Source organism: Cygnus olor, chromosome 7 (assembly GCF_009769625.2).
Source record: "Cygnus olor isolate bCygOlo1 chromosome 7, bCygOlo1.pri.v2, whole genome shotgun sequence".
Lineage (NCBI taxonomy): Eukaryota > Metazoa > Chordata > Aves > Anseriformes > Anatidae > Cygnus > Cygnus olor.
In genome coordinates, this window is record NC_049175.1 from 34,090,614 (window position 1) to 34,162,702 (window position 72,089).

At 40.8% G+C, this 72,089-nt stretch overlaps 1 protein-coding gene across 6 annotated transcripts; it reads right to left on the bottom strand.

The window, feature by feature from the left end:
* Positions 1 to 2,202: 2,202 nt before the first annotated feature.
* Positions 2,203 to 50,307, bottom strand: CHST15 (carbohydrate sulfotransferase 15). 6 transcript variants are annotated; one of them, XM_040563931.1, is made up of 9 exons: positions 49,659 to 49,792; positions 44,436 to 44,501; positions 21,128 to 22,203; positions 20,009 to 20,348; positions 16,121 to 16,267; positions 12,049 to 12,205; positions 7,834 to 7,990; positions 5,023 to 5,170; positions 2,203 to 3,765 (listed from the first exon to the last, which is right to left on the bottom strand). In XM_040563931.1, the coding sequence occupies exons 3-9, from the start codon at positions 21,668 to 21,670 to the stop codon at positions 3,575 to 3,577; spliced, it is 1,683 nt and encodes a 560-aa protein (XP_040419865.1). In that variant the 5' UTR covers positions 21,671 to 22,203; positions 44,436 to 44,501; positions 49,659 to 49,792; the 3' UTR covers positions 2,203 to 3,574. The 6 variants fall into 6 exon arrangements, with proteins under 6 accessions (XP_040419865.1, XP_040419864.1, XP_040419863.1 ...); XM_040563930.1 differs by lacking the exons at positions 44,436 to 44,501; positions 49,659 to 49,792 and adding an exon at positions 49,951 to 50,307; XM_040563929.1 differs by lacking the exon at positions 44,436 to 44,501 and having other exon boundaries at positions 49,659 to 49,825.
* Positions 50,308 to 72,089: the final 21,782 nt, after the last annotated feature.

Consider the following 72,089-nt stretch of genomic DNA (forward strand, 5'->3'; position numbering starts at 1 on the left):
TGAAATGCGATATGTTGATTACTGTTTGTGCCTCTTTAAAACATTATTTTCTGTTAATTGGGGCTTAGTGTGTACACAGCAGGACTCTAATTTTCAATGGCAGATTTCAGCCTGGAACTCCATTAAGCCCCTGCCACTCTGGCAATCATTTTAAGGGCCTTTCAGTTGATGGAGGCAGCACAGAGAGCAGGCAGAGTTTCTACGGGAGCTGTGACTTAAAAGCAGGGGTCCCCAGCATGATGCTGCCGAAGTCTCTCAAGCCTCTGCTGCTGCTGACATCGTTCCCTTTATGGAGGCCGTGCCAGAGAGCTGGTCCAGAGAGAAGTGTGGATCAAAGTCTGTAGCAGTATCTCTGTAAGCCAGGATTCCCAGGACAGCAGTCTGGCAACTGTATTAATGGCAATGATATGCATTTATTAATACCTAGAAGCACTGCTACAATAACTGCAACCAGCAAATCTGGGCATTTGATGCCCTGTAGACATATGAAAAGAACTGGATTTATTTTTTTTTAACCTGCCTTTTCTTTTTTCAATGTAAAAAAAAAAAAGGAAAAAAAAACACACGCGTTTCAAATGCACAACATATTGCACACGTTGGCCACAAGATGGTACTGCAACACAAGCCTTTCTGTTAGAAAACTACAGCTGCTCAGACGAGCATGATTGGGTTTGCCTATGGCAGGGCTGTCTATTGGGAGATATCTATTACCTTTTTGCTCCACATTTGTGCCTCGTCTATAATAAAAGAGCGTTGGTTGGAAGATGGATTAATTTCTTAGCAGAAAGTTGTATTCAGAAGGGTGACAACCCCATTGCTTCGCTTCAGTTTGTTTAGCTGAAGCATACAAGCCCGTGCACTGGGCTCAGGAGATAACAGCGTATCATTTTCTTTGTAAATCAGTGCCTGTTTTTCTTAGCAGGAGAGCCTTTGTTTTCACTGCGCGTCTTCCAGCCAGCCAACGTGCTTGGCCCGAGCATGCAAGGTCTTACAGAAAGCACATTTCGCATTCTTCTGCAGTAGCAGCAAGAACATTTGGAAACGACCCTTTCCTCAGTGCCTTTGGGCTCAGGAAAGCTGCATCCTCGCCTGATTACTTTAGTTCAGCAGAGATAAGAGTAAATAGGGAACGAAGCACACATTTTCTGAGCTCTGTGCAAAGAGCCACTACTACACTTTGGCAAACATGAAAACGTATTGTCTTGATAATAAGTCCAATTTCTCGGCAAATTACTGCTCTTGGGATGTAGGACAAGTCAGGGCTACAGTGCATAACAATAATATCATATTCTTTCACGTCTAGAACTGTCAACAAGAAGGTAAAGACACTGGAAAAATTTTGGATGAGCCTTGTCATATGTAGAGATTTGCTGTGAGGCCAGAGTGAAGCCACGGAATGGCAGTGGTACTTTGCTCTTGCTGCAGAGGAGGGGTCTGACACCCACCGTTACTCAAGAAAATCAAATGTTATTTTATTCTGAGTCACCAGTTCAATATTTTTTTTACAGTCTGTACTAGAGAGCAAATTACCACCACCACCCCTATCCCCACCCCCTAAACTTCCCAAGAGATGCCCTCTTTAATTTTCTACTTTTTAAATATTTAGTCTTTCAATAACACAGTGTCATAAGGTTGTGGTTCCTTAAATCACAAGATCATGTGCTGAAGCTTATGAAAGAGATGAAGACATAAAAGCAACCTCACTGGAAACTTCACTTTTGGAAGAACCATAGGCTCCTTACAGATTATCAATAACTATAGCTGCTTCCCCCGTGTTACTGTTCTATACACACTGTGGTGACACTCAGAGCACCAGTGGCTCTATGTTGAACTTACCCACACTTGAGAGGCCATCACTGTCCTCCTTTGCACAGGGAGCCCTCAACCTTTCCCCTTCCTGTGAGTCATAACTAGGCAAGATTGTGATCTAGCAGTATGCTGAGGCTGATTCAACCTGGGGCAGAAATTTTGGCCTTGAAGCATGTTCTAATTTAGATTGTACAAGTAGGCAATGAACATTGAGAGTCTCTCTGGCCATTGGTGAAATTAAAGTTCAGCACCATGCCCAAACTAGTGCATATGATTTGTTCAGGGAATTGATGTTCACACTAAATGAAAATGACGCTCATTAGCATTTAGGGTTGGTAAGATAGTATCAGATCATGGCTGTAGCTGGCAACTAAACAGAAATACAGAAATGTGTCCATGGCAGTTATGTTTAATAAAATTTCCATATAGTTTTCCTGGCCATACAATGTTGATTCTAATTCAGAGAACAGCTAGCAGAAATGTGTAGTGTAAATAAAATACTGAGTGAAAATTTTAGCGCTGAATTCGTTCTGACTTTCTGATCCATGCTGCCATACTACATTTTTTAGACAGGTAAAAAAAATCCACTCTCACTCCTCTAAGAATTTTTGATCTATAAACATTTCTGAACCAGAGCTAAACAGTTCTGGTTGTCCAGAACAGCTTACCTAAATTTCTTATTTTAGACATTCCAGACTACAAACTGAATCCAAAGTTTCTCCACCAACCTTAAAATAGCTTTTCCTCAAGTCTTTATTTTCAAGCCTTTTTTAAACTAGATGTACATAGTGTATAACTCGTTCATTAGTTAACATATCCTTTCTATAACGATGCATGATATGGTGTATCCTGTCCATTAATGCATTTAATGACCAGATTTCATAATGATTTTAAAAATGCATACTTCTTTGCAATGGAGTAGAGCACTTGTGTAGGACCTAAGAGAAAACTCCATAAAAGCTCTCCATGGCCAGCATTGACTTTACATCAAGCCCAATAGTGGTTTCCTAGGAAAACGTGAATGATATGAATAGATGATACATGTTTGTGTTTACATGAACAAAATATGGAAGGCAAATGGATTTGTTACACTAAGCATTGAATGTGGACTGTTGTTTAAATTTCAGTCATCCATTCTTATGTGAATGTAAAATTTCTTTTAATTTTGGGGCTAGGAAAGCCTATTTATACTGAAGATATAAATTAGACTTGGAAATTTATGTAAATGCAATTATCTATTAAAGTTACTTTCAGAATTAAGGAGACATAGAAACCTTAGTGTGAGAGAAGACTATTTGTGAACATGCTGACAAAAAGAAACAAAATTTTTGGTTGAATTCACTTAAAAAATTTAATGACTACATGACATTGATAGTTTGAAAAAATGAATGAATAATATATATTGAAAATGAGATTATAAGTGTAATTGTAAGAAATTGATGCTAATTCCGTGTTGCAGCATCTTAGAGAAGGTTAAACTTCTGCATCCCAGCCGAGAGTGTAAGACATTGCCTAACGCTTTTCCATCCTACACTTCTGCTGGGGTAAAAGAAGTTGCAAGAAACTCATAAGCAAGATGCTTTACATTCTCACAAGGAAAATGTGATATAACTGTCATGAAGTGTGCTGACTGAAGGTGAGAGTCTCATCTCATCAATCGGCTTCTCTTTGGAATGGGAAAAATGTAAATATCCACGCACAAAAATAGAATTTAAAAAAATAAAAACTCCTTTAAGCACTGTATTTGTGGCACTAAATTTACATATTATGTCCTTTTCCATAAAAAAGCATCATCAAAAAGAACTTGTGCCAGTTTTGTATTAAAAGGCCTGTAGAAATCTCTTAAAATTGCCTTTGTTGTTGGTAGCATAGGTCCCAGGCTTCTGTCTTCAGGTCGTCTAGTGTTTGATGCAGGACTCTTTGTAATCAGAGCTTCTTGTTTCTCACTCAGAGGTCCTGTGGTAAAATAGAATATTATCTTAGTATTCTTCCCCAAAAATGCCCTTGCTAAAGAAGAAAAATGACTAAGTCGGAAGGTTTGCCAAGTGAAGACAAATGGAATTTGTGTTAGCAGAGACAGTGTTTCAGAATATTGAATACAGGTTTAGATTAGTAAAATGAATCATTTTTAGTAAATATGGAAATATGTTTTTCTCTCATATTAATTAATCATCTGTAAAACAAGCAGCGTAATTCACTTCTAGAGGGAAAGATTTGTTTTCAGAAAATAACACTGACACTGAATATACTCCCTGTCCTTTTTGGAATCAAAATTCATATTTATTTTTTTTTAAACTGTTATTTCATTTTATGATGTGAGCTGTCTAATCCGTAGTAGAAACTCCATTAGACTCACTCATGGATTGTAAAAGCCCCCCCCCCCCTTTTATTTTTTATTCCTGTTTCTAAGGTTGTCAGTGGGATCAAAGTGATGCACAGGTATAGTAATATATATACACATAATACAGATATCGCAGGACTAAATCTTAGCCCTTGACAATGTACTTCAGAAAGATAATAACCCACAGACTTCTCCAGCATAAACCATCTTGAAGAAGAAGATGCCAAGCTCTTCATCTGTTCAATCTGCCACATTCAAACTTTCTCATCATCTAGACCAGTGTTTGGACCAGTCAGACTATTTTGCAGCCATGTTTTCATCCTCTTGCTACTGTCAAATCAACATTGGGCAACAGCTTGTCTGCCAGCATTTCTCCAAGGATTAGCAACAGATGTCTCAGTCAACACAGCAAAAACACAATTTTCCCCTTCTCTCCAGCTAAAAACACAACCTTTCAACATACCCGCATTTAGATGCTGGATCAGTTTTAGCTGGCAACAGCATTCACAACCTTGTAACACTTGAAGCTGTTTAAATTGCGTGGGATAGCTCTTGCACCTATGTAAGCCCATGACAAACAAGCCCTGACTGCCTTCAGAAGCAGGACCGGCTTCTGTCTGATAAGATATATCCCTACAATGTGAAAGGGTTTAATATTTTTTTTTAATATAGTTTTATTAAGTTCTTCTAACACCAACCCTTCTATGGGAATTAGGGAATTTTAATTTTGCTTGACTCAAGGCAACAAGATTAATGAATCCTTCAAGACTGATTCACATGCTATTGTTTTGTCTGCTAATAAAGCAAAAATGACCTAAGAAGGATAATAATGATTTTTTGTACTTATCTCAGAACAGCCAGAGGACACCTACCCAGATCCAGAAACTGGAACACCATGTGCATGGTGTATTTCACATTTGATGCATGATCCTCTAAGCGAAGAACAAGTATCTGATCTTTGTCAAAAACAGTCAGCCAGTCCAAAAGATAGACAACATAAAGCCCAACCTGCAACCTTACCTATAAGCATAAAAAAAATATATGAAAAACTAATTAATTTACATCACTTTGAGCAAAAACAAACCAACATTCATTTATGTCTTCTGGGCACAAATCCCAGATATGTTCTCTGGAAGGACCATGAAAAGACAATGTATGAAAAAAAATTAATCTTAGTCTTGCTTTCAGTGAAGCTTATGGAAATCTTTTTGAATGGCCTATCTATGAGAGGAAACATTTTATGAAGGACCTGACCTCGCACTCCTGCCTGCAGCACTTGCTGCATCAGCCGCAGCTCTGCGTAGCAACGTTGCCTCCTAGGAGCTTGGTGGCCTCTGATTATGATCTCCAGATCTAGATCTAGGCTGCAACAGTGGCTGCTAGTCAGCATTTGTGGTGTGTCGGCTGAGCACACGCTGAAAGCATCAGGTTGTGCAAAACAGAGAGGAGGAGGATGGGTGGGAAAAGCTTGTCCTGACCTAATCTGTTTCCCTCCAACCCTCCCAATTTTAGATAAGTTGCAGTACAAAAATTAAAAGTCCAGCCTCTGACTGTGCTTATAATTATTTTTCTAAAACTGTTCAGGCTCAAAAGACAGAAACACGAATCCCAGGTCATAAGCGTCTTTCATAAAAGAGACTTAACAACTTTAGTCTCATTACCACAGAGCTGATGAAGACACATAACGAGTCTTTCGTTTCTTACTCAGACTCATGTACCTAAACTACCTAAATTCCCCCCAAATAAGCCAAATTTTGGATTATTGCTAAGCGATTGTTATCACAATGTGCGATTCTGATGTGTCCTTGGCTACTTTTTACAATAAGCCTCCATATTTAGCAGACTTCTTTATATATATGCTGCACAAGAATTTGAACTCTTATTTGATTAAAACATTTGATTAACCTTATCAATCTTAGCTAGTATCCTGTTTCACTGAACTCTGGCGAAACACGTAGCTCAGCACTGGGTTTCACTTTTTTCTTCTGACAGATAAAGGCGAGTGAAAGTCCAGTCTCGGCTGCACAGTACATGTTGGCAGTGCAGTGCTTTCCTCACACAGGCCTAGAATCTTTTTTTAAAGCTTTTCACCAGAAACAGGAATTTTAACTAATCTGTCCCATTAATTTTCAGTTTTCTTTATATCAAGAGCAACCTTGATTTCCTACCCTACATAGCATGTTGTACTTCCAAAACACATCATCATCTTCCATAAGATTCAGTGCTTCGTCCTGCACATCAAAGGGCACCAGTGGGGTTTCCCAAGATATTCTCCCTTCCATAACGTCCACATCTGCAGGCTTGGTTTGATTCCCTTGGCTCAGCATGCCTACATCTAGATAATATGTTTTTCACTGATTCTCAACGAGGATAAACTGACAAACGCTTCATTCCTTACAGGTTGGCATCCAGCAGCAGTGACAACACCTATGCCATTCACCTCTCTTCTTTCAGGAACATGCTAACTAATAGCAAAACATAATTGGCAATCTAATAAGCTCACAGGGGAAAATGATCCCAACTTTTTCAATCTATAGCAAACCATGTACATAACAGAGATTATCAACTTGTCTGAAGAAGGGGCTGAAGAAATCCAGAGGAACACAGTTAGCATCTGTGTTTTCTTATGAACATCTGCTTGGGTTTGCATCTTCTGAGGGCTGCCTAAGACAACAAATGAAGAGTGTTTCTGCACCCTGAGGAAGAATAGAGAGGAAAAAAATCTTTCCTTCTGGTTCTCTCCCTGCCTTTCTCTCCCCACACTGGAAGAAATCCGTTTATGCAAGCAGATGCCTGGGAAGTATTGTAGCACCACCTGGCAGCAACTCGTGTCCTTGGAGGTCCTGGAGGCTACCATCCAAGCCTTATGACTCCATTCTACTGCCAAGGTAAGGAAGAGGAATATCCCATTTTCCCTGCTGCTATGGGGCTCAGGCCTGTGTGATGCACTCATTTATGGGCATTTTATTGACTGAAGGAGACAATAACTTCACCCTGGGTACAAAGGAGGGAAGTACTCTCTCTGAGGCCGTTAAAGCCTTAGCAAATAAAATAGGATTGGATGGCAAATTGGCCAGACTTGATACTTCAAGTCAGTCTCCTCGATATTATTCTGCATAGGCTTTCATCTCCCTCTCAAGGAAAATTCAAAGCCAGTTCTACACTAAAAATGTGAATTTTGGAATACTGAGCCTGTAACATCAATCCTCTGCCAGCAGTTTCTGTATTTCTCTTTATCTTTTTTAGATGTGCACAGTTTTAAAAAAGGAGGATTTATCTAGTTATTGGTAGACTTCTCTTGTGAAAGAATACATAATTTATTCTGATTTTGAGGCAATTTCCTACCACAAAGGTCCTTGCCAGAGCTACTTTTTGGAGAGATCTGCAAAAAGCTTACACATTAAACTGTAATCTTCCCTAAATGTGCTCTCCATACGCCTGCACAATAGAAAGACTGTATTATTGCTGTTGGCATTCATCAGGGAACAGACTGAGGAGACAGCTGAGCCAGTACATCAGCTTTTACATGCTTACATATATATTTATGTCATCCGCTTTACAAATGAAAAGGAAGAAAGTTTTATTTCTTGATGTTTATAGGCACAGCATTTTGGCATTTTAACAACCTTGACACAGTGTGTCATTACCCAAGCGAGGAATCCAACGTTATTGGAAATACGTACGGGCATGGCATTGTTAAGGGTGTTGTTGTAGACGCAGGCTCTCAGTGAGTAATCCAGCATGCAATTCTCAAACAGCTGCAGTGATTCTGCCACTTTCTCATGAAAATCTTCTGCAGATTTATTAGCACTTGCAAAGTACAGATAATCAGAGTACAATCTGTGGATGAAATACGTGCAAGTAAATGACAGAGGAAATGAAAGAGGATCTATTTACATGACAACGGCAATCACTTACATGAATTGAGAGCAGTGGCACGCGTGTGTAACATTGCCCTACCAGCCCTGTTCAGCCATGACACATTTTCTATTCAATTTGATGGGCTTTGGCTCAGAATGACAGCTACTCCACGGAGCTGCTCAAAATCTTCTCCGCTTGCTAGGTCAGCATCTTGTGAGATCTAGACCCTAGTAATCGCATGAGCCAGTAATTTCTCATAAAGGCAAACTTTTTGAACATATATACTTTAAAATTGTGTTATCTGTAAATGGTAGAACTGGTCTGGGCAGATATCGGTACCCCCCTGTACTAGGTGCTCCACGCTGCCATAGATAGAAAAGATAGAAACAGTCCTTATTTCAACAACTTACAGTTGAAACCAAAACCAACAGAGAAATGGGATGAGTTAGAAACAACATTTTTTCTCTGATTACCAAGCTGGCCATCATCAGAAATAATAAAAAAAATAAAATCCAGATTTCCTAGTTTTTCCAGGAAGCTCCACCTCCAAATCCAAAATTGTTTCTATGTCAACTGCCCATTGAAAACTCCCCAATTTACATCATTCCACTTTTTTTCCCTGTGTTTGCAGGAGAGCAGAGCCTTGCACTAACCACCAGCAGCAGGAATTCCTCTAAGCTGCTGCACAGGAGGCTTCCCCTCATTGCACATTTTTAGCACAAGTTTTACAGTTGCTTAACATCTCTCAAGAAAGATTATCTAAAATCAAGTCCCTTTGGGGGGTGGTGGTGGGAAAACAGCCCCAAACCTAGAAGCAAGTAACAAATCTACCTTTGCATTAATCCTTAAGACCTTGATTAAACTCTGCAACAATGCATGGTCCAAAGAGACAAGGGAGATGCTGTAGCATGACAAATATTAATTTGTGAATCATCTGCTGAACATGGTATTTTAATTTTCTTTCTTATTTAGCCAGTTTTGTAACACTTGAGAGGGATTTGCTTTCCCAGTGTTCTCGTATTACCCATATTACGACTCCATGGCACCACCTCCCAACACAAGGTATCTTTCAGCCTCTTTCAAAAAAAAAAAAAAAAAAAAAGGGCTCATTTTATTGCTGCGGTAGTCTTTTGTATTGCACCCGTTTTATATTTTTACTTCCCTAGGTTGCCACAGGTACTTTAAAATTCATCATTTAATTTGGAAAGTTTAGGCCCTAATCCAGCAAAGCACTTAAGCCCAGGAATAGCCCCTCTGCACTCATTATTTATGTTAGTGTTTTGCAAGAACAAGATTTTTATTCCCATATGACAGACAAAAATTCCCTGTTCATTTCAAAAGGAAGAGAAGGGATGCGTATGTTGCAGATTGTTTTTAATTCAGTTTTTACACCCTTTAAAATAGAAATCACAGCAAAGCATAGAAAATGAGGCAGCAGCAACCAATGCATCATCCATTAAGAAAGATTGAAAATCATTACTTTTGCCCAGTTCTTTCCAGTCTGGCAAATGCTGACGTGCTGCTGCCTGGCATCACTTCCCATGTCCACAGGAGACCCAGCTGCACAGGCAGCACACAGCCCCAGCTGCTGTGTCCTTCCCTTGCTCTTTGTAGTGAAAGCAGAGAATTTGCCAAGGTTGCTCAATTTACTAATTTAACAATATTCTGCCATACTATGCACTGCCCACTGTAAATGTATTTGATCTAGGTGCTTTGAAAACTGCTTAAAAAATACAAATCTCAGCAGAGGGTGTCTGTATTAGTTATGTCCCATAGTTATTAATTTAGTGCTGATAGACTTTACAAAAAATAAAATTAAATATATTACTGGTGACTTGTTTTTCATTTTGGAAAAATTACCATGAAAGTTAAGAAGAATTCATCTCAGTCCTGTTTTATGAACAATTTGGAAGCAATATATATATAAATATATATATATTTAAACGAAAAAGCTCCATCTCAGAGCACAGGAAAGGAGGAAGGGTACCAGGCATGGACCAGACTAACCAGTACTTGAGGACAGCAATGCCCAATTGTGCTTGAGGACTATGACCACAGCACCATGCCCGTCCTTTTCCTCTGGGAGTCCTTCTGCTGGACCCACCAAAGAGGACAAGGATGAGATGAAGCAAAGCTATGGGGCAGAGCCAGCCAACTTCAGCTACATTAGACACACAACAGCCTCTCCTGTGTGCAGAAAAGTGCGTGCCTGTGAAGAGTGCCGCTTAACAGCGAGCAAACAACAACATGAACAAGATTCATCCCGGGTAGGGCACAGCCAGCTGCTCCTAGAGGTGGAAAGGTTCCTGCCTGAGGAAATCAGCCAGCAAGCATCAAGTACAGCATGGGCTGGCTGCTGCTGTTTGTTTAAAAGGCTTAATATGAGCGCTTAGTATTTCTAATCATGCATTAAAATAAACCCATAGTTTTAAAGACTTGCTGACATCTTATGGAAAACTATGGTCTTGAAGACAAGCTCTCTCTCTCTGCAGGGCAGCTGAGATTTTCTATATTTCTTCCCATCTGTTTTTAATTCTGGGGACATCTGTGTGGAAATAAAACCTTTGCTGATTAGGATTTCAGCTGTTCGAGCTACTTGAAGTCATTACCCTCAAACCCCATCCATTACAATGAAATAAGGACACCATCAATATCCGCCGTCACCAACCTTGATGTCCTTCAAACACACCCCATTTTGGGGGGGCCTCTCACTGGGGGGCACTGGGCAGTTGCTCTCAGACCCCGTGCAGCACCTGCACACTGCCCCCTCACCTTCCTTGCTACTGTAAGGCAACTGTCCCCTGGTGCCCCTTCCTCCATTCAGAGGAGCTGTAAAGCTGCAAGGGCATCACAAACAAGAAACCGATTTACCATACATACAGTAAGGGAGGAGAAACTCACTTTTCATCTCACCCTCATTACAGCTGGCAAAGAGCTACACCCACATTACAGGGGGTGGTTAAAGCAATCAGGGAATTTGTTGGTAGTTTACCTGAGGAATTCACATCGGCCAGCTCTTTCTCATAAAATTACCATCTGTTAAATCCTGAGGTCAGGAGAAGCCGTTAAAGGTTGAGAGCTGTATTTGCTGACATGGGAGATGGGAGGCTCACACAGCTCTGCACTTCATGAGTAGGTCCCCATCAACATCTGCATCCTTCTCTCCTCTTTCCTGGGTGCTCCTGGGTGCCCCTGAGCTCTGACCCAGCCCCACGTAACCTGAATAGGTACCTGAAAAGGTCTCTGCCTTTGTCTCCTTCACCCCCACACCCCCATTACCCTCCTCCTTCAGAGGACACTGGAAAGAAATCCCCTAAAACTCTCAAACAAAACTGGAGAGAGAGAGATTGAAATGCAGATGGAAAGAAGGACATTTGTGGCTAAAACAGTGGAAAACCTATCAAAAGCAGCTCATACTTTTGCACAAGTAGAGCCCTTCCTTTGCAGACAAAGTCAGGAAGACAAAGGGTGAACTCCTAAGTAGCTGTTAGCTCTGCAAGCTAAAATTGCATTAGGAAGTTTTATGGGTGTTGCACCAAGCATTTTTCATATTAAAAAAAAAAGTAATGTTTATTGACTCTGGAGCTCTTTACAATCTTTTGATTATTTGGAACCGTATGCCCTTGAAGACATAAAGCTTATTATTTAATATGGATGGAAGCCCTTCTCAGGGCCACTTATGCTGAGACATGTGAATGCCATGCCATGCTCAGTCTAGTGAGCCCTGCTGAGAACCAGGGCATGTCAGCTCAGGTAATAGACTTCCATTGTACTGGGCAACGTACAAATTACTTTGTTCTGAGTAGCTCTGGTGTCTGTGCATGGCACTCACTGTGGCATTACACTCACACACCTCTCTTTAAAACACTATCACAACTACATATTCCAAAAATTACAGACCAAGAACATGATATGATAAACTAAGTAACTGACCAAATACCACACAAGCATTTATTTGTGCCCCAGAGCAAGACTGAATCAAGTTGTTATAGTAAGAAAATGTTCTTGCATGCTTTTGCAATGCAATCTTTGCTCACCTTTCAACAGGATCTCTCAGCATGATGATAAGTTTGGCATTCGGTTGGAAGGCATGGATAAAGTCCTGGATTAAGAAAGGAGGTTCTCCTTCAGTACTGTTGTCATAAAAGAAAATCCATGCGTTGTTGTCCCACATCGTCGAGGCACTGGCCTCCCCTGGAAATGAAAAACATCGCTGCTAGTAACTCATTTCATTCTTTGTATCAGTGTGGAAATACAATAGCTGGTGTAGACCATTTAAAAGCTGACTTCAACACACCTTGTGGGTTCTTCCAGATGGATCTGGCTGATGCACGCCAGAGCTAGAGCAGTCACGCTGGCTCAACCTTTATGAAGCTGGTGATGGCTATGGCAGGTTTTATGCAATTAGACATGAACTATTAATGTCCCCACTGCCTTTTTTTTTTTTTTTTTAATATATAACTGCAATTATTATAGAACAAGTGAAATGTAAGTATTTACTAAAGATTAACATTTCATTAAATGTCAAATTCTTACATACCTAGATTCTGAAGAGGCATACTCTTAAGGCAATGCTACAGGGAGAAACACAATAGGTAACACCTCCACCAGAACAAGGTATATGATGCTTCAGCTGCTAAATATATGATCTGATATGATGTTTCGAATTGCTCAGTCTTCCCTGTCTTTTTAACTAATAGTGGCATTTATGTGGCACACTGCTGCTTAATAAAGCATATGTGATATAGAAGTCTTTTGGAAACTTCTACTCTTTGACAGCCTAATGAGAGCTAACTCTCGTTAATGAGTTTTTTTGAATCAAAAGGAATGAGATGAAAAAAATAACACTTGCAGGCTTGTAGACCTGCACATGATTTTCTGTTTTTGTTTTCTCTCTTGGGAAAGACCAATAAAGATTTTAAAAGACTGCCAAAACACAACATGAAATAGTTATTTGCTCCAAACTCTAGCTTAATATAATGTGATTCATTAATAAAGTCTGGGAGTTATTAGAAAACATATTAATCTTCTGTCATGTTCATTTTGCCTCATTTCAAAAGGAGGGGATCAGGTCCATTGGTTAAAGCTGGGTGTCCACAACAGCTCTGTTTTTTCATTCTAAATTAATCAACCAAGGCACTGCCTAATCATTGGTGGGCTTTGACTTGTCAATTAAAACTCACTTAGCCTGGCTCCCGTGATGGTTGAAGCAGAAGCACAAAAGACTAAATATGGGACAAGTGGTGAGATAGCTGGGCCACAGAAGCATCACGCAGCTATTCCAGCGCTAGGAGAAGAGGGCACATTTTCCTATATTTCTTACTGCAGTGTAAGCTCTTCAACTCCATACTCTTTTATACACAGCCTCTTCCTCTCTCAATACAGTTCTTCTGATCTTCTTTCATACACCTGTGCTCCACAGACTTCTGATTTTATTTCATGCTCTCTATTGGACGGAGCATTTCCCTAATTAGCTCACATAGGGTGACTAAACCTGAACATAAGAACATCTGCATACACACGTGCTATTTGAACTAAACAAAGTCAATGCATTTAGACATAAATGGGCAGATTTTCTTAGTACCACAGATCAAAATACTCCATAGAAATCACTTCAGCTGGATCAGCTGCCACCACCAAAATCTTCAGGCAGTGCAGGAGCAAGGGAAGACCAATGTCACACCATCTAATGCAGATAAATGCTCTAATAGTCCAGGTTAGGTTGGGTTCCAGAAGGCAAGTCTCAAAACAAGATGGCCATCAAGAATTAAAAAGGAAAAAGAAAAAAAAATCCTTCTGGTCCCTGCTAATTATAATTTTAATTTCCTGAAGCAGCCCAAAAAACTTCTGACAATTTGATAGTGCTCTTTTCTGAGTTATAATACAGATTTAATATCTGCAAAGAGAGTCAGCCATACCAAACATGAGAGAAATTAATCGCTGCTATAGTAATTCTATGAAATCACTGCAGTGCAACCAAAAATGTATTATTTTTTTCTCAAGGACTTAAAGAACATATGAATTTCTAAGCTGCTCAAAGAATAAATGTATAACTTCTATATTCAGTCATTAATGGATTATAATCATATTGTGCTTTCAAAAGACATTCTTGTGAATTAATGATATTAATGATCATAGATAAACAAGTCCTGCTCAAGCTGCCTCAAGCTAGTTCAGCATTGTCCACTTTAATTCTCTCTAAGCAGACATAATTTTATTTGGAAAAATGCGATTATTACCCACTAAGTATAATACCCAATGAAGTTTACGTTTTCAAAATAACATAGCATGATGAACTACTGAAATGTTTACAGGTTTAATTAGATTTTTCTTTCTAATAACCTGAAAGAGGAAAACGCAGGATTCTAAGCAAACCTGACATTCATACAGATTCATTTTATCGTAGCTAGCTTTGTTTTGTTTCACCAAGGTAATAAAAAAAAGTTAATGAGCATAATCATTCAGGACTTTTCCTGTAAACTTAATAAGAAAAGTGAACAGAACCTTAATGAAACAAGAAATGAGACTACAGGAAAAAGAAACACAAACTGAACTCTAGAAAAAGCTGTAACAGGAGGTAAGTAATCAAAGATGTACACAGCCAATTAGATTAGTGTATTTAATTAGTATAAACAATTCACCCATGAAAGGACAGGAGACACTATTGTAAGTAGGAGGAAAATCTGCAGATGTCCTTTATGGCAACATTTCTAAAGACCCAGTCTTGCAACTTTTGCTCAGCACTGAATATTTAATAAACCATATGGTAGAATTAAAGGCTAAGGAAGTATTGAACAAATGTGACTATAGCCAAGTCGCTGGCTTAAGAAATGTAACACAATGTCACCATTCCATCAAGCCAACAATAGGTTAATTTATTTTTGGTTAAAATTAAATGAAAAAGAGGATTCTGAGGGTATTCTCTTCATGAGCAGGCAGCAAAACCCTTGTCTGTAATTTCTGTAGGATAACAACTTTGGCTTATTTCAAAAGCCTCTTTTCAACAAGGAACTACCTCTTGCCCAACTAATATTTTCATGGTGGTGTCAGGTTTCCCTGGAAGATTTGGAGGTGACAGAGTAAGATCAGCAAAAGTTTCTTCCCCTTGGCTTTCTGCTTCTAGCAGAAAGCAAAAACAGAATCTAAGAATTTCTGCTGATGTTGTTCACAGGCACTGCAATCCGTTTGCACCATGGTGGATGAGCATGGTCTACTGAATACCATGTGTCATGGAAAGCAACCCACGCATCCTTCCGTGGAGCCTGGACCTGATCATAGGCTTCCATAATGTGCAACACAACAGCTTTTCTAAACTGGATATTTCTATTTTTAATGCTAATTGAGTAACTTAATATCAACCGGAACCATAAAATTGTCTTCAAATTCGATCCTGTACTATGCCTCTCAGTTCCACACCTGAAAAATAATGCAGTGCAAGATAGCTTCAGCTTGACTCTGTATACTCCTGCTCTTGAACTTGTGTTATCTTTGCTGTTAATGAAGCAGCTCAGGGTTTCATCGTGTTTATGTCAGTCCACCACAGGCTACTATTGTTGCAGCCCAGCTGAAGCCAGAATGGCTACATAAGGATGATGACACAAAACATGGTGGTCTTTCTTCCTATGTGTGTCTTATGATGGAGCTTGAGAAGAGCCTCTTGTGTCACTATAATGGAAACTGTCTCTAGTCAGCTACAGGATTTCTACAGTGTTATTTTGTAAGTAGTAATACCACAATTTGTTTGCTATGCCTGGGAAGAAACTCACAACATTGCAGCATTTGAACCTGAACCTACAATCCTGTGGATACAGACAAACCCTTTGTAATGAAAACAAAATTAAAACATTTGAAGGAGTAACCAAGTTCCCTCGCTTTCTTTTTATTTTATTATTTAATTAAATGCTGATGTTCATCAGGCATTTATTGCTTTCTCAGGCATCTTCTCAAGATAAGAACTTCTGCACTATCCATGCACAGCAGGGGAAACAAGCATCAGTGGCCCCATGCAGTGAACCAGTCACCCCTGAGAAAATGCCCTTTTCATGCCTACAGTACGGATGCTACAAACACAGAGATGAAAACACATTTCAGAAGCTGTATTTGCCCTACCAATTATGATGTTATTCGTCTTGCTGTGCTCTTTTGCTGCTTCACTCTGCAGTACGCCCTGAATTTGATGTGCTGCTAAGTCAAACAGATCAAGGTAATCTTCCACTGGGTAGCGATCGTGAAATCCATCCCTCAGACGAATGATTCCTAAAAACAGTGAAAAGAGAGAAGTTTAAAAAAATAATAATAATAGCAAAGCAAGATTAACTGTTGGTGTACATCAAGACAGCTTCCTTGACATTGCTGGATCTGAGTCAGCTAACATTGGCACAGAATTAGAGCCATGAAATGTAGCACTCAGATAAAAGAGTCAATAATGGAGTAACTGAGATTCAAGATATTACACGATTAAGCCATAAATTCATAGTGATATGAATATCTTAAGTATTCTGTTTTATTGTTTCTGCACGAATAGCTTGCATTTATTTTCTTCAGAATTTAGCATTTAGAATGAATGAATATAAAAGACAAAATTCTGCTTTCATTTTCACTGGTATAAACTGGAGTAATATGGACTCCAACTAGATTTACTGTATTGAGACTAAGAACAGACTCTGATGCCAAATATGTAAATTGATGTGCACTTATCAAAGTCAGAAAACAGGGAAATTATTCATGTCTTTATCTTTCAGAAGTAAGAAAGCAAGGCTCCACGACAGTAACTTTTTTTCCTATCCCTCCATGTGCTGTAGGGTGCATTCAATATCATCAGCCTTTTCCCTGCATTTCTCAACATTGTGAGCCACATTTCTCAGCCAGACAGAGGTCAAGGAAAACAACCAAGTGGGAACAAAACTAAGGGCATAGAGCAGGACTCCTTGGCTCTCATTTTCTGTTCCTGCAAGGCAGGTAATTATCATTTATGTGAGAGAAAAGCTCAACAAGACGGTCCTTTTGCTTATTTCCTCTGATTTTCCCCTTTAGGAAAGTTAGATTTAACAAAGTTAGAGAAAAGCTTAGCAGTGTATTTTGTTTTGTTTTTAAAAGAGGAAAAAAAAAAAAGGCTCAAAAATGCATGGTGCTACAGTGCTACAGACTGCCTTGATTTGTTGCCACCCCGCTCATGCGAGCAGCAGCTGTGGCTAAGAGTCAGGAAAGAGAGACAGTCAAGCTGGGACAAAGTCCTGTAGAGCATCAACCATCCCAGCAGAACGGGAAAGTGGTGATTTGTGAAAAGGGACCTTCCCAGGAGAGTTGTTTAGCTTCAGCTGAAACTAGTCTGTCTTATAAAAATCCCTGAATCAGGGAATGCCATAGAACAAAGACTTTCTTCTCCAGATAAGTGTTACAAACTAAACAAGATAATAACCAGCAGCATAGAAGTCATATCCACAAGCTGGCTTTTAAAGAGGGCTGTCTCAATTTCATTCGTTAGCCTACTTTTTTTTTTTTTTCTCCTTTTTATTTTTCATTTTGCTGAATAGCAACCATTATCTAAAGTACTTTGGGGGCAGAAAGAATTAAAATTTATTTTTTCTGTATGGCAGACTGCCTGAGATGGCCGGAAGGTCATCTCCATAGATCTTACTTCCATAAGATGCCAAGCTCTGCAAACTTTCCTTATTCTTCAGCTTTAAAAACAAACAAACAAACAAACAAAGTGATTATGGAAAGAAAATTCTCTTTGTGGATCTGCTGCAGGCCCCCCAGTGACTGTCCACAAGGTCATGCATGTGGAAGGTTTGTGAGTGCCAGCACTGAGTCTGGAATTCATCCTTGTTCTCAAATTACACTCATTCCAAACTGACTTCTTATGGTTGCCTGTTCAGTTGGTCCACTTCTGAGCAACTGTCTTAGCTTTAGTGAGACTGAGTGCACAGCCTCCTCCACCATGAATTGCAAACATTGCTGTTAAGACTACAGTAAGTGTAGATACACATTTAGCATCAAGGATTTTAGCTTAGTGTATCACTTGAGAGTTTGCTTCTGCCTTTCCTGCCAGCACTCTTCTGGAAGACAATCTTCCACAGATGGTTTTGCTGATGGTCCCTGCATCCAGACACCCAGAAACAAGCAGCATGGCATTCGCACTGGAAGGTGTCCAAGTCTCAAATCCACTTTCCTCATTGATCTGACTTTCCACCTGCAGGTCATGAGGCAATTCTTATCATTCATTTTCAGTCAGCCACTGACTGTGATGAATGAACTCCTTCTCAGGGGACTTCAGGAGGCACCACAATGCTTCTTTTCTTTGACTTTGCAACTAGCCCAGCTCCTTCATTCACACTAGTACCTCCTGTATCTCCAGTACTGGAGACAATTATCTTGAAAGCAAAACTGTATTTCATCATATTGCTTTAACTCTTAATTTATAAGAAACATTTTCTAAATGTCTACAATACATTGAAGAGGGTTAATTGTATTAGAGACAAAAGAAGCCAAGCTCGCTGTTTCTGCACTAGCTTTGTGGTGCACTACATATGAAACACCACTGTGGGTTTGGTACGAGCCACTTTCTCACGGCACTTTCAAAGGAAGAAAACAAACCCCAAGAACACAGCTAAGCCATTTCTGTATAAGAAATTAAGAATCCCAGATCTGTGACTGAGCCAAACAGCAACGATCAAACCCCCCCATCTGCAGGAGCTCAAGGGTTTTTCAGGGCTTCAAGACAAAAAGAAGGGAGATGGAAATGGTAACACCATGTGTATGGGAATGAATTGAAGGTACAACCCCAAAATAAAGCACAGAGGCAGCACTGCAGGTGTCTCAGTCCCTCAGAAATCAGCCTAATGTTAGCCATGGCAGTTCATTAGGAGAGAGAGTTTCTGATTTCAAGGAAGCTCAGGAAAAGCACCACAGGGAAGTAGTGATGTAAAGGCTTCATCAAATGATCTACCCCACAATGCTAGGTTTTTCCTTGCTCCAAAGGCAATGGCTGCATTAAAGCACAGCAAATCACATACAGAAGGAAAGATAACGTCGTAAAATAACCAGCATCTTCTGGGAAACAATAATACCACTGAAAAGCCTGTGAACTTTGATATCAACATCCTAGAACTTAGCAGCTAGACCCAACCACCATTACTGTGAGAAAACACAAAGCCTGGGTGAAATAAAGCAAGTACTATATATGCCTGCATTTAGAGGAAAGCAGTAAGCACACAGTAAAGTCGAGAACTGAACTTGGACCTTCTGAGTCTCATCCAGTCTTTAGCCACAAGATTGACCTGCCTTGGTACCCACAGAAGAGAGAACAAGAAAGATATAAACACTTCAGTTGGATAAAACAATGCATTCAGGCCCATGGTTTTCAGACACGCTTTGAAGAAGCAGCCACAACCTCAGCTGTTCCATTCTGCCTTCAGAGATGAAGAACCATTTCCTAAAATACTGATGTCACTCAGGAAAAGAGCATTAGGAATACATCCACATTCCTCCGTGGGAGCGAGATGTCTCACACAGAGCATTTGACTAGAGCTGTAACACTAGTGAAGCTGCGACTATAATACACAGTTGTATTTACTGAATCACAAGGACAGAAGACACTCATGTATCAAATAATGACCCATCGTTTATTCATGCTTCACAGAAAAATTTTGCATGGTAAAATTATTACCGCTATTCTTTAAACCTCTTATCACAACCTAACTGTTCCTTTTCTTGCTTTTACAAAACATAGTTGGTTTTATCCAGTGTTTTTATATTTTTCTAGACTTTTCCAATCCACTGCAATGAAACCAAATTTAATGTGCATCATCTTGAAAGGTTTAACCCAAAACAATATTAAGCAGAAGCAGGCTAGAACCTATTGAATATCCATCACCTTCAGTTGTTTCAAGGTAAACCAATATGGACCAAATCCATATAATTCACCCCAGATACATATAAGTAACATCAAAGCTTCATAGACCACCCTCCTGAATACCAGAGAGCATGTTTACTCACCAAACCGCTTTCTTGTCCACCAGTGTGGCTCTTTGATTGCTGAGAACCGAACGTCGGGGTGCAGTCTGAGCCTATCGTACAAGTCTGTTGTCCCACATTTGGGCTGGCCGATGATGTAGAAGTGGGGGAGGCAGCGCAGCCGGTAGTGCTTGTCCTTGTAATGGTACAAGTGGTTCCAAAATACCTTCCTGAGGTAATCAAATATGGTTCGAAAACGCTTTGAATACAGTGCATAGGAGTTCGTTGTATAAGGATCTGTGGTTGTGTTTCCTCTGTACTCTTCATACCAACAAGGGTTCTTGCTATTTGGAAGGAATTTATTAGGAATTACTGAAAACATCTGCAACATAAAGAACAATAATTTCAGTCAAGGCAGAAAAAAAGTGGCAGTTATATTTTTCTAACTTAGCACAATGATACAACACAATAGAAACATTATCATTAACATCCCCTGCCCCCCCACCTTGTTTTACATATATTTAAAAAAAAAAGTATTTAAACTAAGAAATTGACTTAACTTACTTCTGATGGCACTGGAAAAAACTCCAGTGCAAACTGTTGGACTGGGAGAGAAGCACGTTTAAAAATCCTTTGAATTTAAGGCCAGAAGGCAGATTAACAAAACCCCACATCCCCCACCACCCCAGGAATTAATTTTTAAAGTCAAAGTTGTAATATACAAATTAACTTCCAGTTGTTAATTCTGAAACACAAGGTTTGCAATAACCAGTTTTTCAGGAATGCACACAGGTAGTTAGAAAGTCTCCCTTCTTATTTATCACTTTAGGTGACTGGCAAATCTGACTAACTCAGAATGATTTTGGGTGAGACAAGGTTCTCAATTCAATGAGAGTGTACAGCTGCCGGAAGACTGCCTGATTTTTTGTTTCAGGTGTCAAGACCATTTATATAGCCCATCCATTTTGCCTCTGACTCTGAAGGACTTGATCTATAACATCAGCTCTTCAACTGGTATAAATAAGGAGGCTCCAGGTGGTATAAATCACAATACGAACATCAGAGCATCTGCACTGTTTTTATCTTAGCAAAAGATTGACCCCAAATTCTTGAAATAAACCAGCACGCATTAATTTCGGACACACTTTAACTCATACTTACATGTGGCTCTTGTTTCCTCAGCTCTTCTAAATCAGGGCGCTGTCTTGTTATAAACTCTATCTTTGAAGAAATAGTGTCAATAATTAATTTAATGCTTGGATAATCCTTTACATATGAAATATTAATTTTAGAAGACTGGTAATGGTCTTTCATGTCACTAAGGCTTTCATTGTCCATTAAGCTTGGATTGCTAGTAAAAGCTCCGTAATGGAAGGGAGACGGTATTAACAACAGGCCATGTTTGGCTCCAGTCAGTACATAGGATGCCATCACTAGAGTCATTATAATCAACCCAAATATTAAGCTGCATAGCTTCCCCTTCTTCAAGCAGGGAAATCCATGCCAGCTTTCACTGTGATCAGTCCTTACTTCCAAAACTGCAAGCAACTTCATCTGCTTGCTATCAGCGTACAAATGGTTTTTATTTTCTCCTTTGCAAACGGGACACTTCTGGTTATTATGGCTAGGTCCACGGCATCTGAAACACTGTCTGTGCAAGTCATTTGGTAATAAATGTATGCAACAATTAATGCAATGCTTCATATTAGTACTGTTAAACTCCTGTATTAATGAGCCAAGCACAGCCACAAAAATGTTTCTGAAGCATATGAGTCATCTTCTGCAAGTCTGAAATTATTTAATTCCTTGAGTGATTCTATGAATTCTCAGTGACACAAAAGGGCAGGTTCAAACCAGAACAGTTAAAAGGACTCCAGAAGCGAAATATGACATATACAGGAGGAAAAAAAAATAAATCCAACTACAAAAATAGATGTATTGTAGACGTGTTTTCCAAGAATTTGGCTCAGGAGGAGGAATGTGGCAAAATAAAAATCAGCTACACAACTGGCTCAAGTTTTTCCCATTGAACAGAATGGGAAAGAAGAAAATTTGTTACTTGGCATGAAAATATGCAAAAAATAAAAAGAATTCATTGTCCTCTGATTTACGTTGGAATAAGCAAATATGCATAGAAATTCCCAGATATTCTTAAAACAAGCAGGTTCCAAATCAGACTTCTGCTCCTGGAAGCATCATTGTCCCAGAGATGTTCTCAAAGATGTGCATTGTGCAACCTAAAGAAAAAAAAACGTGTGTTGACACACACAGAAGAGCAAACTGAGTAATATCTATATTCACCTTCATTCAAGGTCATAGCAAAACTGCAATCCATCACAAGTAATTTCACACTACCGTTTGAAAGATGCCTTCTGTTTGTTAAGTATATTAATTGCAGCACTCATGATATTAAACCCAGGAAACGCTTGGCTTCAAGCCCACAGTGAGTTGCCATTTCTTTTCAGTCACCCACCTGCTCACATCAGCAAACAGTTGTTGACACAGGTAACACTACTCTACCTACATCACCTGCTCACTAACCTCTATAACAGCTTTTAATCTGCTCTTTAAGTCTGAAAGCATTTTTGGACAGTAGCCAATAACACAGGTTTAAATGTTCACCCTGTATCTGTGCACAGGGACCTTAAATTAACTTTCCTGAAGTGGGGCAGGAACCCAGGTAAGAGGACAAGGTAGAGATAAGACAACAGTATGCTTTCAAGCACGTTGGGAAGACAGCCAAACAACAAATAAAAAAAGCCACAAATAAAACATTCAGTAAATTTAAGAGATTAAATAATAGACATAAGCAAAAACTCCTATCAGGATCTTTGTTTTCTGGAACAAGTGGTTCTGAGACAAGAGCAACCACCAGTGATGCACTGCAAAGGCACTAAGATGCTTTCAGCATTACCTTTCAAATACATTTTGACAAGATATCACTCAATAAAAATGGCAAGATGTGTTAGTTAAATGAAATGTACAATCAGTACTGCAATTTCAAGACAAGGCCCTGATCCAGAAAATCCTCTTAAATGATTGCACTTCAGTACAGGAGAGGTTGTGCAGAAACGATCACATGAGTGGATGCCCTCTTGCTCCAAGGACTTGAGCACTCATGGGTCTCACGGAGGCCTCCACATCCACACAGGTTAAAGGACCCTGCTGCACAGGACATGTGCCATCCTCCTCTAACCACTTCATTAGCACAGTTACTTGCTCATAGCCAAAAAGTGAGTAGAGTTGGTTAGAAGTATTTGTGTCTACTTTTGACAGCATTCATGCCTGGCTTTCCAGACAGAATTCAGAGCAGAGATGTACAAATTCACAAACAAGTCATCAGCTTTCAAAAGGATGGTCTGAATTACAGCATATTTATGCATAGTTCCTCTAGACTTTCTGTTTTTGTAGCTTATTAAATAACTTCCTAGACCTACCCACATTTTAAAGTCAAAAACAAATCCAGTTTCTCAAAACAGAGATTATCAAATACAAAATTCACAGATAATACATGTGCTTCCATATACTAGATAATACTTATATTACCTATTTTTAAAAATTCCAAGAATTACTTTGGTTTGGGAACTAATGACAGCCCAGAAGCCCAACTCATCCTAAGGCTGCATCAAAAGAGTCGTGATCACTAGGTCGAGGGAGCTGATTGTCCCCCTCTACTCTGCCCTTGTGAGGCCCCACCTAGAATAGTGCATCCAGGTTTGTGGCCCCCATCACAAGAAAGATGTGAATCTGTTACAGTGAGTCTAGAGAAGGGCCACAAAGATGATCAGAGGGCTGGAGCACCTCTCCTATGAAGAAAGGCTTAGAGAGTTGGGGATGTTCAGCCTTGAGAAGAGAAGGCTCTGGGGAGACTTCTTTGTAGCCTTTCAGTACTTGAAGGGGTCTTATAAAAAGGATGGAGAGGGACTGTTTACTCAGATAGATAATGATGAAGTGGGAAACAGCATTAAATTAAAAGAACATAGATATAGATTAGACATTACAAGAAATTCTTCACTGTAAGGGTAGTGAGGCACTGGAACAGGCTGCCCAGAGAAGCTGTGGATGGCCCATCCCTGGAGGTGTTCAAGGCCAGGCTGGAGGGGCCTTGGCCAACCTGCTCTAGTGGGTGGCACCCCTGCCTATGGGGGCAGGGGGGTTGGAGTTGGATGATCTTTAAGGTCCCTTCCAAACCGAGCCATTCTATGACAGGAAATATTTTAAAACAATTTTGAAAAGTCAGAAACAAAGCAGTAAACTTGGACAGAATAAGAAGGTAAAGAAAAAAATGCTGAAAAATAAAGAAGCAGTTATGCCTCTGAAGGTCAACTTTTATTTTGGCTTCTGTCACCCAGTAAAGACACAACTTCCCTTTAGTCCCTGGGAATGAAGGTGCTGTAAGGCTCTGTCTCTGTGATACTCCTTGTCCATCCTCACGTGGACTCCGTGAGAGCAGTGATCCATTCCCCCCAACACCTCCACTTCCTCGACAGCACCATAATGGGGAGAGAAGGATCCAAGATTTAAAGTAAGAAGAGCTCAGCAGTTCTCCAAATGACATGGACAGTAAAAATTGCCAGAGAAAGGGAGGATGAGAAAGGGAGGTTCTGACAAGTGAAAAAGTTTCCACTTTGCAAGTCAAAATGCAAGGTAATAAGGCACCTGAGCAAAGATTTTCACTGGGAAAGAAATGGAGTCAGGAGGAGACTCAGGAAGGGCAGAGTTGGGTATTATCCATTGGGGCTAGAACAGAGTTTCCGAGAGAGTTCCTTCCCCCAGAAAAGACTGCAAAAAGACGGGATGGAAACAAGGGCCCTGAAAAGAAAAGGGAGCTGAAAGATGCACCTTTTTAGAAAGATGCACAAAGAACAGGCAGCAGGTTACAGCGGTAACTATAAAAAAATCTGGGTAACCAAAAGGAACTCTACAGCATCAGTACAATTAAGCATTTTAGGTGCTACTTTTATATCTTTGTGCAGTCCTTCCACCCCAAAGTCAACGATACCCAACGAGTATCTCAGTCTCCTCCCAGCCCCATGCTATGTATTTTTAGAGGGACCAGTTACTGTGCACTATTAACAGAAAATCCATTTTATTTTCCAGTCCTCTTCTAACAAACACCTGAAACTTTCAGAGTGTTATGGATTGAACAAATTTATCCCATACACTCTTGCAGAATCAATTCAAAACTTGTGTATTTGACATTATTTCTCAAATTTTTAAAAAGAGCTATCAGAGATACATTGATGGATTCAGATCACAGGATCTTAGAAACATTGCATAAGCTTCTCAGTCCTATTCTGTCCATTTGCATGTTAATAAAATGGACCAAAATTTATTGAACTCTTAATAGGTGCAGACACTTCTCATGAAACTGCAGTATACATATTACAAACTCAAGGAAAAATCTTACTAACTGCACTTTTGAAAGCTGAGGAAAATGCTTTATTGGGAAGGTGATACAAGGGAAGGAAAAAAAAAATATGCTTAGGCCCCAGAAAAACTGAGATCTTAATCACACCAGTCAGGAGAAAAAATTTAAAGTTCCACAAGTAACCATAATTCTGCCAGCTTATGCATATGCACTACAACAGGTTGTTTTATTAGATGATCTCTTTGAAGATCTATCACTGGGCAATATGATATATTACTCAGCTAATAGAATAGAGAGAGGGCTTTTGTTTTGTTGATTTTTTTTTTTAAAAAAAAAAACTGTTAGTTGCAGACGTACCATTCTATATGACTTCCCACTGTCATGGTCATGCAATATAAAAATTAAAAAAACCACTGTAATAAACACACAAAAGCCAGGATATAATTCCCTACAGTCACTCCCTTCTCTTTACCAAGAAGTTTAATTAAATACATTCCCCAGTCTTTCACTGTGCAATGAAGAATGCACACCCAGAAGGCCAGGATCTTCCTCAGTGCAAGAAGCCCATGTTTTCCTCATTCATCCCACAAAATCAAGCAATCTAAAGTATCTCTTTGTTGTTTCTTCCACTCAGCATTTCCAGCAGTCATAATCACAGATATACTTTACCTTTTTTGTATTTCAATACTGACAGTAGAAGAAAGTGAATTGCAGACAGAAGAAAAGCTGTGAGACTTGAGTTGGTAATAAAACCATTTATGTCTTTTTATTTTAGTTGCAAAACTGCTGTCAGCTCACTGGCAGAATATTACTCTCTTTACACAACAAGCAGTATCTTTGTACATTCTTGAATAATGTAGCATGTAATTTCCTCTTGTTGAGATGAATGGTGAATTATTTATGATCATGTCTATGCGGTATTTTTCTGCTGTACATAAATATATACCAGCTTACAAAGCAGGAATCAACATAAACCTTTTCAAGCACCTTGGCCAAAAGTAATCCTCCTCATAAAAATGAGGGTTTTGGGGAATCTCCTAAGTAGGAAACGGGGACATAAGAATGAACATAAGAGATGACACATCAGAATGAGGAGGGGGGAAAAAAAACAAACAAAAACTCTTCAAATAGCTACCTCAGATTTCAGCAAACTCCCACTGAAGCCAACAGGACCTACACTACAGATTTCAACTGAGGAAGACTTAACCTAACAAATATATTTACAGACAACAGAGGATTTAATAGGCAAATAAGTTTTTTTGCCTGTTAAAAACTGACTTTTTCCTTTCTAGTTTCCCTGTGCAACTCCCACTTTACATAAAACTGCCCAGTATTGCCCAGGCTGAATGGTCAGAGGACTCCTGCTTGCCCCGTGCAGGCTGCAGAAGACCAGAGTACTGACAGGTACACCTACAGGTACATCGAAATCAGCACAAGGCAGAGCTGCCCACTACAGCCTAGCAATAAACCTACTGAAAATGGAGTACCCACTATGCCTTATTTATTGTCCTAAGGACAGCTAAAAAGATAAATCCCATGAAGAATAAAACATGCAATATTTTTTATTGCTCACATATTTTCATACATACCTACATAGTTCAAAATTTGTTATATTTCTTTTAAATAAAGATTTAATATAATCCCTCTACATTCTCTTAAAGAACTGTAAGGGAATACTGTAATCAAAATGACTATGAAAATAAATTACTTTCATATGCTCAGTCGTATAACTAAAATTCTCCTCCTCAATGAATAAGATAAACCAGATGGAATAGGTTTTACAGGTGCGCACACATCTTCTGGACGTCTCAGCATATGACTTCTATTTTTCAGGTCACAAGCTTCAATTTTTAATGTGCTTTCCTTTTTCCATAATTCTTTAAAATGAAGACAAAGTGAACTTTTGGTAGTACGCTTAAGTCTAAATTTTATACTAGCCTTGTTACTTTTAGACATGCTCAGCTTTTCCTGCTACCACATGAAAGAGTAGCATGCTGTGAACCTATTATAAACACACTTCAAGTAGACCAGTAACACGCTTCCCAGCTTGATGTATAACAGTGTTTCTCTGTTTGATGTCAGTGGAGCTACATCACTTTGTTTCCTCTCTTCACACAATATAATTAAAATGTGGAACTCATCAGGGCCAAAAGTTTGAATGCATTTAAAAGACATTAGACAATTAATGGAGAATAAATCTATCAGCGGTTGCTTTTTCCAATTCCCACAAGATAGAAATATGGGGCTGGGAGAAATCTATAAATACCTGCTTTACACTCTTTCACTGGGCATTTATTACTGGTCATGACCAGAGACAGGAGACAGGGACAGAGATGTATGTGCCATTTGAAGATCTGACCCAGGAAGATTGTCCTGTTGGGAAGGTCACAGCCTGAAAATGTGAATGTCTAGGACAAGTTGCAAAATAATCCACAGAGTCTCAGGGTGGAAGTGGTGAAGCCCAGCCAAAGCACATCTCTCAGATATAGTTCCCACAGACAGGCTCTCCAGTCTCACAAAATGACACTTTCTTTTTTTCTCTGTCCATTTTCCTGTTGCCACCCATGTCTGGCATCACATTAAGGTTTTGTCTGCTGATGCGTTTATTACACCTGAGAAAGAAGGGCATTTTTTTCACAAGAAATCTTCATAGTTCTCAATAAAAGCCAAAACCTAGAACTATTAATATACAGAAACACAAGAGAAGTTCATGTTCTTGCTCTGTTGCTTCCCTGTTCTATCCTTACTGGACAGGATAAGGACTGAGCAAGATTGCAGGCTGCACAAATGTTTTGCTCTCGAACATGGTGTTTTCAGAGCAAGCCAAGGTATTTGTTCAAGCAACGTGAGGAAGTTCATCCTGCTGGTGAGTAGGCAGTACTGGTTCAACAAACAAAACAGTGGAAGCCATAAAAACTGGACATAAAAAAACTGCTCATGAAAAGAAAGGAATAATTGTATATTTGCTCTATCCTGCTTATTGTACTTATTTGGCCGCTCAAGTTAGCGCTTTAGGAAATAAACTTTGCCTGAATTCACATCTACTTACCTCAAAGAAATCAAAGAGCTGCCAAAAAAAAATGAGAATCGTGATTCATTGCTCTCTGCAACCTCCTTGCAAGATAAATAAATAAGTGAAAATAAATAAAATAAAAATGCTATTGCAATGGTTTAGAAAAGCCACAGGACTCATTACAAAGCTCAGCAACCTCTCAGACTGAAGTATAGCTCTTCTACTTGCTTGAAAATGCTAATTAAAAAAAAAAAAGAAAAGTGCAACTCCCAAGAAGTGATATTAAGCCACCACAAACATATGTAAGGCAATCACTTGAGAAACAGTTTCATTTTAAAATCCAGAATATGTGGTCATAACCCATGGTCATACATTCAACCTGTTGAACAACAGCTGAAGACTTTTCAAGCGTACAATATTCTTTAAAGAACCCAGTTCTGAAGCCTTTTAAAGCCAAAGCAAACCTCCTGAATCACCACTGAATCACCAGTCTTGCCCAAATACTAACTGTGGCTCATTCCCTAACACAGCTGGTTTCTTTCTCAAGAGCTAATCCAAACACACTCTACTCCTTACTCATCAATATACTATACTTCCAGAGAAAATGCAAAAATGGGACAAATGATAGCCTCTATTTGCAAAAATCAGCAAACTCCCCTAAAATCAGATTAACAGCAGTATTTTCAATCAAATAAGGACCTACTCTTCTTATTTGTCCTGAAGAGCTCAGGAAATAGTTACTGAGCTTGAATCACCACTTAATTATGGCATGAACACTGCCTGAATAAACAGATTATCAGAAGCAAGGAAAAAGGAGGGGAGGTGGGAAAGGGAGCAACAGACTGTCCTAGACCAGCTGCAGCAGAGCAATGCCTTCCCCAGGAGCCTGTTATGTCTGAAGTCCATGTGTGTTTCTAGAATAATCTAGGCATAGCTTCTTGCTTCTATGTCAGCATGTTCTGATGTGTTATTTTTTGTTTTACCTTGAAAATGTGAAAATGCTAATTAAGCCCGATATTGTCCATTTTTAGATTGTTATTTTTCAATGCAAAAAATAAATAAATAAATAAATGAATTTAATCACTTCTGAGTTATTTTTATCTTTGCATTTCACCTGACTTAAATTGATCTAGAATCAGATCCATCATTTCTCCATGTTAAATGCAGAATAAAATGTCCAGACAGGAAAATAAAACAGAACCAAAGAGAGCCAGCCTCCGTCTTACTGATAAATACCAAAGCATAACATGGTGACCCTGTTAGATCTAAACTAGCATAAAGGTTTAGAAGGCAATGGGCTGGTAGTTCTGCATTTAACATAGGGGATGAGGTCTAACCAGTAATTCCTCCATGGTGATACCTGCCTCAGATCCACACAGAGTCATTTTCCAAAGCAATTCCACTGCAAGATTTATGTCAAAGATGAGAGCAGAAGTGAAGCTTAGGGACCTGGAGCATCATTACTGCAATGACTTCTCCAGAAAAGCAGTTCCAAAAGCCCTGAAAGAAAAACCACCGCTGCCAGCCACCTGACCTGTGACACCAGGCATCCCAGGCATGGTGAATCCTTCACCTTGCATCAGGATGGAGCTCACACTGATATTTTTAAGGCATTCCTCCTCTCCAACCATGGAACAAAACATTGTTCTCACATATTGATAAGGGTAACTCAGAGCAGAATTTTGCTAGTACTCAACTAGCTTCTCAACTCTTGATCAAAGCTTGTTGATTACAGTGTGCAACATCTCCAGTAATTCATCTTTTTGCTTCACTTAGTTTCTATTCATCTCACATAGCGGCTTGCTAGAGAAGTACTGACAGATTTATACCGAACATTAAAAAAAAAGCACACTGTAGAAAAACTTCACCTTTACCTAAATTATACTAGTGCCTGTCTTCTCACAGAAAAGCCATTTTAAGCCAGATTCAAAAAGCATTATGCAGGGTCAAAGTTCAGTATCTTTATTTTATTATTATAATTATTATTACTCACATAGTTACCATGAGCAATCTCCCAACGTATCCTACACAGTCACTGAGGTCATCCCACAAAAACAGAGATAAATTGATGTGTCCACTCTGTGTGGCTCACAGATTCCTTTCCCACAAATCTGGAACCAGATTTGAAAGTTGTGGTATTCAGAATGCAAGCAGAAATCACATCTATTTAATGGCTATCAAAACAGTCAGGCCCTCACTGAAAACAACTGAATCACTAAGAGCCAGAACAGATATAAAATATTGATATTAATGGCAGTTAACTTTTATCCCCTGCTAAAAAAAAAAAAAAAAAAGAAAAAACTCTCTTAAATCTCCAGAAAGACACCCAGCGTCAACAATGTGATCAAAACAGACATAGGAGGTTAAATCACTCGTTCGGTGATTTAATGTCACTGAAAATTGTTCAGGTTGAATTACCTATATGTATTTTCTTTTTGTTATGAAACAAATGAAAGAAAGAGCTCCTGGTAAAGATTAAGGGACCACCTGAAATACAGCATCAGGTACAGTGGAAGCAATTAGTCTGGCCTTGCACAAATTATTTTATTAGGTATTTAATAGGTTCAAACATATGTTGAAGTTTCATTTTCAACACAGGATATCACAATACTTTACAACAATGAAAATTCTTGCTTATAGGCACTTTCAAGCAATAAACCACACTATCACTCTGCAAATTGGTAACATTCCCATTAAAAGAACTAATGCAACAGGGAAACACGTAATGTGAAGGGTGAATCTGTGATGGAGCTCTTCCACTCCAGGTAGTTTTTTTAATCAACATAATGCAGGGGGTTGAGGGATTGGCAGGTGGGAAAACAGCTCCCACATGCCCCACAGGCAGGCTGTAATCAAAAAACAAATAAGTACTTATCTTTAGAAAACTCCAGAGTTTTACTCCAGTATTGACAGAGTTCACTTATCAAAGACAGGCTATTTTTCATTATGCACTTCTTTCTGACAGCTGCCCATCCCACTTTAGTTTCAGCCTTCCAAGCCCGCTTCCTTGGTTGAGTCTCTGGGCTGACACTGCCGTAATTTACTCAAATAGCTCTTCTGAAGCAACTTGCTCAGTGGAGATACAGCTTTTCCCTTCATGTAAAACTGGGTTTGGTGAGGACAGCATGCTTGTTTCCATCACCTTATCTGAACACAGAGAAATCCTCTGTGTGCTCAAGCTGCCCAGCTCTGCAGCAAAGCAGCCTGCCCAGCCATGGAGATCAAACGGATTTAGAAACCATGGGTCCTCTCCAAGCTCACATCAGGACACCAAATAGTCCTGATGCAGCAAGTACAGTACTAGCAGATACTGCAGTAGTGCGTGCTACCAAGCCATTAACAGTGGGGGGGGGGGGGGGGGGGGGAGGGAAGTTCAGCAAGCTGAGCTTGGCTCGAGCACTTTCTTGCATTAAGAGAAGCAGACTGCAAGGTTGTCCAGCTCTCGAGGCAGTCAGACAGCATGCAGCAAGAGCCTGAGCAGACAGCACAGCTCTCCTGTTTGTGTTCACACACTTATACCTTGGCCAAGTACTGATCCTAAAACAGCAATACACAGAAACGGCTACAAAAATAACCTGGAAAGAGAAGACATTATTTACCAAACACTGCCATTCCTGAGACAAGAAAATGTGATTTCCCCTTTGATTTCTATTATTTTATTAGGAGCTGATTGGTAAGCCTATTCTTGTCCTCAGATCACAGTGTAATTGTGTACCTATGTCAACTAAACACTGCTAATTCTTTCCAGGGTTTAACAAGTTAAATATAAGAGCAGAGATATAAAAATATAAATAAAGATTACAGTACAAGTCTCATGCCATTTACCAGACTTTGCTTATAAACAAGAGTACAATTAATGTAGTGAAGCAAGTAAAAAGTATGTTCTCAAAGCTCTTGTAAAAATAAGATCTTTGAAGTGCAGGTTCTTGGAGAATTCACCTTCCTAGGTGTATTTAATCAATCTAAATTTAATCTAGCAGTTTTATAAATTTATATTGGGTGGAAGATTATTATTGAGTATCCATTTGGCAATTCCCCAGTTCTGTTTTCCTCAAAAAAACAATGCTGCCCTTCGGCTGAAACTCATGCATAACGATCCGCTTCAGAAAAGCGCAAGTCAGAAGAGATGAAATTCATCAGAAGAAAAGTAGATGCCAGAGATCTACACACAATATGATCACATTGGACACTGGAGAGAAATCATCCAGAGGAAGCAGTCTAAATATGATCCATGTCCTTGGAGATCCTATATGTTTACTTGGCTGCAACGTGAGCTTTGAGTGACTTGCTTCAGACTTAGACATCTGCACACCTCTAAGGTGAGATGAACACCAAAGCTTCACTGTGTTGAAGACAAATATATCTTCCTATTCAGAGCGCCAGCTAGCTCTTATTAAAGAAAGAGATGCAGGGTGAATGTAGCACAGCTGACTCTGCAAGAAGAGATCTTCAGTGATGTAGAGTTATTTTCAGCATGGGTCTTTGTCTCTTGTATTGATTACTGGGCCAGGACCAACACATGAGAGAAAAATGTTCTGAGAGTATTTCCAACAGTCTTGCCAAGCATTTTCAGCCTCGACATGCTGCAAAATAGTGGGCATTCACAGCTATGTTACTCTGATTACCGTCTTGTTCTTTTTACACGTTTGATTTTACTTAATTTTAGCAGCTGCTACCTCAAGTTGATTTAAAGTGAGAAACATATTCTTCCCACCATCTGAAATCTAATACTTTCTGCCACTTTGCAAATGGTATACAGTATGAATTGCTAAATCTCGTGGGTTGTAAGAGATCAGCTGCTAATTTAAGGATGCTTTTGAGGGATGAATATTATATGGAATAAATAGAATATGCATAATATAACGCCTCCAGTGCCTGTTTATCTTATGGTTTGGTAAAATATTTTTGTTTGCAATGACACAACAAAATGGCATCCACTAGAATTCATTTGTTCACACCTCACACTTCAATAAATAAGCAGTCTTTCTGAAGGGAATTTGTTGATGTGAAACTTAATATTGCTTTAAACAGTGTTGTTTTGACAATTTTAGAGTATATGCTAGCAGCCTTTCCTCTGATTTTTAATGACTGGAAAGGGATTTTCCTCCACCTCCAAACTAAATTTTCTCTGTAAGCTTTGTTATCTTAACCCTGTCATCTGAAATTTACCATTATGACTCATATATGGTACCTTCTCCATGAGACATACATTAAAATGGATGGAAAAACATATCTCATCTGTACATAACTACTGTGTAAGTACTTTTTCATGAATAGGGCATTTCATCTTTCATCTAGAACTGAGTGGGTGAAAGGAAACATACACAGCTGCATCCTGAAGAGACAAACTAAGTATTGAAGTTTGTCATTAAAGTGTCTTGTAAATTCAAACAAAAATTAGTTAACAAATATTATTCATTGAAACCAAATCACAACTGCGACTTTGTTTCAGTACAAAAAAAAAAGCATAGCAATAACTTTTATAAATGTTCAACAACTTGCATTCTTTAAGTGACAACACAGCAGATAAATCTCAGCCTATTAAAGTACCAAGAAGGTACACACTTTTTCCAAAGTGAAGTCAATTCAGAGCTCACAGTCCAAGAGCAGAACCCCACTAAGCCTAAATATTCTCAAGTAATTGCTAATTAAATAAACTCTAAGCATAACATGGTATCACTAGATGACATTCGTACAGGTAACTTCTGGCTACAGCTAATTAAGCAATAACTTACTGCATCTTACGTAAGAATAAACACCTTATTATTTATTTACTTTTACTTATTATTTACTCAAGCTATACTCACTTCCAAAGTCTTCTAATGCTATTCATAAGCATTTCAAGGGCTTAGCCTGTACTGCTCACCCATATCACATGCTCTTTAACTACACAAAAGTGAAACAAATTTTTACTAATCAGCTTACAAGATACTGTCTTTCTGAAGACATTACTGCACCACTACACTCTGTTTTCTGCTGATAGTAACACTTATCTTTGTAGGCATAGCACATGCTTGATGTGAAACCTAATGCCATTTGATCATGGCTTAAACACGTGTTATCATCCTCTCATATCTTTATGTTATTACTTAAACCATAAACTTAAGAAGAAATTCAAATATCTTCATTTGCTGATTTCCACTTAAAAGAAGGAAAACGTTTCATTCTTTCACCATCCTCCCAAAAAATCCCAGCTCTTGATACAGTTTTCATAACCCAGTAAACTCTAGCCTAGTAACTGCACAAAAACCCTAGTTTGTAACAGAAACAGTGAAGATAAAGTCATGCTGTGTATGGGACTGACCAATTCCCAGTAAGTAAATACTGTAGTATCCAGATATACATAATCCAGGCTAATAGAAGTCTGTTCTTCATCCCCTAGGTCACCGGCTCCCTGGACATGGCCATGTATTCCTACAAATTTTGCCTGTGTTTGGTTTCAGGGTACTTGCTTTCCACTTGGAAATAACACAACCACAGGTGTCTTTGCATTCTTTATGTTGCACTTAGCCAGACTGTAGATTGTAAACAAACAAGATACAAGTCTGAGAACTTTCTTTACTGATTTTCAACAGAAAGAAACTGAGGGGAGGAACTCTGCATAAAGATGAATGTACCAAGAAGAACCTGGTATATACTCTCCCCCCCCCTCCCCCGCCTTTTCTGCAACATTACCTCAACACAGAAGACGACAGAGTCTCTTTAGGAAATCCCAGCTGAAATCAGACCCACAGAAGTTCTGGAATGCTGGTTCCACTTCTTGAAATGAATCATTTACTGAAGCAATTCAAAGATAAATCTAAAGCAACACAAATTCAAACAACTACAGTTGGCATTCAGCTTTTCAAAAAGATTCATGACTGTTAATGAGAACCCAAAAAACTTACTTTCTAATGACAGAAAAAAAAAGATAGGGTATTGACATTATAAAACTCCATAAAGAACGAGAAGCACCTCCAGAATACACACCACTAAAAGCTTTGTGAGGAACTATAAACCCCAACTTTAGCCAAATTAACATATCTAATTAAAACCATCTCCAGCAAAAAATACCTCCCAAGTATTGAAATGCATTTCCATCTGTTAGGTTTCTCTTTTTACACTAGTGTTTACTCTACCTAGAGTCAAGGATATGGTTCTTTAATTTCATGAGCTTAATGCAATAACTTGATTCAGGCTGTTAATGCATTCAAGGCCTTCAGACACCCAGGAGACTCAAATGGCATCAAGAGCATACAGATGCGTTTGGAGCAGATATTGTAATGTGAAGTAAACAATGAATTCCTTAATATATGTCTGCTGCAGAGACTACACCAAAATAAGAGCTTATTAGGGTGTCTTAGTACTAGAAGAGATGGCTTCCAAGCCCATTTATGGTTTCTAAGCACTACTACATTATATAAATAATATCACCATGAAAAAAATAAAACACTGTCAGTAAGTGACAACACAAGAATTCTATGAAAGCAGAGTTCATTTCTCAAAAGTGACACCCAATTACTACAAAACAAGGATAAATAGAATACATAAGTGTTGTGCAGATAAAGGTGTAGAAATACACTTCAGTTATAGTGCACTTGTCAGTGGGAGCATGAGGTGCAGCTGATGGATCAAACTTCAGCTCCAGAGATGGCACTTGTTTCAATGCCTCAAGTCCAGAGAAATGGGAGAAATGGGCTCCATACTGACCTGCTGTATAAATAATGCTATTGAGTTATGCCTACTTTTTTTTTTTTTAAGGGTATCAAAAGAGTTTTATGGTTTCAAAAATACAGCATTGTACAATTCAGTCTGTGCTCAGTTTCCTTTATGCTTTCCACCCTCAAGAACGCTGTTAACAAAACACAGCGTGTGCTGCAGAAGGCCATATCAATCATTGTCTTCTGCAAAGATCACTCCACGCCCACATCCAAAGCCAGCAACATGTAATCAAGTGCCACGAAATGCCACATCTTTCATCACAGCCTCAGGATCGTGACTCAGCAGCTGGCAGGAACAGTCTCAGACACCGCAGCCCCATGGCACTGCCTCTGTAGCAGAGGGGACAGAAGAGCAAAGCCACTCCTGCTGCCCTCTGTGCCTGGCTCCAGCAGACGCCTCCAACACCGGGACAGCCAGCAGCCTTGTAATCCACACATGGGGGTCTCTGTGAATCCAGGCTGTGAGGTTGTCAGCCGAATTGACTGATTGATTATTATTTTTAATCATTAATTGCTTTGGTGCTCTCCCCATGAACCCTCCACCTTTTGGTACTGTCATTGGTGGTAGCTCTAACGGACAAAGTCTTTCTAGAGGGCAAAAATGAAGCCTACTGTGTAAACCGCTCTAAGTCACTCACCTGCTGCTTTTACACTTTCTTCACCAGTGTATGTAGAAATTAGGCAAGCTAGAAAACCAGCCATCCTAGGATTATAGGAGAAATGACAGCCTCACTACTCTGTTCAATACAATTTATAACTTTCTCACTTGTTTAAATCCTGAAAAATGCCTTCAGTATCCAAAATGTTTATAATCAAAGTAAGTGCCCTCACAGGTTCTAAATAATCTATAAACCCAGACAATTTCACAGTTCTTCTCACTAAGTGAAAAAATGAATTATACAGTGATAATATATTTTAACTTCCTTATTGCATGGCTCATTATTGAAATTAGACTTCAGTAATAAAAGCAAATCAGAATAAAGCCATACAATTGTGGTTTTTTCTTCCTTTACATGTGGAAACTGGGCTTTGAAGTTATCCTTACCTTTTTCTCATAAAGAATGCTTGCTCAGGGCTAAGCTAGGCCAGCAAGACTGACGTAGAACAGACAATAAGTTATTGTCCAAACATGAACATTTAAATAAGACACATGAATTATTTTATTAATCTTTTACATAGAAGTTTCTGTCCAACCTGAAAAAAATAAAAATATTAAATGAGCAAAGGCATTAGTCTCTGTTGCAAATACCATGTACATGCAGCAGACTTGGGATGATGCTGCAGTGCGTTCAAAGGTACTCAGAGCTTTGTAAAGGTCCATGGGGATCAGCCCCTCAGGGCATGGACACCATTCCCTTTCTTGGAGTAACTCCCAGTGGCAGATGTCAGCATGCTTTGCAGTCTGTGACTGACAAAGCAATGTGCATCCTGATGTGTGTTACCTGTGATACCATGGCATAAAATGCTAGAAGACCAAGAACAACTCAGGTCTAACTCACCACCTCGAATTCCATGAGTTGGGGATTGATGGACTTTGGCCAAAATTCAGATATGTGTTGCACAGGATGCAATGCCACTGGCAATCCAATCTCTAGAGAAACAACCGAAGACAGGCAGCACTGAATCTCAATTCTCCCCAGTAACTGCATTAAACCAGACAAATGTCAGCCTCTCCACGAGCTCGTAGGGTGGAGCAGCTCATTTCTGGAAGATGACGGACAGGTTGTGCAATGGGGTCCTCAGCAGGGCTGAGCCAGCCCCTGCCACAGCAGCAGCCCCAGGTGGCATTTTCGGAAGCGCTGCTGCGAGACCTGGAGTGAGGAAGTGAAACTCTCAGGCTCATAAACAATGCTCAGTTAAGACCCTCATTCATATGATTGGTTTCGTATTAACTGTTAAAACACCAATTTGCTCCGTTTATTAGTCAGCACCATTTCTAGCAGTTAAACAACGCTTTGCCTCTGGTTTTGCTCAAGCACAGAAAAGGGAAGTAAAAACAGTGTCTTATACTCTGCCTCCATTTACTGAATGCCATGCTACAGCACATTTTTCACCACAGATGAAAAATGAAGGTAAGTAGTCTTTCAAAACTGCTGCTCCTGAGGATCCAAACTAAAAAGACTTGCGAGAACAACCACCACATCATTCACTCCAAGATATGGATTTATGCCCTCCAATCTGCATAAGACCCACAGAGATACTATGACACCAACACAACTCAGTCTTTCTATCTCAAGTACAGAAAATTCAGTTGCTATTTTTTAACAGGATTGCTTTTACATACAGACCAAAAAGTGTGCATCAGTCAGCTGAGCATCTCTGGTGATGGAGAGAAGAAACACTGCTAAACACCACAACCCTGATCATGAGCTCTCTGCTTGCTCTCACTGCTGAGCAATTAGCCATTATGTTTTGCTCATCAAGACAGCTTGTGCTCATTGGATTCTGGAGAAAGAGTTTTACACTGGGCACCAAGTGTTCCTTTTCCAGTTCAGAGAGATATCCCCATGTATCTATCCATATTTACACTTTGCTTTGAAGACTTTAAAACCCGATGATTAATTGTGGAGTTTTGTGCGTGGATGCCGTTTTCTACTTTTAGAAGCGGTCCTTCTCCTGTCTGAACATCCTTCCACCATGATTTCAGTCCTGCATGAGTTTTTGACTCATCTCACTGCTTTTAGCTTGGCTGGAGATGAATGTATATGTAAATCACAGGTTAAAGTATCTTTAATGATCGTACAGTTCATAATAAAAAGACTGTCCTTTGTACAGAAATGTACATTCATCCTTCTGAAAATTAAGTAAGACTATTAATTATATTTTTAAAGACTGAATCTCAGAATGTCACTGCTGACATTTAAGGCTCATATAAAATGCAAGTCTATCTCGTCTGTGAGAAACAAGTCTATACAATCTATTTTAAGATGAAAATATTTATAAAGGAAGGAACTTGCCAATTAGGAATACAAACAGAAACAAACCCATTCAGAGCAAGTTGCTTTTTTTAAAAAAAAAATCTTTTATACACAAGGGCATATTTCTCCCAGCACAGTGCACAAAATAAGTGACATCTGGTGGCTACATGCTGTAATATAAGTAGGCAAGTCATTTCAATGCTGTTAACCATTTCAATTAAGTTTATTGCTTCTTAGTAAAGCTGTAAAGCTTTTTAGATGTTTTATTTATTTATTTTGACACAGACACTTCTGAGACTCTCAGGCACTGTGATCCCTGGCAACTGCTGTTAGCTAATTAAAGTGGGGTTGTCATATTCACATCAGGAAAAAACATTACTCCAAAAAGGAATTAGCAAGGCGTAGCAAAACAGCACTAAGATATAGCCAGGCAACCCCAGTTAAAATTGCAGAGCCATGCTGTAAGGAAAGACTACACAAAATTTTGAGAAGGAAATCCTTCAAGGGCTCAAATAAATTAACATAGGTTTGGCTTTCTCCAAATTGTTTTTCATTAGATTTTAACTTAAACAAAAAAAGTGATTTTTATTCTGAGTTTAACAACATCCTGGTGACTAAAACTTTAACAAACATGAAAGTCTTTCCTCTTTTCATCCCTTCTTGATCCTCAGTGATGGTCACATCTAATCCAAGTCCTCTGCAACTAAACCTGCACTCCAGGCAAAGCAATTACAGCTACCTTTCTAGCTTCTGCAGCCAGAAATAAAGTTCCCTTTTATAAACAATAAGCCTCTCTTGGATAATTAACAAATATATGGTCAGCTACAGTTAAAATTACAAAATTGCCATCACTGCAATTTCAAGGCCTGTGATACCAATTTCTTCAGTAATAAGTGTTTACAGAAAGAATCTGTAAGCGCTATCTAGCAAAAAATCAGATGAAATATAAACAGACTCTAAATATTTATCAGCAGAGGAAGTTCAAAAATATCGCTGGGAAATAAAGCGGATGGCAGGCTAAATCCAGAGCCATTGAGTGTTCTTCGAAGGATGTGTTAGGAGGAACTTCATTTTCAGTTTGACAACACTAAATCACATTAATTCCTTCCTCCTATTCAATTGCTACTTAAAAATCCTTGGTGCCAGAAGAACAACGCTAAAAATGTCCCTAACACTATTCCTGAATACTGTGCTTGATGAAGAAAAAAATAAAAAATAAATAAAAATAAAAAAATCACCTGCCATAACTCCTATCCACACAATGCAACAATGCAATACTCTAAGAGTTGGGCTTTGGGGGTTTCCATCACTTTAAAGGACAAAATATCTGCAACAGGAACATCCACCTGCATGCTCAGCTTTCCTTAGCACCAAAGTGGGTCCCCAGAAAGGGGACCTCTGGCACGAAGCTGCAACAAGGGCGGTTCAGACTGGGTGTTAGAAAAAGGTTCTGCACCCAGAAGTGGTCAGGCACTGGGACAGGCTGCCCAGGGCAGTGGTCATGGCACCAAGCCTGCTGGAGTCCAAGGAGCATTTGGACAACGCTCAGACACCTGGTCTGATTTTTGGGTAGGCCTGTGTGGAGCCAGGAGTTGGACTCAGTGATCCCTGGGGGTCCCTTCCAACTCAGAATATTCTATGATTCTATGGGATAACACAACCACTGCTATATTATTTCAACTGGAAACGTTATTTTCTTTTCATACGCTCTCTTCCCCACCAGACATCATCTTCACCTTAGAATTTCCCAGCTGAGCTAAAGAACATAAAACTACATCTGAATAACTCCAGCAACCATTAAGAAGAAAACTTTTTAAAATCCCCTTTCAATTTATTTTTTTTTTTTAAATCCTGGCATGCTTAAGTCAGCAGGAAGAGTTTTCATTGATTTCAATGAAGCCAGAAGTTCATCCTGAGAATTGCTGTTTGGAATGAGTGCAGCATTTATACTACCTAATTTGAAACCCTGAAATTTGTTGTTAAATGCGACTGAATGATACTTGTTATTTCAGAATTATTTGTTATCTTTAAAGATACACAAAGAAAGTTAAAATACTGCAATGTAACATTTTTAGTGATTATGTTTGGGAGAATCTTGTTTTAGTAGCAAGCGCATATTTTTAATGCACTGTTATATATTGTCATAAAGTTTCACTTTATTTTCTAATAGTGAAAAGCCTTAGAAAAGTATATTGACAAAATATCTAGAATTATAATAGTCCAACAAAAAACCTTGTTGATATTTACATTGTTACATGTATTTTCACAGTAGTTTTTTTACCGCCTTTGTCAATTATTATCCAGTGTACTAGTATAGTGAGATGAAAACCTAGACAACTGGAGAGATTACACCCACTTAATGGGTACCATTAAAAGACAAAGCTATTAAATCTCAGCAGAAGCTTTTTATGCATTCTGCAGTATTAAACCAAAATGAGTTATTGCAACATTGTAACCATGATATCAAACAACAAGAATACTAAATTCTTAAAGCTGCATGCAGAAATAAGCATCAGATGACTTGAAACCATCTATGAAGTGCGTTTTACCCAGAGTTACTGAAACCTGTTTACAAAAAAAAAAAAAAAAAAAAAGCAGTGGAGACTTAAGCTAAAAGCTCCTCATTGTCATGATATGGCAGTGTTAAAGGCACCAGAGAACCCCCCAATCCATCTCTTCAAGGTTCAGGAAGGGTACAAAGAAACTCCCCACGTGCCCCAGGACACTTGCTCTGCAGGGCAGGGGCAGGAGAGGACACGTGGGGACAGAGCAGTCAGGTATTGGGATGGGTTGCCCAGGGAGGTGGTGGCGTCGCCATCCCTGGGGGTGTTCAAGGAAAGGTTGGACATGGTGCTTAGGGACATGGTTCAGTGGGTGACATTGGTAGTAGGGGGATGGTTGGACCAGATGAGCTTGGGGGACTTTTCCAACCTTAATGGTTCTAGGATTCTATGATTCTACTGCTGGACCAGGTACAGCATGTAAACAGTGATCAGCTCCAGTCATCAGCAAGAGAGACAGCTTTCATCCAATGGGACAACTCAGCTGTGTGGTCTGTCCCAGTGCAAGCACAACGATGTGTCCAACAAGATGGAGTTTTCCCACCTGTGATGCGGGGAAGTAGAGGGTGGCATTGCCTTCTAGTGAGGACACAAGGCAAAAGCTTGTCTGGCCAACGCGCTCCCTGATGCAGGCTCCCAGCAAGGTGCCCTCCCTTGCAGAAAGGAGTGCACAGCTGGGACATGACTCCTTACACACACATAGTCAATGCTGAAATTCTCCAAAACAACTGGAGAACATTTTCTGTGCTCACATGTTTGAGGTGCCAAATTCTTGTCCCCCTTACATCAGTGAAAACCAAGAGCTGGGCTGCTCCTGACCTACCCTAATGGAAGAGAAATCCACGTGGGATTTCTGTGGTTACCAATATATATTGCATTTTACTATGTTGTGTATTTTTAATTTGACTGCTTTCCTTAGCAGTGTTTAAAAACCTACTCTGAAGAGTTAAATGCTTCAGTATTTAAATAGCCTGATATTAAAGAAATCAATTCTTCCTCCTTCCTATAACGGGAGTGATGAGCTTAGGTTCCACTGTTCCCTTATGTTCACCTCTCACATCTCATTTCATGTTGAAACTGTTTTAAAGCTGGCATAAATAGCTTTGCAAAGTAATTCTAATACTGAATGTCAAGAGCAATACTGGTTTCATTATGATTTATCCTTATCTGTTCCTCAGGCAAGTTAATCCTCAACCTGAGATACTGTTTTTATAGCACTATAATTTATGATTTTTTTCATCTAAATTATTTACTTTATGAATGAGTCCAACAAGTTGCTCACAGCCTAAAGCTGTGATACTCAATGCCAAAATGTTCAAGAATGAGTTTTTGTCTTTTTAAATGAAGAGACCACAATTTAAGCATTAATGTAGTAACTAACTAATGCAGTAACTGTTATTGGTAGCCTTTCACACAGTGGAGCTTTCACCCAGCAAAATTCAGTCACTTTATATGACCTTTGCACTCACAATAGATGCTAAACTATGATCTAGATACCGTGGTTAGAAATCCAGAGAGCCACAAAACAAGTGAAGAATACCTAACCCTGAAGCACAATTGCACAGCATGAACCCATATGCCTTCATGAAGCTGACCTGCTATCAGACCTGATGTACACGTGCAACCTGCCCCTCTTCCACTTCAACAAAATAGCATCCAAAATCCTTTAGAGGAATGGATCCAGGCAATTTTCTCAGGCCCTGGCAATCAAGCCAGAAGGATGAACTCTATGGCCGTAGCCCTACAGATGCACTAATCATGATCACAGAAGGAAGAAGAGCACAACCTTTGGCATCACACTGTGAAACAGGTCTATGAACTACTGAGCTTTCAATGTTCCTGGGAAGTCCTACAGATTTCAGATTTCAATTTGACTTATTTAATATTAACAATGTCTACTTAACATTATCTATTTAATATCTACACAGCTCAGTTAGAAGACAAATTTCTGATCTAACAAGTAGCCAAAATACAAGAGTTTGGAAAGGAGTATTAGATAAAAATTAGATATAGAATTTTCAAGGGATGAAGCTTCCAAAGAAAGAGCTGGACTCACAGGCAAACCCATCTCACTGCATGATAAACCTATTAAATAACTTATTAAACTATCCTTCTTGATTTTCTCCTATTTCCAGCTTTTTAAAGTTAAACCTCCTGGCTGTACCAAACATACTCCTCCTCCTTTTTTGGATTAATAAATTAATTAATAAATTCTACTGTCCATAGGCCATTATATCCAATCTTAGGCACTACACTGAGCTCACATTTTCTTCAAATCATGTGCAAAACCTTCCAGGGTCCTGATTTCTATTACTTTTTTCAAAATGTCTCTCACATTTCTTGGTATCTCACAACTAATTTCATGCCAGATCTAAAGCACTTTAATTAAGCACTTTTTCCATATAGCTCCAAGATCTGAATTTTAACTGGACACATAGAGCACATAAGTACATTGTCATCTTCATCTGAAGTCATCCAGTGTTTCAAACTCGCATCTATTGGGCTGCTCACTTTTGTAGCACTCATTTGACACTACAGTTTACCAGGCTTCTTCCATCCCTTATACAGACACATTGCATATAAATCATTATTTTTTTCTATGTATCTCACAGAAGTTTGCCATTTTTCAAAGCAGTCTTATTTTGTTTTCTTCGTACTTCTAGAAACATTTTTTCTTTTCCCTTTTTTTTGATATCATGGTTCTTCCCAGTTAAAAGCCATTTGTAGAACTATGACTGCCATTATATGAAAGGAAAGCACTTCCTGATATTCCATGAGAAGTTGACATGCCCGACTTAAACCAGGCAGGTTTAAGCTTTGCTTGCATTCATACTAAAAAATAATAATGCAGAAGTCTTTTTCAATCTCATCAGCTTTTCTAATTTTATGGTAAGATAACAAGATACCTTCACCCACACTGAACACTGTTTTATACAGGAAAAATATCTCCTTATGGAGCACATTTCTCCATCCTGGAAGACATGAAGCAAATGAAAAGCAGTCAGTTTTAATATTTTACTATTTAAGTACAGATCTGTTTTGTACACTGTGCACCTCACAGTAAGGAACAGCTACCCTAGATATAAAGTTGGCATCACAAAACACAAGTATATATAAAGTGACATGCATATTTGATGAGTCTAAATAATAGCACATTAAGTTATAAATTAGAAAGTGTGAATTTAGTAGTTCTTGGTATAAAAAAGAACATTTATAACTAAATTTTAGGGATCTCATGATTCAGTACTACCTATTCTTCAATCCTATCAAGTAAAGCCCCAAAATGGACTTACTGCTGTATAAAAAAACAGCAAGAATTACACTCAAAATGCACAGTTTAGGGGTCTGTAATCTAGGACATACACTGGCTCCTGCATTTTAGATTGCTTGTAGGGGTTGGATTGAAAGCCCAAAGCTGCACTAGGATCAGGACTGTCAAAAGCAATCTCTGTGGAGCAATTTCAGCCTGGGGAAGGGCAAGGGCCTTGTTTTAAATCAAACTGTGGACATCCTATTAGATATGATGCCTTTCTATCTTTCACTTCCATCTTAGGGTGAAATTCCAAGGCCTTTGTCATTTCCCTACTACCCAAAACCACATTTCATCACGTGAATGACTTCATTTAAAAGGAAACCTATTACAAAGGGAGCAGGCACCTTGGCAGCCAAGTTCCTCCCACCCTCTGTAGCACTGTGGTGGCCTTAGTCACTTTCTGGAGCCCAAGCGAGGAAGGGCTGCTGCACCAGGAGCTCCAAAAAATCTTCTGGATCTGGGTTAGCTTATGGGTACTACCTGAGTTCTGGCAAGCTCACTAGGAAACCAGCAGACTTGCCACTTCAGAGTCTTGGAGCGCATGCATTTCAGGTAATTCAAGCCACCGTGGGAACACTGAGAAGCTGGATCTGGGAATGGGAAGCAGCAGGGCAGTGGGTTGGCGTTGGCAAGTCCATGACCTCAGTGCACTGCCATGGGAGGACACAGAGAGGTCATTCAGCCAGAGCCTGACACGGGCTCCTGTTCACATCCACCATCACATCTCATCTCTCATCACAGTCACAGCTGCCCCATCATTGCCATCAGCCACTGCTACCCAACTGGACTTGGGTTTATTTCGTTTCTTCTTGCTAGGCATCAAGCACTTCACCTGGTTACATCCTCTTAGGGAGGGTTCCACAATCCTTAAAACCAGTGCTTGCAAGCCACGTCCAACAGCTGCTGGAAGCCAGGTGTAACATAAATTAATAAATATTCCATGGAAAAGCTACATTAACTGCTTGCCCCTAAAGTGCTGTTTAGTGGCATGTCGGGCACAGCTGTGTAATCAAAGGATTACAGAGCTCCCTTTGCAGCGTGTCTGCTGCACTCCAGCTCCTCGGTAGCTTTCCTGTCTCCCTCGCATGTAAAAACTAAATCGAGCAACCGGGGCAGAATTGTAATCATGTCCTTCGGACAGGGAAGCACAAATGAAAAGGTCGTACAGACAAACAGCCAGTGTGACCGACTGTACAACACACTTTCTGTTAAATACACGTACAGCCCAACCTATCTTTAAGAGAGTGGGTCAACAATGCTATACATAGCCAGTCAATTTTAGTGAAATTTCAGTAAAAGTGGAAAGATCAGTGTAATTCAGGCTGCTCTGAGATAAGGGCTTGTAGGAACTCACAGATCCCATCCCCTCATATGAATAGCTGTATTTAGACTCAAATCTGGCTCCGCAGTTCTTCAGTAAGAAAAACAGTGCCTTCTGCTAGAAACATAAATAAATAAGAAAAACTAATTTGTGGGGAAAAGCACTAAAAAAAAAGCTCTCTTATTGGAAATCTACCTTGTTTTTCCACTGCACTTTGGGTTCTTCCAGATGAGCAAAATAAGTCCAGCCAAGGAGTGTAGTGGAAACTCAGTTATCCCTCCCTGTGCAAGGTAAGGAGAAAAATAGGTGGGGCAGGGGAGGAGCTGAAGCCTCAAGAAAGCAATTAAGGAGCTCAGCTCAAACCAGGGGAGGCTCCTAAAAGCTCTCCAAGATGTTGGAAACAGAGCAATTCACATCACCTGAGTTTCCAGAGCAGCACTGAATGATTTAACAGCACATCTCCTTGCAGTTTCTAATGGCAGGATACACAGCCTTTAAGGACATAGTAACTGCAAGAGTATTTAAAACTTTGGAGACAGAGGGAGTATATTGGTACCTATTTAAGTCATGTCTCTCTTCACCTGAACGATGTATCTGTACTGAAAGAGCACAGCTGGATGTTCCAACTTCCTAAATTGTTGTAATTTAGGCAAGGTCGGCCTGCTGCTGCTTGTTTATCTCTAGAGAAAGCATCTGAACAACTTTTAGAACACAAAATGTAAAAGTAACACAATGCTGAGCTACAGTTTCTTAAAATTTTGCTCCTTTGAGCATGTGGGGAAGTACTCAGCAGTGGAAAAGTATTTAATAATGTGAAGGATCCCCTTGCCAGGCAGCAGAGGAATTTTGAGAAAAAGATCCCTATTGGGTGACGGGAGGTGTAGCATCATGTTTAACAATAGCCCCATGAACTTTGGAAGTTTGCTGTCAACCACCTAGCAACTTGACCTTAAGTATAAATAAACACTTAGAGATTTTAGTACACAGTCCATGTTTAAGAACACATACAATACCCACTGAAATCACCTGGGCTACAAACATCATCTCTGTCCACTGGAAGTCCCAGTTCTCATAGAGCTCCTGCCATGGGTTGCATGTTATCAGGCCACAAAAAGAAAAAAACACTCTCGGTGACACTTCAAGTTTCAAGACTGTTATCAGGTGCTTGTACGCACTCAGAGGACTTTAGCACAGAAGATAAATAGCAAAAGAATGACTTGTCAATCTATATTATTAAAATTGTTCATCACATTTCATGACTATTTTTGCACAAGTGTATTTAGTTCGTCCAGAGGGTCTATGATTTCTAACTACTTTCATTGTTTTTCTCACCATAAAAATTTGCTATGTATTTCAGACTATTTTAATTTTATAGTTACCAGTCTGCTTCTAACAAATACATCAATTCTAGACAGTAACTATATAGCAATATTTTGTATTAAAAATAAAAATAATAAAAAAAAAAGACAACTCCAAACTTATGTTACTTCTGGACACAAATAGCACAATGGCTGTGTTGTTAATATAGTGTTAAAATATAAGCAGTATCTCATTTACCTCTCTTTGATTATGCCTTTATAATCCCATCCTTACTAATACTGCTAGTGGATTATATAACTTATCCTTCCACTTCAACTACATGAAATAACCCAAATATGAGAGTCTGCTTCAACCTGCTCATTTGTAGTTTCCAGATAACTACTTTTTGTTTAGCAAAGAAGATAAAATCCATTACTGTCTTCCACTGCATTAGTGGAATTAAGTGTTTTGTCATGCAAATCTCCGCTGTTTCATCATGTTCCTGTTCCAAACCCTCAAATAAAGCACTCTGAATTTGAGATTAGGCTTCCTGTTACAAAATTTGAACCATGAAACTATTTTGTTATCGATTTCAGAACTGTATGTTGACTGCACTTACAGACATAGGATATAAATGCCATTTAAAAGAAAAAAAATAAAATAAGAAAAAGATTAGTTTCACTACTAAGTCTTCATAGAAGTAGTTTCTGCATTCAAATTGATTTTCTTCCTTTTGGCATGTGAAGAGCCAGATGAATACTTTGACTCAATGCCCAAGAGTGAAATGGCACCAGCAGCAGAGAAGCTCTCAGGCCAAGAGATATGTGACAACATTTTGATCAGTGACAAAGAAAACTTTAAGATATCTATTCCATTACTATTTACTGTTTATGAGTATATATGTATATATATATATATATGTGTGTGTGTGTTTCTTTATAAATCAAATACTTACATCACTTTATATAAATAGCATAAATATAAGTATATACGTATAAATCCTATAGAATACATATAAATCCTATGGATGCTGTGACCTCTCATTAAGATAAGCTTCCTTTTTGCCAGAGACCTAGTAGTCCCCAGTTAGTATCAAGTATGATGCTGTTCAATAAAGCATTTGTTTACACAAATGAGCGCATGTAATTTTCGTTCAAACCTTAAAAATATTTACCCTTCGTGACTAGCTCCAGCAAACTTTGGGGTTTAACCTGTAATCTGCTCAGCTGACTGCTCTGCTCTTTCCTTGGTCACCAAACACAAAAGGCACACGTTTGTTCTTCAGATGAGAATGTTTTCTGGGTGTTTTTTCCGGCTAACGCAATTCAAAAAATGAAACCTTTCTTATGTCATATGCAAGCAAATCAATACAAAGACGTCCTTAGGCCCAAAACCATGGAATAAGACAGAAATACATTTCCATATCGGAAAGTTTGGTGAGTGTTGAGATGCAGCACCCTAGCAATGTTGCCATCTATCCCGTTAACCTGCAAACCTGGCTGTGACCAAGTAAGGGACTTCACCGCAGGGTACGGCTGTAGTGCACCGCAGGGTACGGCTGTAGTGTCACAATGAAGCAGCACAGGAAGAAACAACAACAACAAAAAGCCACCAACTCACCATGTACGACACCACCAAAGTTCAGAGAGGGGACTGTTGCTTAAGAGCCTAACCATAATAACCCGCCACTGAACCTTGACTGCATTCTCAGCAAACGCATGCCACGAAGCTATTTTTACCGGCCAACGGCTCGCGTTGAAGAAATACCCCTTTTCACCGAAAAATAAGCAGCGGTGAGTGGCAACATCCCTCCGGGGCTTAATTCTAGGGAGGATGCGGTGCGGGAATTGGGTGCAGCTTCCCGGGCGAGCCGCTCGCCGGGCGCCTGCTCCCTCTCCAGGGCGCAGCTCCCTGCGGGGTGACAGCGAGCGGCTCTCTCTTTGTCACCGCGGGGACACGCTTAGGGGGGACACCTCTCCCCACCGGCCGAGCCCCGGGGGTGCAGCCCCTCGTCCCCCCAAAAAAAACCCCGGGAGGATGGGGGCTCGCCAGCCTTCCCCTCGGAGCAAAGCGGGGCAGCCCGAGGTGTCCCCGTGGAAGCCCCGCGGTGCCGCCCAACTTCCCGCAAAGTGCTGCAGCCTCCAAACTTGGGGAGCAGGCGGCTCGGGAGCCCCCCCAGAGCCGGCTCAGCCTTACCTCGGCTCCGCACCGCGCCGGGAGGCGCGCCCGCCGCTCTGCTCGTCCTCCCATCCGCGCCCCTGCGAGGGGAAGAAGGAGGAGGAGGAGGAGGAGGAGGAGGAGGAGGAAGGGGAAGGGGAAGGGGAAGGGAGGGAGGGAGCAGCCCCGCGCCGCTCCCCGGCCGCGCTGCGCAGCCCGGGAGGAGGCGTGCTCGGCTCCGCTGGGGTGGGGGGGACTCCCACCGTGAGCCCCCCCCCCAGCGCACACCCCCCCAGAAACACCGCACACACCCGTACACACCCGCACGCACCCGCACCCAGCCGGCTCCGGGTCCCGCCGGGTATCGCCCCCGCCGGGAGCGGCGCAGCATCGGCTGCAGCCTCGGCTCGCTGGGTGCTCCCGGCAAGGCCTCTCCCGAGGGATGCTGCGGGGATCCCGGCTGTCCCACCGGGACGGTGCCGGAGGAAGGCGGCGGCCCCAGTCGCCGAGTGGGGGCAGGAGGAGGGAGACCCGAGGATCCCGAGCGGGTCCCACAGCCCTGCTTCAGGTTTGTATCAGCAACAGCACAAATGCTGGCTAGGGAGGCACAATCCACTGCTCCGAAAGCGCACGGTTCATCCTCCGTCAAGAGGACCCCACCGTGTAGACATAAATAGATGTGTTTATCTGAACGTGCAGTCTGCTCATTAAACCGTCCGCACAACGTCTGCACGCTCCTGCGGTGCTCAGCGTGCGGTGTCACGGCAGGGCTGTGTGCCACGCTCACAGGGCTCGCCTTATCTGAAGTTGTGCAGCTGTGCCTGCCCTGGCCAAGGTCTGGGTGTTAGCACACCGCAGGAGGAAAGCTCTCCGTACCCCTCTCCTACCACTAAGGGAAGCCACTGTCGGGTTTCAATCTGCATGGGTAGTGCTCAGCGACTTCATTGCTAACATGTTGAGGTAACAAAGCATGAGCTAAGTATGAAAATACTGGGTTTTAGGAGATTTTCCGTTCCTAAATCCAACTTTGGTTATAGCAATCAGAAACATCTCAAAGAAAAAAAAATCACAGGAATCCCCTTTGAAGTGAAACCATATATAACTTAAAAGTAGACTGCAAAACAGCTTCCAAACTACAGCTGTGAGTGGGAGCCAAACAGAATTCAAATACACCTGTAAGATCACATACAGACAACTAAGAGACTGACTTAAAAACACACATCCACAAGTTTCCTACTTCATGGTATATGTGAGCTCTGGATGGATCAGAGAGCCTCAGCTAAGGTCATATATGAGTCTCACCAATTTCTCACCTTAAAATCCCCTCGGAATAAAACAGCTGACTGGGTAAAACCTGGTACTTCTGAAATATTCACACATATTCAGTGTTTCTGCTCTGGGTTAAATATGCTGCCCTCCAAAGCCTTTTTAGGCCTCATGGGATGCTCTGAATAGCAATTACGCTTAGCCAGATTTCTGCACTCCCTTCCTTCCTTTCTATATATTTAAGAAAAAAATCAAAGAAACTGTCATGAAAACAAGATCTTCATTCCCTGGGGAATGATCTGCTCACCCCACTCCCCACCAACCATCAGCTGGAGCAAATATCTTCATGCAGTACCCACAAGCAGTAGCTTCCAGACAGTCCATAAAGTTTCTGTCTACCCATCTCATGGGCACTTGCAGACTATCTTCAACATTACCCAGTGAGATGGGGAGGGAAATCCAAAATGTTTTGACGTGTTAAATCACTCTCCAGCAATGAGTTGTGTTATCGCGGACAATTATAGTCAGAAAAAAAGAGCAGTCAAAATAAATAATCTTTAAAACTAAGGTTGGGCTTTAATTCTCATGATTCAAGATGTTTAAAGAGGGAAGAAATGAAGAGATTAAACAGAGAAATCATAGGAAAACTGTTCCTGACTATACTGGCTTTCAGAAAACAAAAGCTCCTGACCCCCACCTCTGTAGATATGATTTCTCTTGCTTGTCATGCTCACTGTGCAACGTAGAAAGGATCATCTCGCTTTAAAAACATGTTTGAACATATTTGTAAGTTCTAAGCAGGCTTATCAAGTCATCAAGTGGAAAAAAAAAAAAAAAAAGAAAGAAAGAAAAAAGAAACCTGGGAGCACAGATGCGTGAATATAAAAGGTGATTTTTTAATGCGGGAGATTCCTACCTCATTGCTACTGATCACAGTTAGGGGCAGACCCCTGGTGAAGAGGTCTGGTGGCTGGGTTTGACAGGAGCAGAACTGCACATTTACAACCAGAGTTAACTCCGGGATAAACAAATCAGATTGTGTCCTCAGAGCACAGCTGTAATGGGATGCTAATCCGGGGAAATGGACTGCTCTTCCTCTGTGTGCCTGCTACAGCATCAGCATCTTTAGGCTATTCTCACAAAGAGGGCAGGAATGCTGATGTGTCTGCTTTGCGCTTGCTCTCTCCCACCCTCAAACACTGGAGGAAGTCCATTCCCCACAACATCCCCGGAGACTTTTGCTTCCCACTCCTGCTGCTTTTGGGGTGTTCTTCTCCCACGACCTCCCATCCCCAGGCCCAGCTTTCCAAAGGCTTTTTCAAGGGATTTTTCCGCAGGGTACCAGCATAAACTCATGCCCTCACATTAAATTCTTATCTCACCAGAACCTGATGTGGGTTATGACAGGAAAAGTGAATAACGTCCCCAAAGAGCTTCTGCCCCCTTGTGCTGTGAGCTGCGAGGAGCAAACAGAAAAGCCGACTCCTCCCGAGGCAGCAGGTTCAGCACAGGGAAGCAAAGGGGGAGCTGGAGCTGGGAGCAAAATCATGTCCTGCGTGGGGACTTCTGAATGGTGCCAGGGAGTTTCCATGCAGTAGGTCCAAAAAACCACAAGGTGCTATATACGGCGTGTGTAGCAGTTTTAGGCATTACACCGCTATGCCGCTGATCCGCTTTGCTGGGCACGGGCACGGCAAAACCTAATTTCACGCAGACATTCAATCCTGTTGAATGCACGGCTGCTTTCTAAGACAGACTGGGGTTAGGGCTGCAGCGCTGTCAGGCTTGTGGAGAACATTTCAGCATTTCTTCCAGCTCTGAGGCCGGGTTCGTAGCTCTAAGTTGGTGCTATGAGAAAATTAGAGGAAGATTTATTCTTCTTCATGGACTGTTTTCCCATTAAAGTGTTGGTACAGTTCTCGCTGGAATTAATGGAATGTGTACGTTGTAAAGAAATACATTATTACTTTTATTTTCCCCGTGGTATCCTGGCAACAGACACATTCTTAAAATTCAGATCACTGATTTCATGTCTTTATACATCCTTTGGTGCTGGGGAGAGGGTATATCAACCTTCAAATACTCCAAACATTTTTTTTCTTGCACTTTTCCCAATTTGCCACTGCTTCTTGGCTCATAAATCCCTGGATTGCATCTGGGAGTCCTTTCTCAGTCTTTAATTGAAGACAACAGGATTTTTCCAAGAACAGGCAATAATTGATACTGAAACAGGATTAGATAAATGTGTCAGGATTCGTTTTCCCACAAATGGTCTGTTAGATTTAATGATGTGTACTCAGAGCCAGTTTCCCTTTGCCTAACGCCATCCTTTTATCCCAAGTTGTATGTCCTTCAGCACCCTAAATTATTCCTTTTTATTTGTGATATTTATGCCCTCCAAGTACTTGTTGAAGGGTATCATTTCCCTCTTAGTCATCATTTAGCCAAGTGATACATATTAAGTCCCTTTAATCTTCGCTCGTAACTCAGTCTCTTCAGACCCTTAATCACTTTTATTGCTCTTCTATGAATTCCTTCCAATTTGTCTGCATCTCTCTGGCAATGAGGTACCCAGAATTTAATGCTGTATTTTAGGCATGATCTCCCTGCAGCAATACAAAAGAAGATGTTACCTCCTGCTACTTTTATCTACCACCCATTTAACAATATGCTGGAATCACAAAATAGCCAGGAATCGATTAAAATAGATTTTAAATGGTTCAGTGCTCAGAATTACCTTAATGCTTTCGTGGCACCACATGCAACAAGAAGGCTCGGAGCCGATTGAAGCCTGCTGCTTTTGGAAAAATGTGTGTTTAACTCCTAGGGCAGGCAACACTTTTCAGCCTGGTGCATGCACAGCTCTGCGATTCCCTAAAGGAATCTGAATGAGGGGTTATGATTTAGAAGACACATGAAGATGGGTTCAGAATGGCAGCAGAAATAGCTCACATGTGCTGATGGCCAGGGGGTTTCACACTGGTTTCCAATAACTCTCGACACCAACCAAGGGCTCTTTGCAGCTGTGGAACAGCTATGTGAGCCAGCAACCAAAGGGCTTGGCGTTAGGTTAGTTCAGTCTCTTATTTGAATTATTTGTATTAACGCAGAAAAAAAGTCTTTGGCAATCTGTAACACATCATGAGCTTTGATTATAGAAGGAGTTTGGGTGGTTAAGGCAGACTAAATAGGGAAAGATGCTCCAAGATGCCACAGATCTCTGCTAAAACTCTCCGGTGGCTTCTCTGGCACCAGTTGCATGTAGCTCCTGGTTCAAAGCACACACTGCTGCCTCTGAAGTTAATGGCAGCTCTGCTCCTGTGAAGGAGGAGGGAAGAGTGTTGCCCTTGGAGGTTTTTAATTTCTGCTACTGAGCAATCTTTACCCCTCTGTGTCATACATTTAAAATGTCACTCTCCAGATATATGCTGTATGGTCACATATTTCACCACTGTGCCTGTGGTAAGGAATTGTAGGTCACTGGGACATTTTGTGTGCACTCCCCTGCCCAGGGTTTCTCTTTTCATGTCATTTATTCTTCTTCCTTTAGCTTTTAAATTCAAAAAGAAGCATTTAAAAATTGATCAAGAACGTGTTCTAACAAGCACAGGGAAGGGAAGGGAAGGGAAGGGAAGGGAAGGGAAGGGAAGGGAAGGGAAGGGAAGGGAAGGGAAGGGAAGGGCTGTTTCTTTTAGCCATATGTGTAAATATTTGAATTACCAATGCTGGTTTGTTAATATAAAGTACATGGGGTGAATGTTCTCTGTGTGGACTGGCCTTTTGCTGCAACAGAAATCCTACGTATGAGGAGAAAACCCCATACCTGTATAAGAGAGGATCCAGGGGGTTCTCCAGGGGTCCTTCTGACCTGGTGAGGAGTTGTTACCTGGCCATTCTGAGGGTAGAGGGGCCAAAATCTGAAGCCAGACTTGCACTCAAGCTTTTGCAGGCTCTGCTTTTAGCCTCGGGCAGCTAGCATTCCCAGAGGGTGTCTGCTTCAGGGAACAGCATGGTCAGGGGCTGTTCCCATAGGCATGAAGTCACTGATGAGGTCAACACATGAGATCAGCCCTCTTTTAGGAGAAGAGAGTTTAGTTGTGCAATGATGGCTCTTGCCAGGCTTCTTTCCCTCAGGACCAGACGATGGGCCCTGACCCTGTCCAGCTGCGGGGTGATGCATTGCCAGGCACACTTATGCTAGATTAGCTTTCATTTTAGAAACACAAATAAAGTCATTAAACTTCCTAGATGTCATATGAAAAATAACAAGCTGGATCAACTCTTTACCTTCTAAGTTACAAAAACCATTATTACAAAGATAAATCACATACCTCCTTGCTGCCATACTGATAAATGTTTTCTTCAAGTGCTAGCCTTTATGTTAATTTCAGGGGAAAAAATGAATATTCTTTTTTTTTTTTTTTTTTTTTTTTTACACTTTGTCAGGCTTTGTAATGAAGTCATTTCAATTTGTAGTCATTCTTCCAGTACACCTGCAGTGGTAGAACTGGTAAACACTTTCTTATGTTATCATTTTTAATGTCTGCCATAGTTGCAACTGAATTCTGACTTCAAGAGGAATGGTAGAGGTAGCAGAAGACAGAAGTAAAATTCAATCTGCCTCATACAAGCTAAAGAAATAGCATGGGAGGGCTGAATTTCATACATATATTATCTATTCTTATTACATATTTTTCAACGATAAGTTTCTATTCACATAGTTAAAACACTGCCATGCTGTAAGGAGTCTCTTGGTTTCTCCTCACACTGGTTACTTCTTGTCTCCCAGTGCCTAAAAGCTGAAACATAGCAGCAGAGCTTCTGCACACTGGTAATATCTTGCTGAATCAGGCACTTTGGTGCAAAGCCAATTTCTGTGACTCCTGTGGTCTCGCATGAGAAATTACTTTTGTTGAATAAGTGTTGACCATTTAATACACAGTGCCGTGCCCGTGACTCACCATATATTCTAAGAGCACTTTCAGATATCTTGATACTGTCTCTGTATTTTACAGCCTAAACATATTCTCCAGAGATTTATTCATATTTGCATTCCTTTTCACATACACACTTCAGGGGGTTTTAGGTTTTACGGGGGGGGGGGGGGGGGGGGGGGGGGGGGGAGCAGGGAGGGAGCCTTTCCTCTGCAGGCAGCTCACCTAATTTAGCACAGTCCTGTCTTTTCCAGTTCACCCACCTGCAAAATGGGAATAATAATAGGCACTTAAGGGAGAGGATTCACATGTCTAGCTTGAGACCTCTAATGTTAGGCTCTCCAGAGGCTCAGCACAGAGAAATAGCTTCTAACTCAGATGCTTTGAATGCCTTCTAATGGAGCCTGCTTCTCTCTGCTGATGGTAAGGGAGACAAGTTCTCAGCTCAAGCACCCCTACATCAGACACTTCAGTTTTACACACAAAGCCAGACAGTGTGAGCATCCTCTCTCATTCCTCATCCTGCAATCCTCTCCATGCTCTGCTTTCCACTGGTGAGCAATCTGATTAACTCAGTGGTTTTCCACGAGTGCAAAGCTGATCAAGTTGCAGGAAGAAACTCTTGCATAACCCCCAGTGATCAGCGAGGGTGAATGAATTAGTATTTCAACAGCACTTTAAACGTGCTAAGCATGGTGAAAGTACTATTAATTTTCAATATGGTCAGTCATTATTATTCATTAGTGGTTAGAGCAAACTAACAAGAATCAAGATCTTTGTGTTTCAGTCTCAAGACTGCAACTGTGTGATATTGAATAAGTCACTTCATTTCTCTTGTCCTCACTTTTCCTATCATAAGGATATCTGCCTCATTCTTAAATGTAACGTGAACCTTAATTAGGTTTGAAAAGAGCTTTGAGAACTTCTAGTGAGAAGTGAAATATTAATGGGAAGCATAACTACACAGCAGATGAGGCCGAGGGACAGTCTCACCCCTGTACAAAGAGCTAGGACCAGTGCTATGGAGCACTTCAATGTCCTCTGAATCTTATCCAGAAGTACTGAGGGCAGAAAAGCACAGCGAGCCAGTTCTCCTCAAAGTGAGAGTCGAGAAGTACCACTGGGGAACTCAGACTTGGAAAACCTGCAGCTCTACTGCTATTCTTCTAGTTGCAGAGGCAAACTGCCCATTGGTATACACAAATGGATATTTAGGCATCTAAATATCCACTCCTGGCCACAGAAATACAATTTGTGAGTGTGTTTCACATAAAAGTACTGGCAAAGAAATCAATCTTCATTTCAGAAAATCTCCTCTTTGCTGTTCAGAGTCTTTGTGTTGATTATATGAATTAAATTCACATTACAAATGAGCTTCATGTCCCTGAAACTAATGTTCTTTGCTCAAGAACCAAGACTTTCTGCATTTCATCATCATTCTGTTCATTAATGATTTGGCTTTCCTGGCAATCTTGAGATATGTTTATTTCCCTGGAGTGTTTCTGGATGGTAAAATTATTGTGTTAGTTGTGGGCAATTGATGTTGTATTGACTCACCAAGGTTATATTGCTATATTTAATAACACTGTTTGGGAACCTGGCCACCTTTCTCCACACCTCTGGTTGTCTCAGTACACTGTGGCCATTATTAATTTAGTCAATTCATTTTTATCCTTAAGACAGTGGCTGCCAGCTTCTCACTGCTTGAAAGCATAACAGCAGGTCAAAATAAAGAAAAATGACAGTGACATAAATAGTAGTGAGAGGTCTTAGTGTGCATTTTATGGACTGTGGTAAATCAGAGTGGTGCAGAAAGACAGATTAGTAATGCCAATGTAGAGCGGTGAATGAACATTCTGGAACCTACATTGTCCTGTAAAATACAACTACATTTCCTTTATACCCAAGGCTAGTAACACTGTCATAATGGTGCAGAAAACAGGGCTATGTTTAGAGCTAGGTCAAACTCCTGCACTATTCATTAAGTGCTTCAGAGGTCATTGAATTAGCACAAGATCCCACAATGATACAACACATTTTCGTACTAAATTCTTTATATCTATGAGTCAAAAATAGAGAAATATATTATTCTAGGCTATCGGATTGAATCAATTCTCCTTCATTTTGAATCTCTCATAACTTCTGCCACCAGCGGTTTGCTGATGGTCTCCATCCCATTGTAAATCCCAGATACCTTCACCAAACTGGAAAACCAAGCCCAAATATCTGAGATGACTTGCATATCCACATGAATATAGTCTTTGTCAAGGTATTATCATCACAGTGAGTGTTTTGGATAACGTACTGGTGCAGTTAATGCAGATTTTCTGTGAATTTGACCTCAAGCTTCCTTCCATCAAAAGATTGCACTGAAGAGAGCTACATTAATGCATCATCAGGCTTGACATTTGCCATCTGTTCAACCAGGAAACCCTAAAGTTAAGTTCACTATAAGATCCAGCGCTTGGCTGCTGTACAGTTGCTATCTGTAGTATTTTACACTACCGTTTACTCTATTAAATTTATGCCTTAGTGTGTAAAAATGTCCACCAACCATAAAAGCAAATGAGCAATGTGAGAGTTCTGTTTAGTAAGGACAATAACTTTAAAATTATCAGATTTTGTAGACGTAAAAATCTCAAGGCTTAAACTTACATAAGCTCTTGGTTTTTGAATTTAAGATATTCATGCTTAGTATTTGAAATCTTGCAATATCTTTATTTCTTCTGTCTGCACTTTCAGAACTTTGGTTTAACTCTCATTTTAGACTAAGAAAGCACCATGTGTTTGAGAGCTCTTTGTTCAGAATAGATTATTCTCTCTGTTGTGGAAGATACTACTACTTGGTATTAATTGCTTCTATAGCTGTTTTTAGGTCAGCACAGAGTATACTGGAGAAAAATCATGCAAAAAGATTTGGTTCTCAGTTCCATGTGCTCTCAATCTCAAATTCAACCTTCATATAAACAAAGAAAAATGTTTAGGAAATGTACAGGGATGGAAAAATCTCTGTATTTGATCATTTGGTGGTGACTATTAAAAAATAAAAATAAAAGTGAAATGACCTAATGTAAGAGGGAGCAAACTTTCATTTGACTCATTTAATAAATGAATGCTACAACGCATTTGCTTCCATAAAGATTTCTTTTCTGGTAGGTTGCAACTGCAGGATTTTTTCCCCTTGTCCACAACTTCCAGTGATTCATACCAAGCAAGGAGACCTCTAAAAACCATAGCTATGTCTCCTGCAGTAACAGAGATCAAATGAACAGACCCTTTAGAGCCAGCCCAGTGCCTCTGGGCCATGCCAGACCAACTGCTTGTGCCTTGTGCAGCTGGGCTGGAGACTTGCGACCAGTCGGACACATCCCACGCCGCCTGAACCGGCTGCGCCCTCGCAGATCACCCACAGACAGGATGTCTGAGCCTTCCTGGAAGCTCGCGGCTCCCTGGGCGTGGGGCTGTCCCCAGACACGACCCCGGCTTTGCTCTATCTTACAGTGCAAGACCGAAATCGTGTGCAGCCCTGGCCAAGCCGTGATGAAGCTGCTCTGGCACGTCCTGGCAGCAGCTCAGGTAGGTAAGGCAGCTCTGCTGGCATACAAACGGTAGGGAAGAAAGATCAGAAAGGATATGGAAAGCTGCTTGGATGAGACAATGCAGAACTGTCTAGAAAGGCTGCTGTAGCACCATTGCTATTTCTCTTCTGGATCGAAAAAGAAATGTCAGTCTGACCCGTATGCTGGGATTCCTGCAGAACCCCCAAAGACCTGTATACCTGCTGGCAGAGAAATGCACATATGGTGTCTTCATTCAGTCACAGCAGTGCTGATAGGCAGCAGAACCACCTCAGGGAAGAATTGGGGCTGAGTAGATATTTTTAGTAAAACAGACTACACTGATCTGTAAAAGAAAATAACCATTTTTTTACTGTACCATGGTTACTGCTAACTTTATTAATATTCATTTTCATTTGCACTAGTGCAAAGTCATTAAAGTGATGAGAGTGTTATCTTTATAACACTAAGTATTTTTTAAATGTGTGTACAGTGACAACTGGTAATATGAAAAAGCACTGCAAAGTAGAATGCAATGAATCCCTTAAGAAGAGTAATAAATATTCTGAATCTTTTTATTCCTCCCAACAATTTTGCAGTATAAAAAAGGCAAGATAACAATGAAGGCTTGAACTCACTTAGCAGAATTTGCAAGTGCTGCAACTGTTTATGCTGCAACTGTTTATCCTCATCGAGAGCTTGAGGAGTCCATTTCTAGAAAATGATTATGGTCTGCCCTTTTAGCAAGAAAGTGCCTTGCTGTTTTTGTTTAATTAAACTGCCACTGTCAATTACGACCTGCAAGTAGCGGAGAAGTATTGACGCTGAACTTCGCGGGGCACTCTGCAGTCACCAGGGCATTGCGAATTCGCTCTGCACTCTGTGCACATTTATTGAAGGTGGGAGTTGTGCTGCAAGATAAAACTCTCCGCTCCTCTCCACCTTCCACTTCTTTCAAGGAAACAATAACGATCCGTAGCTGATGTGACAACATTGATTGAAATATCGCCATTTCCGTCCCGAGTTGCAATATTTGCTTTCCTCTCCAACATTTCATGTTTGTCAGCCGTTTCCTGTTGTCATAGCGAGGGCTTCCTCCGGGGCTGCAGCAGGATGCTTCCTGCTTGCACTGGGCTGCCGGCAATGGGGACTTCCACCCACGGCTGGAGCAGCGCCCCGGGCATGTCCTGCCAAGATCAGACGCTCCTCTTCCTCATTTCCAGTTTTGCAGCAAAATCTGGGTTTATCCCTGTTTGTTTTTTTTTTTCTCAGAAGTGGCTAGCTGTGTGCTCAGCTGTTTACCCAGCCTCCAGAGCCTGCAGCCATACAAAAGCACAGCATTGCCAACACAAAGGAACACAAAGAGCTGTCCTGTCCTTTCTGCCGGGGCTGTCCGCAGCAGTGAGCACACACCGTGTCCCCACGGCATGGCTGGAGACTTCGCACCACCGGGCTGCCACTGGCCCCGGCAGCTGCTGCTGCAGGACACGCGGTGAGCTGGTTTCCTCTCCAACTGGCCACCGGCTGAGCCACGGCTCCTGGTGCTTTCTGCTGTAGGAAAGATATAAAGGTGACCTCTGGTCAACTTTTGGGGCCAACACCGTCTTACACACGCTGCAACTGGGGGATGCAGCTGGGGGATGCAGCTTGGTTATTAGCTGCTCCAGATGTCACCTCTCTCTCTCAAAGTCTCCCCTTTTCTGGCCCAATGCTAGAAAAAATAAAAAAAAATAAAAAAAAATAAAAAAATAAAAAAAAAAGCATGAGGACAAGTATTAGTGGCCCTAATTGGCCTTAATATGATCTTTATTTGGATACAATCTCTGACCAAAGTAGCTGAATTGTCAGGAAGATGCAAGCTCCACTGACCAGTCTTCAACTTTTTTGGAGCATAACTTTTCTGTAGGGAACCTTTTACAGTGGAATTGAAGGCTGTGTCCACTCTCCAGTGGACATCCATAATATCATTGCTCCCATTGTTCACAGAGGGTATTTTGGCAAGTGTTCACCAAAATACTCTTTTCTGCCGCTTCCTGCCCTGAGACGAGCAGTCCCCAGTGACACCTCGTGGGTGGGATATAGAGCTGGGAGGAGATGGGACGGTAAACACTCCTAAGGCTGCACTTGATATGGCACACAATGAGATGGTCCCAGACACAGGGGACAGCCTCAGCCTCAGCCCAACCGGTTGATCATAACTGCATTTCCAGCACTGCCATCCACACCATTTGCATATGTACCTTGAAAACGTTGCTCCACTAAATATTTTCTAAATTATATTAACTGTACTTTTAAGGTTCTGAATAGCTTTTCTGGCCTTTTTGCCATTTCAGGTATTATGCTTATTTTAAATCTGAGATGTTATTTCAAATAATAAGAACATGAACACAATAAAACAGAGGTGAAAGAGCCACAGCTAAAATGACACATTTATTTTGTGTCCCAGGTGCCTTCACTTTTTCCTTACTATTTGAATTCTCTCTTCTCTTCATATTACAGATTTAGCTTTCATCCATTCTGGCAGAATCAACAATTTTTTGTAAAAGTTCTTTTCAGAGTGAGCCATTTTTGTGATAAGAACTAAAATGGTATGGAGAGAGGATTTGGATTATATTTGTGTGTGACTAGACTATTGAACTCCCAGCCTAGAAAACGAAAAATATAATGAAATGAGTGTGATTTATAAACTTGACCAAGTGGAAGGGGGGTCAGGATGACACCAAGCACAGGTCAAAAATGTATGTGATTCTGCAGGGACTCCAACCATCTCAGAAAATCAAGTTCAGGCATTTGTAGGACATAAATTCAGGTTCTTGAACTCACTGGAGACATGTTTTTCTACAAGGAACATTCTCAGCATTTGTAATTTACCTCACTGAGATCACCTACAAGATGGCACTGCATTCTGGCTTGCAAAGGGCAATTCCTGCCTTGAACACCTCCATCCATAGCCGTTGCTCACCAAAACCCAGTTTTGTTCCCGACTTTTTGACCAGGCCCCTTCCCTCAAGGTGGGTGGAGGAGTCACGGCAGTTTCTGATCTGAACTTCGTTTTTTCTGCAGCGAATATGTGCCTATTTCTGGCACAAGGTCCTCACATCTCAGCGCCAGCTGCTCAGACCTCTTCTCATCTCCACCAGCACTTGGCTCGTGGTAGAAATCATGAGGCAGATTGGTCCGGGGGAAAATGGCATGCCTGTCTGACAGTGTGCTGGGAATTTTTTCTTCCTTTTTCTACTCAAAAGCATCCTTCCTTCCTTAAGAATCTAATTAGTGGCCTAATTACCACCCCCATTTTATGCCCTAGCTGGCCTTTGCTGGCTCGTTCTCTGGGTCTGCCTTCCCTTGTCAATATAATTTTGTGCCTTGGGTCTGCAAGGTCTGCGCTACTTCCTCTGTGCATTGAAACATCTCCACGGTCTAGTCAATGGTTATTTTTATTCTGTACTCTGACAAAATTGAACTGTGAAAGGACTGTAAATTTTCAACCTCAAGAGGCTCTTCATTAAGCAACAAATAACTCTCGGCACCTACTTGATATTATCCTCCTGTTAGCTGTTTGTCACGCGATGTGCCTTCCTCCCTACCCAGCCTGGTGTGTCAGTTCCACTCAGCTGACAGAGCTGCTGCATGCCAAATAACTGTAAATTATATCATGTTTTCCAATCCTCTGACTTTAATATGAAAGCAACAGCACTGTTCTTATCCTCGTTGAATTTGGTTCAAAGTCTTGTGCTATCTCATCATTATTTTCAGATGTCAACAAGCAATGTTCCACAGGACCAAATCCTGATACTACCATATAGGAATAGCTTTTAATGGCTTAAACACCACCGCTCTTGCTAATGGCATTTCCACACCAGGAGACGCTGTCCAAAATAATGAACTTCATTTGATGCATGTGCTCATGCTCCTCTTCTGATGTTGTCCCACCAGGATGTCCGCCAGCCAGGGTGCCCTGAGCCTTGGGATCTACCCAGTCAGTTTGATCTTCAGCTCCACGAATCCTGCCTGCCCTTGTGGCAAGTGACTTCCGAGCTCTCTGATATGTGCATTATCAATTTTCAAGACACAGTGTGTCTAAAAGCCAACCACCACACTGGAAAGTATGTCATAAAACAAATATTCCTTTCCTGCTGAAATGCATTATTAAAGCCTCTACTCCATAAATCCCAAGTAGATAACACTCTCCATGGCACCTTGTAAAATAAGCAATTTTCTGCTACCAAGGAAACAAATTCTTTTTCTCAGTCATATCTAAACTCCACCAACATGGTGACAGACATAACATTGCTTCTGAGTTTGTTTTTGACAGCCTCATACATTTCTAACTCTGTCAGCAAGAACAAATCCATGAAGCTTTTCACGTAAAAGAGCTCCGAAGCAAAATGGGCTTTCTGGGACCTGTTTCACCCTTGTCTTTATCAGACATTATTCCCTAATGTTTCTCGCCATTTCTACTACTGCTTCATTGCAAGAGCAAGTTAGAATCTAAGCGGCGAGATCACTTGCTTGCCAATGCAGAGAGAGCTGTATTTTGAACAAGGGAGTGAGGCTAGGATTAGAAAATAGACACCCTAGGCTCCCAGAAATATGCTTTTTCTCTAATAGAACATCAGCATGAAGCTGACTGTGTATCATATCCTGCAGACACTGCTGGGGCAGAAACAAGGAACCTCTGCCTGCTCTACCAAACAGCTTGTTCTTGCATGGGATACCGTGGCACAAGGGCTTTAAATACCAGCAGACCCAACAGTATTCATAGAAAATTCTCTTAAAATGCTGTTAATGCATGAGAAAAGCAAGCTGCAGGACACAGTCACAGCTGTGTGTAATGCAGCTATTACAGCCCTTGCTAAGACAGGCATGGAGCAGGACCTGGACAACTGCAGTTTTGCAGCAGCAAGCTGAGATGACATATCAATTTTTACTATACTTACTAGTTTCCTAATGAAACTGTCAATATTTTCAATATTTTATTTTAATAAGACGTTAGCCTCATTGTTTCTTTTTTTTTTTTTTTTACTACAGTACTATAGTACAGTTTCTTGATGATTATTGCATCAGCAAATGTTAACTTTTTATTCCAGTTTGAAGTGAGAAGAAATAAAGGAATTCCAATATTTGCCTAAAAAATGAAACTGCTATTTTCTGAATAGCTCTAATCGGCTACCAAGACATCTGAAAATAAAATCTTATTTTCACCCATTGTGAGTCTATGCAGGTACACAAATCCATTTCTCAGAGTAAGAGATCTTTGAGATCATTCATTTCAGAGAGCTATGTAATATCTCTCTCTTGTGCTTATACCTAGCACAATCACAAGAGTTAACTTAGCAGTTCATTGTTATCCTTCTGTTCTTCAGTGCATAGAGTGTATCTCCCAGGTATTGAGCAGCTGCCAGCGAAGTATTCAACATCAACAGACCTTACCGGGGTCCATATGTGACCACAGATTTTAAATACAGACATTTCCTTTTTCTTTTAAAGTTGAAGTTAAAATTCAAGAAACCCTTGTCTGCATTATCATGCATTCAAGAAGCAGCCTGAAGCCAAAAATGAATTTGTTTCATATTATGGGTGAAAAACAGCTTGTTCTACAGCTCAGCTAAGACAGATTGCTCAGCATAAATTCCCTATATTAAAGCCTCTGTTTCTTGCTACTGGTACAGAATTCTCAATAAGAGGAAAATATTTTTTCCTCTTCCTCCTCATTCCCACATTTCACACGAGATGATGCCTAAGCATTTAAAAGCATTTCTATTTCAATATTCAAAAGGAAAGATTAAATGAATAGCTATTGCAGCAGGTTTCTGTAGTGGTGAAAAGGCTGAACTAGAACCGCTCTGCTTAATTACACTTGGATAGATTCACATCCTGCCCATCAGAGCTGTATAAATATTTGAGTAAGATCTTCAGTGAGTTGACCTAGCCACTGAGAGGGTGATGCCAAAGAGCTTATCATTGGTATATATCCATGGAGTATCTTCAGCCATGGGTCTGAAAAATTGTACAAGGGACTGCACTAACACCGAGATGAAAAGGAAGCTGTCTAAGTAGCTAGAGCAAGGCAATGAAGTATTCTAGGTCTCAAGATTGACTTCTCTTTAGTGCTGCTTTTCCTCTGATAAAACTTGCAACAGGTTACTTCCCCTGGGTCTAAAGATGAAGGAAACGCAGGCCCAGTGCTCATGAGAAAGGACCTACAGTGTCACTGAGTCCTGTCATGAAAACCAATTAAAATTCCTTCATTGGGAAAACAACTTTGGGTTGTTGTGGCTTTGCTTTGGTTTTTTTTTGTTTGTTTGTTTGTTTTTGTTTTGTTTTGTTTTAGAGTACTATTATAAATAAGGGCAAGGAAAAACAAAGTTTTTAATTTGTGCAAATGCTTTGACAAAGTTGTGCTTCATCTTTGTATAAATATTTTTGCTGTAACACTGCCAAGGAATGGCCTTGAGCGTCTGCAGCCAAAAAACCCAGACCAGCTCCCATCCAAGTCCACAAGACCTACTGATAATTCATGTTTATGGCTGGCATTCCAGCTCTTCAAAAATTGTCTATGAGCACTTCCTGACAGGGAATCCAAACTGCTGTTCCCTGACTTCTGTGTAGCATTTCAGGGGTGGCTAAGGCAAGTCTGGCAAGGAAAAGTACTTTCCTTAGACGAATTGACCAAGCTGGAGAGAAAGGACAAGCTTTCAAATGAGCAATTCCTTTCTGAACATTTGGCCTTGCGTGCCTGGGTGCTTATCTGTTCTTTTACAGTGATCCAATAGGAGATAAACTTTCTCCTTCTAAAAGCTATTGCCTCACTTAAACCCTAGATGATCATGGTTATAAAATACCATAGCTAACTGCAAAGTTGATGACCAAGACAAGAAGGGAATGTGTTTAACTGAGGAGGACTAACTTTATACAGAATGATGAGAAATGCCATAGCTCTATCATATAACCCGGCTGTAGTCTTCATTTCCAGTTGGCTGCAGCCTGCATTCAAGTGGTAGAGGGACAGAAGCTGCAGGAAAAGTCCAGTTGGAGGTGGTATCTGTAGGAGGTGTCTCAACTTTGAAGTTTCCATTAGAGCTCTAGCCCTTGTACCTCATTCAATATGAACCTTCACTCATAGGCACAAGGCTTTTTCTGATGCTTCTGGAAATTCTTTAAGTGAGGGTTCAAGTAGCTCTCATGAAAAGTGATGTGAGAATAAACAGAAGTCAGATGGTGCTGGAAAATCACAGGCTGAAGCTTGAAAAGCTGTAGGCATTTTATGATTTTCCCATTTCATTACTCATGAGTTTTAGATTTGCAGATAAAATTACAGGTGGAGTTGAAATTAAAAATCCCATTGGACTAGCTCCTTGTTTTTGATGAAGTGTGAGCCCAGATGAGACTTTCCATTTCAAGCTAATGTTTAGTTACACTCTAATCTAAAATTTGGAAAGCTATACAAAGGGTGAACTGCCAAAGAACTACCTATTTTCCCAAGCAGGAGAACTACTTTCTTGTACACATCAGCAGGCCAAGGAGAAGTCTCCAATAAAGCAAAAATATCTTCTAAGTGGGGCTCCTGAGTATGCAGTGTATGGCTTGGACAGTTCTCCAGCTTACCATTACATTTAAAAGCATGCTTTTGTACAGGAGATACATGCAAGCAGTTCATCACTCTTAGAGATATCTGCAGAGGGTTTTGTGATCATGAAATCTTGAACATAGGGAGCTTCTGAACATGCCTTCTGGTGCCAAGGAAGGTAAATGCTTGGGAGCACTGTCTGCCAAGGAATCTGTAGATGCTCTGTTATAGCCAGTGCTTTTAGTATATCTGTTAAATAAATCAATAGATATTTTAATGAGGAGAGTTGGCATTACTGCATCCTCCTGCATAGAAAAGTCTGTAGGCATGTAATGATGTGTTGTTTTGTTTTTGTTTGTTTTTATCTTGCTTTTTTGTTTTTGTTTTGTTTTGTTTTGTTCTTTTCCAAATCTCTATTGTCCAGCTACAGGGAAAAAAAAAAAAAAAAAAGGAAAAACAGAGGAAAAAACTGTTATGGCTCACTGTAACACTAGATGAAATACTCCTGAGTTATCTATAAATTCTTGTAGTCAAAACTAAAACAGGGAGACAAAGAGGGGAGAGAACTATTTCTAGCTCTCAGGAAATCTGTAGCCCACAGGATATCTGTACTTACAAGAGAAAATATCTTAAAAGACAAGGTATGGTAGCTAAAATGTCCGCCTATTTATTTGATTTCATATGCAACACAGTCTCACTTGTGAGTTCTGTGATATCCCAAAGAATCACTCCCCAGAAGCCAGGAAGGAAGGTTTCATAGCTATTGTCCTTGAACTTGTTTTCTGTGGTAGTCACTGATTTCTGCAATAGCAGGAGAGCATACACAAGGCTCATCCCACAATCACTTCCACGATTCACATGTATAATTTTCTGATGTCAGCTGCAGTTGGGGGAAATAAGAACTGTCAGGTTAAAGGAGTTAACTTTTCTCAGGTTAAAATGAGCTGTAAGTAAAGTCTGTACTAAGTGTAAATCTCTTATCCATGTACAATAGACTAGGATGAGTAAGAATATAAAAGCCAGTTTGAGATCTGAGTCCTGTGCCTAATCCAAGCACTTCTGTCTCCCATCAATGGCTTTGCCATTTAGACTTGCTCCTCACCATCCTCTGTAGGCACATTCTCCATCACTGACTGGTAAAACTTGACACTCGTGGTGGATTGAGGTGACACAGAATGCAGAAGTTTCACACAGAGAGGTGTGTCCTGGTGCTGGAGTCACACGACAGTGACGTCTTTCTCTCAAGTCAAGTATTTAAAAAGAAAAAAGATTGAAATTTTGGCAACATGAACAACAACAACAAAAAAAAAAAAATGGCCTAGATCATAGGTGTTTAGACACTGATATTGTATTTCTGAGTGTATGAGGAACAGAGGCATGGGATTTTTCTCTGTCCTGTACGAGCGTACCTTCCTCTGCAATACCTCAAGCACTGAGACAGCAGTTCTGTTCACACAAATGACTCGATGTACTACTACATGTCTGACATATCTCTGCCATTAAAAGCATTTGCTGGTAAAAGCTAGAATTACTAGTGAGAGAGCCATGCTGAAAAGCTTTAAGTGTGGGCAAGCTCTTAGCTCCAAGTTATCAGTAGACATCACTACAGCAAACCAATTGAAATAGTTAAATTATTCTGATTTTCAAGGTCAGGAAACGGTGAAACAGTGGAACTGTTGCAGGAAAGCATATTTTACATAATGCTTTTCTCAGCCCTGAACCAAAACCTCTCAGAATAGCCTGGAGGAGATCAGAGTCTTTCATCCGCTTCCAAGAGAGTCTGGAAACACTCACATTTAAATTTGCTAACCATCCTTTAACCTTTATTCCCGTTTGATTCCATCGACTGTGGTCTCTCCACATGCAACTCCTTCCTGTTTATTGGTTTTCTTTCTTTTAATAAAAGTTGGGGATGGCTGTGATGCCTTCCCCCGGCCTCAGTCACTTGATAAAGGATTTGCTATGAGCACGAGCACATCGCTGCTAGCTGCCACTGGTACTGCTCCTGTTGACATGGGAACCTGTTACACATTTCTCAGTAGGTGTGAAATCCTCTCATGTCACGCTTATTGCCTATATTAGTTATTGCTTATTGCCTATACCTGCTGCCCCGGGAGCAGGATCCTCGCTTTGCCTCCTCTCTCCCTGCGCAGCCTCGACCAGGACTCCTATTGCCTCAGAACAATAAAAACACAAAACTGACAAAACCTTCTGTCTTCATAAATCCTTCATAAAGTCTCAGCTTTTGGTCCCTCATGCAATTTCAATTCCAGCCTTAAAAGTGGGGAAGGAAGCTGTTTTTAGAGCAGTATTGATCCTCCAGGGCAGGGGACAGGTCTGCAGTGGGACAGAGGTGACGAGCACTGGCAGGTCCCCAGGGTGTCCCTACACCCAGCGGTGCCAACGCCACCTTCAACCTGTCTGCTCTGTTTGCCCATTTCTCTGAAATGCCCTGAAATGGTTTTCCTCTCCTGCTTTGCAGCATCACAGCAATGGGGAGCATGATTCTAAAAACACCCCAATAATCGCAGATTTCTCCCTGCAGTGTTGATGGGGAAACCAGCGGTAATCTCAAGAGAGGTACCCGGGTATGGGTAAAATAAAAGAGGAGCTGGTACATCTGTGAGCCACACAGCTAACCCAGGAGAGGGAATGATTGCAGAGCACTTCCCAAGTGAAAAAAAATATTTTAATATGAGCAGTACATTTTTGACGCTTGACTGGTATTTGCAGTCTTTAAACCTTTTAATAGAAAAGTGCTTAATCTTCTTAATGAAGTCATTACTTGCTGAGACCCTAAGTTTACAACTGGAAAACAAGAAGATAGTGAAGAGAAAGTCTTGTCCTGTCCCCTCCCATGCTGCAGGCATGTAAGCAGGGTACTACCAGGCACCAAGGGGCAGCCGAGCTCCCATCACCGCAGCTGGCACAGCGCTGGTCAGCAGTGTGCCCAGCTCACGAACAAGCTGCCAGGCAGCACGCCAGGAGCCATTCAGCTTGGTTTTCTTTCTCAGGTAACACTGCCCTGCCAGGCTAACAGAAGTAAAAATTAATTAAAGGGCAGCGGGATATTTGATGGCTGAGCTGCCACTGAATGTTTACGAGGCGCATCACTCTGCAGAAAGGGTTGCCACCTCTTACACGGCTGCTGCTTCTGGTTAACCAGCTTTTCAAGCATGCTGGCACTATTGCTATTGCCAGTGCATTTCAGTTCCACTTGTAATGTTTTGCACGTTCGCGCATACACAGGGACACTGCCCTGTGGTGCTCGTCACAGGAAAGGATGCAAGAAGGCAAGATGGTGACAAGGAGCCGGAGAAAGTGTTTCCTTGTGGAATCAGGCAAACAGCAGTAATGTCATGTACCCTGTAACTAGCAGCGCTCCGTCTCGCTTGGGTGTGCTCGTCGGTTCTGCAGCCTGGGTTTGTCCAGCAGGTGGGAAAGCAAGAGTGGGGAAGGAAAGGGCAGGCAGGGTCCAGCTCAGACCCACTGTGACCCAGCACCCATCAGCAGCACCTGCGTGAGGTGGCCACATCCCACGGCATGCAAAAAGAGGGGCACCCAGTTCCAGGAGCTCTGGGGCTGGGCTGGGAAAACCCAGCCTTATTTCAGTGCCTCTCCCCCAATCAGGCAGGGACTGCTGTTGTGTCCTGTGTTTGCCGTGGGAAGCTCTGGGAGCTGGATGTGCTTGTGGGAAGCTGTGTTTGCCATGGGAAGCTGAAAGCCAGGAGGGAACCAGCTCCAGCTCCTGCCCAGGCACTTTCCAAGGTCGCCCCAGGCAGCAGAGGCTTTGCTTTCAGTCGAGCCAAGCACACCGTCTGCAGGCTGACCTATAATTAAAGACCTGCAGTTTCCTACTTACCTACTCTTAAAACATCTGTAAGCATAATTGCAGTGCACCATTTAAACAGCTTGATATGAGGCAGGCACTCTTCTTCACTGGGAGATGGCTTTTAAGGGCTGGCTGCAGGGTAGGCTCTTCAGAGAAGGCCAGGAGTGCACCCAATTATCTCTCTGCTGGCAGCTGCTGTACTTAAACTTACATTTTCATAGCGGGACACGAGGCTTTTTGTTTTGCTTCATGATGACTCCCATCCCTATTAATGCTTAATTCTCCATGCACCTCTTTAAAAACTAAGGATCCAGCCTTGAGCTTGGACTCCTGCTACCCAATTAACTGCGAATAATGCTATGGAGCCCAGTGCCATCTCCTTACGTCTTCCCTCCTCATTACCTTGATGGGTGCTGACAGCACTCTGTGTTAGCTGAGAAGTATATTTAATATCTGTTTTGCAGGAATTACTCCACTTTTGCCAAAACACATGCTGTTTGCACTGATCATGGTGTCTGTGGTGTAGCAAAGGGTATTTGGAAAGAGACTGAGACTGATTCCTGGCCAAAGCACAGCTCACATGTCCACAGCCTTCAGCTGTCCTGCACCTTGCTGCGCAGTGGTTGTGAGGGCTATGTGATGTCTGCGTTTGCCTGAGACACATTTCTCATTTGGGGGATTTTTCAGACTGGAAAAAGAGATTAAAAAAATCAAATCAATGATGTCTAAAAATCTGAGCTGTTTTCCAGGGACTTTATGTTTTTAACTGGTTTTCTTTTTTTTTTTTTCTTTCCTGCTTGCCTGAATCGACACCCCATTTCAGCTATGCCTCTCCTGTGGTATTTGCAACCTCCAGAGGCAATCACAGCCTCTGATCTGTGGTGTCTTTGCAATGTAGTACCCAAAACTGGGGACCCCATGTGGGGATCATTCTGGGGAGGAAGGAACCAAAGTTTCTCAAAATAGGAGTCCAGTTTGAATTCCAAATGGAAGGACTGGATAGCCCACTTATCTGTTGGATAGACTGGGTGATCCCATGAAGGTTAGAGGCTCTGCAGTGTCCCCCATGTCCCCTTTTCCTAGAGAAGACACTGATATACATGAAAGTAAAATGTGGAACTGAAAAGTTTTCTGCCATTACACACAGTCTGAGAGTGTTTTTTTTTTTTTTTTTTTTGGGGGGGGAGAAGAAAAGAGAAGAGCAGCTGCCTGAATAAGGAACTGGCTAGATGGCTAGGAAGAGCAATTTTTGTGAACAAACTGTTGCCGTGCAAGAAGAGGTCAAATCTGGGCTGGAGAAGAAGTACAGTG

Excerpts from the sequence above, each read along its gene's own strand:
- CHST15 (XM_040563930.1), bottom strand. The coding sequence starts at position 21,670 with ATGAAGCATTGCATTAATTGTTGCATACATTTATTACCAAATGACTTG. Across the intron at positions 7,991-12,048 it reads CTGAGAGATCCTGTTGAAAG|ATTGTACTCTGATTATCTGT; the intron begins GTGAGCAAAGAT and ends TTTCATCCACAG. Across the intron at positions 5,171-7,833 it reads CCCTTAACAATGCCATGCCC|GTAAGGTTGCAGGTTGGGCT; the intron begins GTACGTATTTCC and ends TTATGCTTATAG.